Raw genomic sequence first — 72,089 nt, 5'->3', positions numbered from 1 at the left:
GTTTTACTAATTTGAAGAGACGTTTGGCTAATGCTTGTTGTCACCTTCACATTTCAAAACAACATAATACTTCAGAAATAAACATTTTAAATAATTAAAACTCACAATCTTTAGTGATGTTGACTGCATTACTGAACTGTCCTGTTTCAGACTCACACCAGAACACTCCACTAACCCAGCTGCTGGTTATTGTGCATGTGGATCCAGTCATTGTCCCCCAGGAAGAACAGGGATAAAGGTAGTCAGGTTTCGTAAACCTCATCACTCTCCACTCAGTGGAGATTCCCTCACAGCTCAGTAACACAGACGTTTTGCTGAAGTGCTGCACACTGTCAGGACTCACTGTGAGAGACGCTGCTGAATTCAAATCTGAAACACACAAAGAGTGGACATTTAAACCATGCAGACTGAAAAAGACAAAGCATTGGTATGGCAAAACTGCCACTTAATTTACTCTGAAAAAACAAACGGGAACAAATTAAAGTAGGAGGAAAACAAAAGTGAAAGTACCAGTGCCTCAGTCTCACACTACAAATGTGTTTAATTATATGTATTGTTTATGTCTTCAACTATTTAAACAGCAGATAAATATCTTAAAACATATTCCAAACTAAAAAAATAAAGAAAACACTTACCACTTATATCTAATGTATTGTAGAAGCCTTATATTATTAGGTTTTGGATTTACAAAGTCTAAGGTTTGAACCATGGCGAACAACAACTCTTGTGTCAGGATGAAAAGAGATTATTTTGTGTTCAAATTCAGTCCAGAAGATGAATCAGTCAATCATCATTCTGTTTTAGAGAAAGGTTTTGAAAACTGAACTATGACCTGATGCTGGTGTAAAAGAAAAGTTCCCAAAATAAGTGACTTTGTTCCATTTGCAATAATGGCAAAGTCAAAAACAAACCTCAAGACCAGGCAAACTTTGACAAAAGACATTTGTTGGCCTACTGGTGGTACAAACTACAGAAAGAAAGAAACAGGAAGAACATACTGACCTCCAGACCAGACAAACTTAGGTTGACTCCGCCCACTGTAATACACTGGATCTCCTCTTCCTGCTCTGCACACATATCCTGCTGTGTGTGTTTGTCCATCAATGATGAAGAGATGCTGTTCAGTCCCATTCTTGCTGCCAGGTAGCAGCTCATAGTCGTAGGACTTGTAGGACTTGTAGGAGTTGTGTGACGGTTTGGGAACAGCCTTATACCAGTAGAAGCTCCAGCCAGCAGAAGGATGATCAACGCTGCAGTCCAGAGTTACTGAGGCTCCAGGACTCGGCCATGATGGAGACACAGTGAGGACAGCCTTAGGTCTGTCTGTTGGAAAACAACATTTCACAGAATGATAACATTATGATGTATAATTGGTGGGTTGCATGCACTCCTTGGATCCTACATATTTGCTGCATACAGTATGTAAAAAACTAATTTAAGTGTGAACTGTACTTAACTATAATAACCAAAATACTATTTGTATATACAGTAAAAAAAAAGATTAACTGATAATAAATGACTTACTCTCAGAAACTGTCAATGTGAAAACAATCCATTTGTCACAGGTAATAAAGTATAACAAGGTTTGTTGGTGAAGTATTATCTTTATGTAAATGCTGTGATGTAAGAAACTGATCCCTGTCTTCTTATTCTTATTTTAATACTCATTATTTTGTGATAACGAAAAGCACAGGATGGTACAGTATACTTCACCTGCCTATACAGCGTCAGTGGAGCTGTTCAACCGTTAAAACATTACAATCATTTACAGATTATATATTAGAACTTGTCCAAACTGCGTGTTCACATCAACATGGCTCATAAATAAATAAAAACTGTTTGTGTTGAACTTGGTCATGGTGGTATTACTTTGATCACTCACCTGATACATTTAGATAGATTGTATTGCTTTTCTTTGTTGAGCCCTTCTGATAAAAAAAACAGTGGTATGCACCATTGTAGCCTGGAGTTAGAGAATATAATTCATAGCTCTCATGTTTGTTGTTAGGAAGCCATTCTTCATCATTCCAGTAGATTGAGTAAACCCAGTCGCTGTCTTTGTTTCCTGTAATGTCACACTTGAAGGTAACAGACTCTCCGGTAAAGAAAGTGGTCCAGTTTGGCTCAATGGTCAGTACAGCATCTAGAAACCATCACAAGATACAAAAAGTAAAATGTGTTTTCTCATGTTGTTTGGAGTTACATCGGTAGATTTGTCTAGAATGAGTAGAAAAAAGTATGAAAATTGTATAATTACCTTGAGCTTGTCCACGGTAAAGTAAATTCAGAACTGAAATAAGTATGAAACTAAATCAGACATTATCAAACTGACAGAAATATATATTAACTCAGGCATTTAAAATGTTTTATCAATGGTAATTAAATCAGGAAAAGTACTCACAGAAAAAAACCCGTAGACATAGCAAAGTGTGTCCCATCTTCACATCCAACACTGATAATCTGTCTCTTACACATACGTCCACTTTAACACTTGAAGACAATTGAGGAAGACTGACAGAGCACTGTGGGAGGAAATCGGATCTGATGCCAACATGAGCTCATTGGTTAATTACACATTTCCTAAGAAAAAGTAGTCACTCTTTCCTTCCTGTTTTATATTGGCATGACTAATTCATGCTCATGCCATGCAGATACATTTGAACTTCACTCTCTACCAAGATCCCACTTTAAAAAGGCAGAGTAAATAGTCATTTTTGCTCAACTCATAATCAAGTAAAAATGTATGGCAGTATTATACTTGTGTTTCACAGGCAGATATATTTAACGCCAACAGTTAGATGGTTCATCGAGACAACTGCAGAATGATTTAACCTCTTTTCATTCTTTAACTGACCTGCTGGAGACCACATGATCAACCAGGACGAAACTAACCAAAGAGAAAATGCTTCTGTTCTTCAGGGTCAGCCTGAATCGTTAATACGTTTTGAATGTATTGTTAACGTTATTAACCGAGTAGCATTTCCATTTCTCATTGGTTGTTTTTAAAATGTAGGAGTTCATAGAGAGGGATTTCAATATATATTTGGTTTGATATAGATTTCTCTTCAAATAATGTCTGTCTCTATGAAACAATCAAAGGCACTGAAGAACCTGCAAATGGTACAGTATAGTAAATATAAATACTGGAATATGACAATTCAAGGTTCACTCTTTTAAATATAAAATAAATTGTATATTTCAGATGAATCCACGGATGTGACATATTCTGTGGTCGAGCTCAAAAACATTTCTAAGAAGGGTGAGTGTTTGAATTTATGTTGTAACAAAAACATGCAATAAGTTTTGTCTTTTCATGCTTTCTCCTGATCCGTCTAACAGGGAAGAAAAATGAATCGGAGGATTGTGTTTACTCACATGTGCAGATGACATCAGCTGCAGGTATGAAGAAATACTACTTGCTTTAAGTTTTTGTTATTGTGCCTGCTAGGGTGTTATTTTTAAATGTGCCATCAAGGTGTCGCCAAAGTCAGCAATGTTCAAACCCTACACAAAACGTTGTCAATGTTTGTTACGTTTATTTTCTGTCAATTCAACCCTGTCTCCTAAAAATTACGTTCCCACAGAACTAAACTGCATTCTCAATTACGTTTAGCAAGAAACTTATTTTCTCCCACGTTATATTCGTTATGAACGTATCTCAAATACGTTTATTTTCTACATATCTTCTAGAAACGTATTTTCTCCCACGTTACGTTTCTTATGAACGTATCTTAAATACGTTTATTTTCTACATATCTTTGCCATTTATTGTCTTGGTTATAATAATGATAATAGTCATTTATAAATATCATTTTAGAGCACACATTTGAAATCAGTAGGCGAGGCTGTAATTTTGCCAGCTGTTACTCTCATGAGCGAGGCAGAAAATAATAGTTTTTAACATGCCAAAAAGCTGCTGTGACGTTTATTGCACCTCAAACATTAAAACAAATCCAGTTACGTGTTTCTGTACTTCCTCTAAGAAGAAAGGACAGTAACAGAAGATCTCTGTGACGCCAGATGTGGTGTTGTTAATGCGATATGATATCCGAAAAACATTTCAGTTTAGGATTGCCGAAGACACTACACTACCCATAATCCCCAGTTATCGTTTGGGACTACAGTCCCGTTGACAAACCCCGTGATTAATCTTCAAGCTCTGAGATTGGATGTTGGAGTGGCAGTGCGCCAAGGTTACGCCGAGCGTCAAGCTCTTTGAAATGGAACGAAACCACGGCAGACTATTCAAAACTGGACTCGAACGCCCCCCGAGAACTACACATGCTGGCTATTGTGTTTTCGCAACATATTCTCTATGGCACATCTACTGGGAATTGTAGTTTTAAAAGACGTTTTCGTTTTTCCAAAAATTAGAAGTTGACAGTATTAAACTGTGTACAGCCCTGGAGGTTTAGGCGATAGGAAACACATTGGTGTGTACACATTTAAAACATGTAATTACTACATGGGTGAAAATCGCTTTTATCCATAATGGGCAGCATTAATATATATTCTACTCCACTACAATTCAGAGGTTAACCTGGTATTTTTACTCCACTACATTTACTTTAGTAACTTTGCAGATTCTGATTAATGATGTGAAATATAAACAACCCTTAAAGCAGACTTTAGTTACACCTGAGTAAAATTCAGTGAAGGTGATTGTCAAGTGCCAACAATCAGGAGAGATATTTGATAGTTGGTGCTTGAGAAGACTAAACATTTATCTGCATATCTCTATAAAATATATGAATTACTCGTTATTCTCTACTAATAGTTAATTAAAAACAGTATATAATTGCTATTTTGCACATCCCTTTCAAGATTTCAAGATTTTCTAAGGTTTATTGACATATCATATACACAACTACGGTGTAGTTATGCAATGAATGAAAAACTTGGGTCGCAGGTTCCTCAACAGTGCATTACAAGACATCTATCAATATGTGTGTACCTCCACCATTAAACTGTCATATTCTGCACATTTATTATACTATCTACATTAGGGGTGTAACGGTTCACAAACATTTCGGTTCGGTACGTACCTCGGTTTTTTGGTCACGGTTCGGTTCGGTACGTTTTCGGTACAGCAGAATTTTTTTTCACAAAACAAAACATATATATATATATTTTTATTATTATTATTAAACTGTGAATAATGTATTCACTCAAATAAATACAAAATATAATAAAATAAACATTAAGGTGCAGCATTTCGATGAACTGAAATAATCTGTATTTGAACTTTACTGTAGCCTACTAGTACTAACAAAACATAAACTATTAGTTTTGGGTTTTTAATTATTATTAAACTGTGAATATTCACTCAAATAAATACAAAATATAATAAAATGAACATTAAGGTGCAGCATTTCGATGAACTGAAATAATCTGTATTTGAACTGTACTGTACTAGCACCTAAGCAGCCAGTTTGACATTAGGACTTGCTTGTCATTGTATTTTCATGTTTTTTTAAAGAAAAATTAACTTGTCCACATTGCTTGCCGAAAGGGCAGATCTGCTGGCACTAACAATGTCTCCTGATGTGGAGAAAACCCTCTCGCTAGGGACAGAGGTAGCAGATACAGCCAGGTAGCGCTTTGCTAACATGGCAACATAAGGATATTTGGTGTTTGTAATAGCTTTGGCTCGGTCTGATCTTTTTGCGAGTGGTGGAGGCTTAAATGCTAGTGGGAGTTGGGTTTGCACTTCAGTCTTTTTTCTTTTGGTACCGGTGATATTCACGTTCGGGTGATGCCTTTTCAAGAGTGTGCAAGTTTGATGTATTGCCAGCCGCGTAACCAATTTTAGTTGAACAATGCCGACAAACAGCTTTGGTTCGGTCCACCTGTCTTTGTCCGTCATCCTTGTACGTAACTGTGAAACCAAACTGTTCCCAAACCGGAGACTTCAATGATGCTGGAGGATTTTCGAGCTCAACTTTATCTGCGTTCGCCATTAATTTTTGACAGTTCCTCAAATTACTGACTACATTTGAACGCATCCCTCTGTCCAGCTCTCATAGTATGCCTCTCATCCAATGAAATGACTTGCTCGCTCTATGACGCGTTGAACCCAATGTGAGCAAATTACTCTGAATGCTGCGACGCAGCACCTGAGATTACTTCCAAAAAGTTATTCACGTTCTCAATTGTTTACGTTTAACGTTATATTCGTTCGGTACACTTCGGTACACACCTGTACCGAACCGAAGGGCCCGTACCGAATAATTTCGGTACGGGTACGTGTACCGTTACACCCCTAATCTACATACATAAGAGTATAATTCATATGTATAATGTCATTTAAAATAAGTGCTTCAACATAGTTAACATTGCAGGAAAGCAATACATTAGACGTTAAGTACTTTGTCAGGCTTAATATTTATCTGTAGATAGATATCCCAACAGCTTTTTTCTTATTTGAAAGAAGACCTTAACCTAAAGTATTCTTTAATGTTTAAATAAAGATTAATTAGTTTGTCTGTTTTGCACATCCTCATATTAATATCTTTGTACATCGTGCACTAAACTGTTTTATTGTAGAGATCACTTACAGTATCTTCTTGATTTTATTACATTCTATACTTCTATCATTGACCTTCTACTTTCCCCCTATGAAAGTATGTACTCTTAATATTTTTTTCATCAAATAACATTATTCAACAAAAATAACATTATTCAACAAAAATAACATTATTCAACAAAAATAACATTATTCAACAAAAAATAATTCAATAACGTGCTTTAACCACTAGGCGGTGCACACAAGGTACACAGCATACTAATAATAACTTTGTATTATTAGTGTAGGACACTTATGTATGTATAACATCTGAAGATGTGTAGTTTTATTCATGTTTTCCCATAATTTTACAGGATATTACTATACTATTTCACATGTTTTACTTCTACACATTAATATCTGATTTGTAAAACATCACAGATAGAAAGGCATATCCGTCATTTAATGGTAAGCTATTGAAATTGTGATTCCATAGATGTGTCTCCCATCACCCAAATCCCCTGACTATTCCCTCAACTCAGTATTTACATTCTTATATTCAAAGAAAATCAGTAATATCTTTAAAAACTACAAGTCCTTTTCTATCAGCTGTGCACCGTTATGGTGTAAATGTAACCTATATATCTACCAATTGGATCAAATATAAACGTCAGCCGAATTAGTATTGATACTGCAAGGAGACGTATTTTGTGAAAATAAATGCAAGGTGTTGTTTAATTGCTGATATATTTATGATCCACGTCACATATTCAGTTTTGGCGGCAGTTCTCCTGTTTGTCCAGAAGTCTTCTCATCAGGGCTCTATAAACAAAGAACTACGGCAGATGTGTAATATTTAATGCAGCCGAACTGTGTATTACAATGTCGTTATGTGATGACTTCCAAAGAGAAAAGCAAGAACACTCGGAATAAAGTATTATTATTTTTTTTTTTTTTTTTGGATATCATATCGCATTAATATCATATCACAACATACATTGCGGCTAAACATCCAATCAACGAGCTTCAAGCTGAGGATCTTGGGTAATCTGTTCAGTGGGTTTATGTGTATCCTCAAAATGTCCCTTATAGGCCTACGTCTGTTTCCGGTGACTTTATTTACGGCTAAAAAGCATGCTAAAAAGCCCAAGATTATAGAATTAAACGAATAAATAAAAACAAGGACAATTGTGTGTTATTGTTGAGTAAATAAGGAAAAAAAGATTTTCAAAAATACAGATTTCAGTATTTTGAGGCTCTAAGCCCCATTTCTTTTCCTCAGACGGGAAAAAAAAGTCCGACATTATACGATTTAAAATAAAAACATAAAACACTGGCATGTAATTTACGTTAGAATAAATAGAATGGTTTTGAATAATAGATGAGAGTAAAATCTACGTCACTTTACAGCCCCGCCCAGTTTTGGGGAAACCAACACTGTCATTTGAACGGCGATCAAGCCTGAAGCCACAGAGATCTTCTGTTACTGTCCTTTCTTCTTAGAGGAAGTACATAAAAACGTAACTCTGGATTTGTTTTAATTAGGGCCGGGACTTTAACGCGTTAATTAAGATTAATTAATTACACAAAAATTAACGCGTTAAAAAAATTAACGCATTTTAATCGCACTTATTTTTGCACCGCGGAACGTTTCTCACTGGATGAGTTTCAGGCGTACCGATTATACTGGAGCACCAACTAACGTTCATGACTTCAGACAACAACAAACCACAGTGAACAACAGTGGGAAATGTTGTTTTAAAAAACGTACGGATGGAAGCGTCGATAAGAGCACGGTTGTGTGCAAATGATGCAAAAAGGAATTCGCATATCACCGCAGCACATCAAGCCTCAAGTATCACCTCAATGCAAAACATATAGCAGCTAGCGTGGAAGCTAGTGTGGACGTTAGCCTCTTTTATCGCGTTCACACCAAAAAGAGCCGGTACTAAAATTAGTTCATGAGAACCTTTTTACCCCCACGAAAGTCCCTGCTAGAGAGCAGAGAGCTGCTAGAGAGCAGGGACTTTCGTACGGCTCTCTTGTGAGAAAAGAGCTATATGTCTGATTGGCTGGGCAGATTGCAAACCACGCCCCGTAAAACTCCCAAAAAGTTTTGTGAAGCCGCCATTTTATTATCCTCGCATTAGCATTGTTAGCATTAGCATTAGCCCAGCGCAGAAACGCAGAGAGACTAACTTATGGCAACACAAAATAAAACATGGGAGCGGTGGAGATGAGGAGGTGTCGGCGTTCTGGCGATTTACTCGGAAGGCTTCAGTAGAAGCTGCTGGGAGTCGCAGCAGCTTCTACTGAAGCCAGTCCCCAACTCCGGGGACTTTGGGCGGCAGTATACGCCGTGAAGTGGTTTGCGGCCTGCCAGTAAACCCAAAGCAGAAGAAGAACAAGTGACGTCAGCGGCTTCATTTGCCTAATCCTCCCCCAGGTTAAAAGAGTTCTCATGAACTAAGTTCTCATGAACCTTTGTGGGAAAAGTACTGCGGTGTGAATGCGCCTAATGGTATACTAAAATCCATGTGAAAAAAATTGCTTCTCACTGTTCTCAGGTCAAATATTTATATGTGATTAAAAATGCGATTAATTTCGATTAATTAATTACAAAGCCTCTAATTAATTAGATTCATTTTTTTAATTGAGTCCCGGCCCTAGTTTTAATGCTTGAGGTGCAATAAACGACACAGCAGCTTTTTGGCATGTTAAAAACTATTATTTTCTGCCTCGCTCATGAGAGTAACAGCTGGCGAAATTACAGCCTCGCCTATATAAGCATTTATAAGCAAGACAATAAATGGCAAAGATATGTAGAAAATAAACGTATTTAAGATACGTTCATAAGAAACGTAACGTGGAAGAAAATATGCTTCTAGAAGATATGTAGAAAATAAACGTATTTGAGATACGTCCATAACGAACGTAACGTAGGAGAAAATACGTTTCTAGCTAAACGTAATTGAGAATGCAGTTTAGTTCTGTGGGAACGTAATTTTTAGGAGACAGGGTTGGTCAATTCTATGCATTCATGAAAAAAACATCAGGGCATATTACATTTCATTCATCTGTTTCCATACAACTGTTGTGAATCATCATGAGCAATTCCTTCTATCAAACTATCACTTTACCCTCTTGGGAGGAAAATGTATACCAGTACATTTTAATTTTTAACTGGGGGGGAATACTGTAAAAAAAATAATAATAATAATCTCTTAATTCATAGGGAAATCAAGTCCTGCAGCAGCGGATTAAACTGTTTATTCTGAACTCAAACCAGGAACAGCTCTTGGTAAAGTTGCGGCGTAACATCATGTAAGTATGGATTAATCACTTTACAGGGTGTCCGCGGGGTCTTAAAAAGTATTACAAGTTGATAAATCAATTTAGCGAAAATTAAGGCTATTAAAAAGTATTAAACGGCATTTTCCAAGGTATTAAGAAGGTCCACAGCAACGACAACATGAAACACCCTTTAATTTATTGAAACAACATGTCGGGAAACCCCCTCAAGGTGGCCCCATGCATAGCGTGCCATAAAATGCTGCTTCTTATTTTAAGTTTCGTTGCCTTGCTCCGCTCTGTGGGGGGGGGGGGGGGGGTTATCTGCTGGTGGACTACCTTTAACGTCCCTCAGCCACAGGACGGACAGGACTCACCAGGATCATTTCATCATCTGAAAAGAAATCAAATAATATAAAGGCTTTGACATCATTAGCTTTTTCGGATTTAATATTTATGCACAACTGGCGTAGTTTGGCAGAAGCTGAAATGTCAGGTAGATGTATGAGGATACACAACTCTTTATATTATATAAATACATTTATTATATAAATATTATAACTAAACCATCGGAGGCCAAGCAACACTTCAAACTGTGAGTCATTTAAAGGAAAGAAACGAGTTAGAACTGTCTGTTTAAGGCGTCTAGTGGCTTGATGGAAACATACATAAAGGCTATGGACAGACAATAAAAGCATACAAATCGATAAAACAGACTGACTCGAAAGCGAGGGAAAAGAGGTGGGTCTTTAGGCGGGACTTAAAAGTTTGGAGGGTGGGCGACAATTTGACATGGGGGGGGGCAGGTCGTTCCAGATCCTGGGGGCTACCGCTGAGGCTCGATCTCCCCTGGTCTTTTTCTTGGTTTTAGGGACTACCAGCCTTACGAAAAAAACACTATAGTATTACTATTAAGAATTACTATAGAAATACCACAAAAAACTGCTATAGTAGTATTTCTATGGTTTTTCGGCCACTATAGAAAATTACTATAGTTATACTATTGAGTTTTATGTAGTATCACTATAGTGCTTTCTATATTATTTATATGGTCTTTTGGAACACACTGTTCTCCATGGATCGCCACCTTGCCGTGGTGGAGAACCTTGTGTGAACCTAAGAGCGATGCCGTCGGGAGCTTTTTAGCTCCTGGTAGGGTTACCCATGGCGGTAAGGTCGAGGGGGAGGTCCCAGACAAAGTGCGATCCAAAGACCTCAACGACGGAAGTGGCGAAGGATGATACTCTAAGTCTCAACGGCACTGAAGGCGGATGAAGGCTGCAACAGAGGGTGGTCTCCATTTGTCATGGATTCCATGCCATTGGATTCAGGCCCCTCTCTGCCAAGGACCGTGTGGTGGCTGCAGGCCAGGGGCGGCGCCAGGGGGTAGCTTGGAGTTGCTATAGCAACTCCAACAATTGGCCTAGCAACGGCTTAGCAACCCCATTGTTTTGTTATGAAAATGTATTTATACACATTCTCGTGAGATCTATCAGGGGTCGTTGTTCGCTCACATCACTCTAAAAACGCTCGAGTTTCACCCATGGTTTCACCACGGCTGCCAGCTGTGTTTACTCGCATAATTCAAACAAGACGTGCTGGCTCGGGAGCTACAACTACATCAAAATGAACATATTTTACCGTAATTCAATTGTAATACACGTTTCTAAATGATGCCGAAGTAACAACATACTGATACCGGTTAGTAAAAACCATGAATTAATGCTTGACAAGTCTGCAGACAGACGGCAGGCGAAATACCTTTTCAAATGCTTGTTTTCTGAATGAAGATCGGGTCGACCAGGCTAAGCTAACGTTGTATATAGGCCTACTCCGTCCACACTCACAACAACGGCCTACAGACATAAGTAAACCAGCGACTGTATTCACCATGACATAGACAGTCTGTGGTTTGTACTTGTTTAACTTTTGTCCAGTTTCTGAACAGATATGAGGAGATGTGAGCTCTGTGTACTAACTGTTAACAGCTAACGGCTGATGTGTTCTGATTGAATGTCAGTGGCAGGCTGAGATCCTCACCACTGCTGTGTGTGTGTGTGTGTGTGTGTGTGTGTGTGTGTGTGTGTGTGTGTGTGTGTGTGTGTGTGTGTGTGTGTGTGTGTGTGTGTGTGTGTGTGTGTGTGATGATGAGGTTAAATGCCACAGCATGCCAGTTGAAACAGTGAACGATCGCTATTGTGTACTTGTACGCTCAGGGTGTAATGGTATTATCCAAAAATATTGTAGGAGCACAGAAACAGTGTTCAAATTCTGCTTTTACAAACTTATTTTGGTTGTGCTTACCTTGCAAAGTAATGTTATAAGTGTCAAAGGAATGTTTTTTTAATGTAAATATTAAGGATAATATTGTAGCGTGTCCAAGTTATAGTTATGTCAGTTATCAGATGTGCACAGTTTTAGTACATTTGTAAAGTTATTTAGGCAATGTTGTTGGTGGGAGTTAGGGAGAGACTGCCCCTTCCAGGTGTGTGTGTTCGTTTTCCGGTGTGTGTGGAGGGAGTACGAGACGGTAGGAGTTGTGTTCGAGTGTGGGGAAAAGGCATAATGAGTGTTATACTATTGATTGGTTCTGTAAGGCGTGGCTGTGGCCGTCAATACCAGAAAATAAAGAGAACGTTTTCGACATTGAAGGCTCGTGATCTGTGATCTTGAATAGCGGTGAACGCTACAATATGAACAGGCTTGTGCTTGGCCCACTGGTATTGTTTGTTTATTTATTTTGAAAATTAACTAGCAACGCTGTGCTGTCATATAGCAACTGCAAAGCTACTGCAGCAAAACAATCCTGGCGCCGCCCATGCTGCAGGCGCATCAGTCTCCCCACGTTAAAAGACGTCACGCGCAGGCGTCCTCCCGAAGCCATCATGAACTCCTGCAAAAACATCCTTGGTCAAAAAAAGCGGAGACATCAAGACTGGTATGATGAGAATGACAGAGAGATTCAGCAAATCATTGACATGAAGCGGCAAACTTTTATCACCTGGCAAAATAACATCCACTGCAAGGTGAAAAGAGAAACCCATGCCAAAGCGAAGGCAGCCGTCCAAACGCAAGTTAGGAAACTGAAGAACCAGTGGTGGACAAAGAAGGCTCTGGAGATCCAGCAGTTTGCCGACTCTGGTGATACAAGAGGATTCTTTGATGCCACAAGAGCGGTATATGGTCCCAGCTATCGCCGCCTAACCCCCCTTCACTCTAAAGATGGGCTCTTGCTTCTGAAGGACAAGGATGCAATAGCAAACAGGTGGAAAGAGCACTATAAGGACCTCTTAAACAGGGACACCATTCCTGAAATGGAGGCTCTTGACCAACTCCCTCAACAGCCCATAGTTGAAGGCATGGGAGAACCACCCAGCCTGGGTGAGGTGCAGGATGCCATTAAGAATATGAAAAACAACAAGGCTGCTGGGCCCGACGGCATCCCAGCAGAAGTCCTGAAGAAAGGCGGACCCGATCTTCTTAAGCACATCCATGCCCTGCTTCTCAAAATCTGGGAAGAAGAGGAAATCCCTGCTCAACTTAGGGATGCCTTAATTGTCTCCATATATAAGAAGGGAGACAGGGCAGACTGCGGAAATTACCGTGGCATTTCTCTCTTGTCCACCATAGGGAAAGCTCTAGCTCGGGTGTTGGCCAACAGACTCACCCCCCTGTCAGAAAGCATCCTTGCTGAGTCTCAGAGTGGATTTCGCCCAAACAGAGGCACTACAGACATGATTTTCACTACTCACCAACTGCAAGAAAAATACCGAGAACAAAATCAACCATTATACATGGCCTTCATAGACCTCACCAAAGCCTTCGACTCAGTGAGCCGTCAGGCCCTCTGGCTGGTACTGGCAAAGATTGGCTGCCCAGATAAATACGTCCGGGTACTGAGACTGCTGCATGACAATATGTCAGCCACGGTACTCAGTGGCAGTGGAGACGAAACTGAACCCTTCCGGGTCGACACAGAAGTCAAACAGGGATGTGTCATCGCTCCAACACTATTCTCCATCTTTGTTGCTGCTATCCTACATCTCACAAGCAAGCATCTGCCCCAGGGAGTCAACATCATGTACAGAACTGACGGCCAACTCCTCAACATCAACCGTTTCAGGGCTAAAGGTCAAACCACCACCATATCGATCATGGAGCTGCAGTATGCGGACGACAACGCCCTTGTAGCCCTCTCGGAAGAGGACCTACAGGGTATCCTATCAGCCTTTGCGAAAGCATACAAACAGCTTGGTCTAGCCATCAACATAAAAAAGACCCAAATCCTCCACCAACCACCACCAAACAGCAGTACGCCTGTCCTACCCCCAAACATCTCCATTGACAACATCAGACTGGAAAATGTGGACCACTTCCCATATCTTGGCAGCCTCCTATCATCAAAAGCTGTTATTGATGATGAAATACACCATCGCCTCAGCTGTGCCAGTGGGGCTTTCTCAAGGCTAAGGAAGAGAGTCTTTGAGAACCGTGACCTCCAAGCAAAGACCAAAATCTTGGTCTATAAAGCTGTGGTGCTCCCCACTCTTCTGTATGGATCAGAAGCCTGGACCACATACAGCAGGCACCTAAAGGCACTTGAGGCATACCATCAGAGATCCCTCCGGAAAAATCCTTAGGATTAGCTGGGAGGATCGGCGCTCTAACACCAGCGTCCTGGAGGAGGCTGACATTCCCACCATCACTGCCACCATTGCCCAAAACCAGCTCAGATGGACTGGCCATGTTATCCGCATGCCTGACTCTCGCCTCCCAAAACAAGTCCTTTATTCCCAACTTGCTAAAGGGAAACGGGCCCCTGGAGGCCAAAAGAAGAGGTACGAAGATAACATAAAAACAAACCTAAAGAAGTGCAACATAGACCTAAAAGCTTGGGAAGACATGGCAACAGACAGGGCGACCTGGAGAAACCTTGTCCGTGAGGGTGCTGCACTATATAATGATGATCTCTGCCAAGCTGCACAAGACAAGCGCAGACTCAGGAAGGAGAGATCAACCACCAAACAGGTCCAACCCAAACCCTCCACCACTACATTCCCATGTCCACATTGCACAAGAATAATCGGGTCCAGAATCGGCCTCTATGCCCACCTGAAGACCCACAAGGACCAAGAAGGAGGACAGTTATACTCAACTACGAGTGACCGCCGATGATGATAGTGATGATAATGATGTAGTCATCCCTATAGTAAGTATGGTATCAACAAATAAAAGTTAGCAAGCAGAGCAGTTTCAATTTGAAAGATGGTCCTGAAGCTGGGCGGCAACTACATGTCTAACTGTCTACCAGCATGTAATGCACTCACTGGCTGTGGCACAACAAGTAGTTTATACAGAATAGGAAAGACAACAGCATTCACCAAACTCAAGACCTATCTCAGCAAGCTCAAATATCTGGCCCATTTTGGACTCTCTGCCAGCTTGGAAGAGTCTTTGCCAGTCGCAAGAGAATTGGCGTTTCTGCTATATGGAAAAAAGAAAAAGGAAATTGGACTGATGTGCACAAACTTGGATGAACTGAGGTTCATAATTGCATCAACAACTGATGCAGCCTCGGAAAATCTGCCGCCAACAGAGGATGCATTTCAACAACATGTAAAGAGCAATGTTTCAGACAGCGATATGGTGTCACAGCCCGAACCCAAACCCTTGTTATGGAGTCCTGTTGGCAAGGGGTGGATTGTCAGAGATGGGGCCATTCAACCAGGGGACACATTGACAGAATGTCAAAATGTGTCCCCTAACGTTTCTGAGGAACCTGACATTTAACATTATATTCTAGTATCTATATACTTGACCTCTCACAGAATTATTTGATGATTTATATACTGTACTTTGAATTAAGGTTCTAGTTTCAATAAAACCTGTACTATTTACACCTATGTTTTAGAGGCTTGCAATTTAGAACTAATACACTTTATTTTATTGGGTTACTCTTATTCTGACTATTTGGTGATGTAGTTCAGCCACCCGGTATTTCCCTCTCCAAATATAATGACCATCAGAGTAAGCATTCTTAATTTATAAGCTATTGTGCCACTTATCCCCCACTCGGAATGTGACTGTCTCAGAGAAGAGGTAGGCCTATGTCTAAAGAAATCTCATTTGCAATAGAACTGTACCAGATATTTTCATACAACTACTGGTTAGTGTTCAATAGCACCCTAGACAATTCAGTAATGGTATATTTTTTAGGGATTTCTGTTTTTCTGATAAATGAGAGAAAAGTGATGGAGTCCTATGTTCCTATTACCAAAAGTACACTTTCCGTCTAAACTAAAGCTAAGTTTACAGAACTATAATTCAGTATTTTTTTGTTAAATAATTGTCTGACTATTTGGTGATGTAGGACAGCCACCTGGTTCATACCTCAGCAAATCTGAAGAGGATAAGAGAGGTCACTCTCAAGTTATGGGCTTTTTTGTCACCTTTCCCATATTCGGCCTGGTCTAATTTGTCTCTTTTTCAGGGATTGGGGTTGTTCTAAAGAACAACCCAAAAAACATTTTTTTTCCCCAAAATAAAATTTGACAACAATCAATTTCATTAATGGGAGACCCTAAAGATAAGAAAAATCATTGTTGTCATTTGTTCTACCTCGGGTAGGAGTATCTCAAAATCTGAGGGCCCTTCCTGCTAGACTATATAGTATTATTATATTATTATTACATGGCCTTCATGCAGATCAAGATCCCTCCGCTTCGCGTCGGGCTCTCTGATCAGCCTGTCGGGTGTTCTTTTCCCCATAATGACTGCGTCGCTGCACATTATCCCTTACATAATATGCATTCATTATGACAATATCATACTATTACTATAGCAGTGTTCTATAGTGTGTTCAAAAAACAACTACAGAAACACTAAATATTATACTATAGTAGTACTATTTAAAATAATATAGTCTTAATACGGAAACACCAAAAAAAAACACTATAGTAATACTTTTACAAACACTATATAATAATATGCATTCACTATGACAATATCATGCTATTACTATAGGAGTGTTCTATAGTGTGTTCAAAAAACAACTACAGAAACACTATATATTATACTATAGTTATACTATTTAAAATAATATAGGAATACTACAAATATCTAGATACATAGTATTACTATCGAAATATTATAGGGCTACTATAGCTAGTAAAATGGCACTACAGAAAAAACTATAGTAATACGATAGCTGGTGAAAAATACTATAGAACACTACAAACTTACTATAGGATACTATACAACTCTTATAGTATATAGTTTCGTAAGCAGCAGCTCATCAGCCAACCTCAAAGCCCTTGAGGGGGTGTACACCTTTAGGAGGTCGTAGATGTACTGAGGGGCCAGCCCATTGAGCGATTTAAAAACAAACAATACAATCTTAAAATTAACTCTAAAATTGACAGGAAGACAGAATTGGTGTGATGTGCTCATGCTTGCGTGTTCCTGTAAGCAGCCGAGCCGCAGCATTTTGTACCAGCTGCAGGCGTATACATTTTTGTTGCTATACTTATTTAGCAGACTGCAGCTTTGTAAATTATTCAGACATCTTGAGTTTTTGTACACTTTGTTTTAAATGTTAATTTCGTTTGGCTATCATTCAACACGTGAAATTATGTTATTGGAAATATTCACATGCATAAGGTGAACATGAAAAAGGTAACAGGTGTTAAATGAAAAGATATATTAAAACAATTCAAACAAATAAAGTCATTAAATATTGTACGTATGTTTACAAAGTAATAAAGACTTTCCTCACAGGAGTTGGAGAGGAGTAGCTGGGCGTTGCTCCCTCTGCTGGCAGCACACAGTCAGAGCATCAGCAGCAACATGAAAACACACCGTGAGAAGAGAAGGAAATGAAGAGTAAAGTGAGACCACATTGTCTTATTTATACAGATATTTATCAACTGGTGTGTAAATGAGCTCTGTGTCATGTACATATGCACATAAACGCTTCAAAGAAAGTGTGTTAAACCAGTTAATTCCAAAGCAAAAAAGTAGCAGTTTTAGATGAAATTCAACATCTTAACTACTGTATTAACACATCCCATCAGTACACCACACAATGTCATTAAATGCCAAAGGTATTCTCCTTTTTACAATCCATTACACACACCTATGTCATAAAAAAAAAGGATCTGACCTGAGGCTGAGATGAAGACGCCGGCCTGATGCAACACGCCTGACTCTCTGCAGAACTCATGGCCTTTGGGAGGAATTTTTTTTAACAAAAAGTGCAGATAAAGCCGGATTAAACCTTCAATTTCTATTTACTCAAGCAGTGAGCCAGATGGCAACAAAACACATCAGGTATCAACACACATAGAAATACACACATAGACACACACATAGACACACACACACATAGACACACATAGACACACACACACACACACACACACACACACACACACACACACACACACACACACACACACACACACACACACACACACACACACACACACACACACACACACACACACACGTCTCCCTGTCATTTTATGAAAACAGCAGCTTGGATCAATGCTTAAACTTGCCCTCTGTGGGTGCGCTGCAGGTACAGTGCAAGTCTTCTTCCAGACACACAGTGAAGTAATGCAGGAAACATGCTCACTGTGTCCTCTCTGACCATCTGCGACACACCCGTCCGGCCCTAAGGATCATGGGAAGCTCGAGGAAGCTTTAGATTGTGTTTGGAGAGAGCGGGTCAAAGTCAGAGGAGCATGAGGAGGTTTTTCCAAGCTCACAGGGACGAGGACTTCAGTCAGATCCAGTATCTGACGGCCAAGTGCAGCCGCCTGGCGCACGACAGAGGTGAGTCCAGAAAGTTACACATTTACATTTCAAATACTGAAATACTGTAGTTATACTTTATTGTCTGTAATGTTACTTAACTCCGTCAATCCTAATATTGTTACTGTACTTGAGGCACTAATAACTAAAAGTTGAAATAGAGAAAGACCCAGATTCAGTTATAATGACAAAATAAGTTATAAAGTACCATGTCTGAGTACAAGAGTAATGTAATCTAATGGAAGTGTAATTCAACACACACAGTACTGTGGTATCTAAAAGTACTTGGTGTTCAAGTTTGGATTCAGGCAATACAATATATGAAAGAAGCACAAAAAGGTTAGAGAAAAAGTCATTTGACCTGTGAGAATAACATTTCTCATTTAAAGGGGACCTATCATGCAAAATGCACTTTTGTACGTCTTTTATACATGAATATGTGTCCCTGGTGTGTCAGGGAACTCACCAAGTGTCAGAAAACACAACCCTCTCTCTTTTCTGACATCAGAAAAGGGGTGCTCCGCCTATATGGGCAACTCTCCACCTATCAGTGGAATGTGGGGTTGGGCCACGGCCGGCCATTGCCGCTCGAAAGCGCTGGAGACGCTGTAGTACATATGCCAGGCCTGTAAGTGGCGCTGTAGTCTGTCACAAAAGAGCGAATGGTTGCCATGGTTGCCCTTCTGTTTATTCTCCGCTGTGGCTCTTTTTCTCCCTCCCAGAGGCAAGCACTGTAATTCTCTCCGGTTAGTCCACCAGCAGATGACAAACTCCCACCTCTCCGCCTCTTCCAAGGAACGAGGGGACCGTGCGGCAGAGTTTCAGTTAAAACATTTTTCGCCGGTCAACATGTCCGTTAAAGTTTAAATCTTCCGGACAAAATTAGAAAAGTGCCAGTCAAAGGTCTTCTTTGTTATTTATTGAGCTTTAAAACAAATGAATAACGACTCTTTATAATCATATATAAGAATAAAACACGGAGGACGGAGATCTCTTTTTCTCCCTGTCTTCTGAGCAGCTGATCAGAGCACGCTCCCCTCTCCTGCAGGGGGGCGTGGTCAGCTGCAGCTCACAGAATCAGCCCGTGCAAAAACAGGCCTGGAAAGAGCAAATAGAGCGAAATGAGGCATGGCTAAAATGCATGATCTGTTTGGTATTTTGAAAAAAAAAACTTCACAGACATGTTTTATATAGGTATGGCCCGACAATATATGTTTCAAGTATAGCATGATAGGTCCACTTTAAAGAACAGAGCTGTTACTGTATGAATCCTTTTGTGCCTGTAATGTTATTCATTCCACTAATTAGTAATGTTATAATTGCACACGTGGCATAGTTTAATGTTGAATTAGCAAAAGCTCCAGATTTAGTTAAGGTTAGTTTATTGATTTAGCACATTTGAGACACAAAGGCAATCCAACAGGCTTTACATACGCACACACACACAAGAAAACTAAAATAATAACTGAAAAGAAGACAAATCATAAAAGCCATAGAAAGCAGTTAAAAACTATTTGAATACAGAAAGGTTTTTATCCTCAACTCAAAAATGGTAATGCCGTTATAAAGCTTACAAGGTACCATATTTAATAACATACAGTACCAGAGAAATGTAAGTGTAATCTAATCTCATGTGTAATTTAAAAAAGCACTGAGGTTTCTAAATGTACTTTTTGGTGAAGTATGCATTCATGCACTAAAATTAATCACTTTCAGAAAACACAACTGACAAAGACTCAAGCTGAATATTAACCTGTGTTTCCTGTGCACATTGTCTACAGTAGGTAATATAACTCAACCTGCTTCAAAGGTCATGACTTGAAAGTGAAACTGTTTGTACTGAAGCCTTAATTTACTATGTGTGCAGATAAGATATCATTAAATTGTCCCCATGTTTTATTCTAGGGCAACAATTGCATAATTGTTGGTAACAAGTCATTCATACCAGAAGCCGCCTGATTCAGGCTCTTGTCCCTGCTTTTACAAAGCTTTGGAAACACACTCTATAATTAAGCTTTACTTCAGCTTCGGGATCATTAAAACATGCTGACATCATTTGTTAGTAAATTATAATAATACAGATATGTTTTAGTGTGTTCACATGGAGATCTGTCCTGCATTGCATGCTTGTAAAAATCAACAGAACAACATTAAGACGACATAAAATATCTGTGAGATTAAGAACCTGCAGTCATCAGATAGACATTATACAATACAGCAACAGAAAACACACGCACACACGCACGCACACACACGCAAAAAGAGCTCAGGCTTGCGTTCATGTTAAGTTTTGGAGGTTTAGTGTGAGTGTATGACGTATAAAAATAACATCCTATATCCTGTTTAGACATTTCGTTCTCAACAAGGCACAGATGAATGAACAGTATTTATAAAGAAAATAGTCCTTACATGAAACTACCAACAAAGTCCGTGGATTATCTTCAGTAACCGGGTCATGATTTCTGTAAAGAGACATTGCTTTTGAGTTTTTCAAATGCATCATATTTGGATCTTTCTAGTTCTAGTTTTATTATATTAGAGATAAGGCAGACATCTCCACCACTGATATCTCCAACACTCGCTGGCAAATCCTGATCTTTGTGAACCTTTGCTAATGACTATAAGGAGTTGCAGACATAATGACAGACCCTAACTATGTGTACTTGATGAGGACAATAACAACGTGAGAAATTAGACAAACAGATCTGAGATCCAAGAAGCATCAGTCTAAAAAGTGTAAAAACCTCCAATGAGAGAAAAAGTATTTCAATGCCAGAAACGTCGGCCGCTGACATGTATAACCCTGCATTTAATGTGTTATGGCTTTCAAACATTATGGTTATTTTATGCTGTGGGCAGTAAAACATGCTTTTTCATTACCTTCCATTAAAACTAGTGGCACAGACTTTGCGCTTTATTGAAAGTCCTCTGTGGTGGAGCAGTCCAAACCGGACTTGGTGTTGTTTGTGTCTGCAGCGGTGCTGGACAGGGAGTTCCTGCTGTCCAGAGAGCGGGAGAGGAAGCTGCAGAATGATCTGGAAGCTGCAAGCGCTCAAATCTTCCACCAGGAGCAGCTGAACCTGGAGCTGAGGATGAGAGAGGACCAGCTGATCAGCAGGATGCACCGGCAACAGGTGGGCGGAAGAAAGGAATTACATGTCTGTCGAGGAAAGAAATAATCTCATTGCGTGGGGGTAATGTATTTATAGTATATAGGCCATCTTATAGTCAATACTCATATATAAACAACGGGTCAAATAAATATGTGCATCTGAAAAAAAGGCAGTAGTGGTCCCACAGAAATGTATCACACAGGTCGGTGTCGTGTCAAATTATCATATTGTGGTGCCACGTTATAGGACATCATTCACCTCAGGTTATTGTGTTGCAACACGGACCCGTTAGAGAGGGCACCGGAAGCTAGGTTCATTCATGCTATCTTCACAACGAGTAACAAGCTAATGTCTTACCTGTCTGAATGTTACCGCCTCCGACTCCCATTCATCGGCTCTACACTGGTGACCCTGACGTTTTCGAGAAAGTTTCCGAAGACTCAATGAACATGGCTAGTAGCGATGTTTTTGTAAAGCTGCCGGAGTTTTGGGAGCATGCCGCTGCGGCGTGGTTTGCACACGTGGAGGCGCACTTCGCCTGCCGAAAAGTCCGTGATGGGGATTTGAAATACTACTATGTAGTAGCAGCGCTGGGAAGCTCCACGTCATCCAGGTTGGTGGGATTTATAGCTGACCCCCCACACCATGGCAAATATGAGGCGATTAAAGCCCTTCTCCTTAAGACATTTAGCTTATCTGCTAAGGAGAGGGCCCGCCAGATTCTTGACATTCAAGGCCTAGGGGATAGCGAGCCATCTCAGCTCATGGAGAGGATGCTAAATCTGCTAGGAGGGGAAGATCCCCGGATTTTATTCATGGGGACATTCCTACGCCACTTGCCTTCCCGTGTCCAGACGGCGCTAGCCAACACGTCCATTACAGAGCCCCGTGCATTGGCTGAAGAAGCCAACCTTTTTTTCTTGGCTACCCAGCAGCCCGGTGCAGAGACGCTAGCTGTGACACTCAGCGCCCCCGCAACAGTCAAGAAAGTGTGGGGGAGACTGGACACGACAGCAGCAAGCCAGCGTGGAGACACAGGAGATTGTTTTTACCACGCGCGGTTCGGGACTAGCGCGAAGAAGTGTGGAGCCAACGGTAGTGGCCCTGAGCGTTGGCGGCACGAGCAGGCTTCTCTTCGTCAGCGACAGAGTCTCGGGAAGCTTGTTTTTGTGTGACACGGGAGCTCAACGGAGTGTAGTTCCTGCTTCGAGGGAAGACGTCGCTCGTGGGGGACATGGACCGCGGTTGACGACGGCTAATGGCGGCCGCATTCGCACATACGGAGTGAGGCCTATGTGTTTGTGCATTGGAGGACAACGTTTCAAATGGGATTTTGTGACGGCAGACATTTATTTTCCCCTCCTCTGGGCGGATTTTTTATGTGCTCACGGACTCCTTGTGGACGTTAAAAATAAACGCTTGGTTGATGCCTTGACGTTTTCCTCCCTCACACTTGGCAAGGCAGCTTACGACGTCGCTGTGGGGCTCGCTGTCGGGAACGGACATTTTTCTCAGGCTGTTGGCTGACTTTCCGGACCTGACGCTGCCCACCTTCTCCGCGCTCACCACCAAGCATGGGGTGGAGCACCACGTCACCACCGAGGGTCCCCCAGTCTACGCCAGGGCCCGGCGGTTGAACCCTTCTAAGCTTGCAATAGCGAGGGCGGAGTTTTCAACCATGGAACGCCTGGGTATCGTCCGCCGTTCTGACAGCCCCTTGGGCCTCCCCTCTACACATCGTTCCCAAGCCGAACGGTGGTTGGCGCCCGTGTGGGGATTACCGCCACCTCAACGACGCCACGACACCTGACCGCTACCCAGTGCAGCACATTCAAGACTTCTCGGCACATCTGGCCGGTACGTCGGTGTTTTCAAAAGTGGACCTGGTGCGTGGTTACCACCAGGTGCCCATGCATCCCCTGGACGTCCCTAAGACAGCAGTGATAATGCCGTTTGGACTGTTCGAGTTCCTGCGGATGCCTTTTGGGCTCAAGAACGCCGCCCAAACGTTCCAGCGCCTGATGGATTCTGTGCTGCAGGACCTGCCGTTCGTGTTCGTCTACCTGGACGACATACTCGTTGCCAGCGTTTCGGTGGAAGAGCACCTGTCACACCTCCGAGCCCTTTTCACGAGGCTCAGCCAACACGGGTTGATCATCAATCCTGCAAAGTGCCAGTTCGGGGTGTTTGATATTGACATCCTCGGACACCGCGTCATCAAGGGCGGTGCAGCACCCCTGCCGGCGAAGGTGGATGCTGTTGCGGCTTTTCCTCGCGCACAGCCCGGTCACTCCGTGAGTTTCTGAGGATGGTGACTTTCTACCACCGTTTCATCGCCCGGGCCGCTCACATTATGCGGCCGCTGTATGAGGCTTTGAAGGGTACGACCGCCGTCCAGGCGATCGACTGGACGGCGGAAGCTGAGTCTGCTTTCACGGAGGTCAAGACCGCGTTGGCTCAGGCGGCCCTGTTGGCGCACCCATCGTCCACGGCTCCCATCTCCATTACCACAGATGCATCGGACTACGCCGTTGGTGCAGTGCACGAACAGTGGGTGGAGGGCGCTTGGCAGCCACTCGCCTTTTTCAGCCGCCAGCTGACGCCCAGAGAACGCAAGTACAGCGCTTTTGACCGAGAGCTCCTTGGACTTTATTTGGCTGTGCAGCACTTCCGTTTTTTGCTGGAAGGCCGTGAGTTTACGCCGTTTGTCGACCACAAGCCGCTCACGTTCGCCATGTCTAAAGTGGCGGCGCCTTGGTCGGCACGTCAGCAGCGGCAGCTTTCCTACATCTCGGAGTTCACCACAGACATTAAGCACGTGACTGGCAAGTCGAACCTGGTGGCAGATTGCCTCTCCAGAGTCGTCATCGGAGCCGTCCAGTTGGGCCTGGACTATACTCGCATGGCGGCGGACCAGGTCATAGACCCTGGCCTCCAGGCTGAAGGTGGAGGGCGTGGGGCTGCGCTTGGAGGACGTGGTGTTCAGCAACGCGGGCGTTACCCTCCTGGGTGGGCCCAGACCAAGAAGAGCCCCCACTGCCCTCATCTAGCAGCGATATACGATCATTTTCTGATAACGATGAAATAGCCCCGCCTCCCTCTCCCCACCTCTCCTGCTGCTGGGCTGTCAGGAGAAAAACAATGTTAACGGAAACTCTGCCGCACGGTTCCCTCGTCCCTTGGAAGAGGCGGAGAGGTGGGTGTTTTTCATCTGCTGGTGGACAGTCCGGAGAGATATACACAGGGTTGGGTTGTAACGGAATACATGTAACGGCGTTACGTAATCAGAATACAAACATCAAGTGCATTCAGCTGGCGTTACATTTGAAAACCAAGTAATCTGATTACAGTTACTTTCGTAAACCTGAAGTGAATACATTTTGGAATACTTATTGGAATTATTGGTGGAAAAGTTTCCTCACAAAATGCAATATTCATTACCGGCAGAACTGTGTGCACACTGCACAGCGCTGCAGCATGTCTGTGAGGCCCCGCCCCCGCACGCAGATGAGAGAGATCTCTTTTTAAATATATTGAAAGTTATTGTCGAAATGATGACGGGATAAAATCAAAGTGAATGGCCTGCTGCTGCTGAATGCATGGGGCAAGTGACTGGAAAAAGTTTTAAAAGTTATTACATCGTTTCAGATATAAATAATAATGATAATTCATTCTATTTAGGGGCGCCTTTCAAAGTGTGGTGCAGATGAGAAAGCTGTCCAGAATGACACCAAGATGTTGTGTTTGTGCTCTTGATAAGCCATTAAAACAGTAAAATACGTGTCTCCTGTTCACCAAAACATACCCATCTGTTATGAAAAAAGAAGGTATTCCAAAAGTATTCTAAAAGTAATCTGCCACCGGTACCGGCGGGGATTGTTGTTAGCTTCTGATGCGCAGAAGAAAAATCTGGCCCACCCTATTTTTTACAGGCCCACCCTAAAGTACATTTCTGCCTACGCTACTGGCACGGACTGTCACACCCCGGCGTTAAGCCTTCAGTGCGCTTGGTGGCCGCGAAGTTCGTCTGGCATGGGCTGAAAAAGGACGTGAGGCTGGTGAGTGCGTCGCTTGTCAGCGCGCTAAGGTGCACCGCCACACGAAGGCGCACCGCCACACGAAGGCGCACCGCCACACGAAGGCGCACCGCCACACGAAGGCGCACCGCCACACGAAGGCCCCTTTGGAGCGTTTCCTGGTGCCTGAGAGGAGGTTTGACCACGTCAACATCGACCTGGTTGGTCCATTGCCCTCCTCTCAGGGCTTTTCCTACCTTCTCACCATGGTGGACAGGACGACCCGTTGGCCGGAGGCGGTTCCTCTCGTGTCAACATCAGCCGCAGACATTGCCCGGGCTTTCATTGCGACGTGGGTGTGTCGTTTTGGCACCCCGTCAGACATTTCCTCGGACAGGGGCTCACAGTTCACGTCCGAGCTCTGGAATGCAGTGGCGAGTGGTTTGGGGGTTAAGCTGCACAGGACTACCGCTTACCACCCTCAGGCTAACGGCCTCTGTGAGCGGTTCCATCGCTCCATGAAAGCGGCCCTCAAGGCCGGCCTTACGGATGGTAGTTGGGTCAACAAGCTGCCTTGGGTGATGCTGGGCCTGAGGACTGCGCCTAAGGAGGATCTGCAGTGCTCCACGGCTGAGTTGGTATACGGTCAGCCGTTGAGGGTTCCGGGGGATTTCCTCCCCAACGCATCGGCTCCCTGGTCGCCGTCGGCCCAACGGGCTTTCCTGCTGGACGCCGCTGAGACCTTTGCTCCGATCCCTACTACTCAGCACGGTACTCAAGTGTGCCGGGTTCCCGCGGAGCACGTATTCATCCGGCACGACACGCACAGAGGCCCCCTTCAACCCCCTTACGATGGACCTTTCCGGGTTTTGGAGCACGGGGACAAGCACATGGTGGTCGACCTGGGTGGCAAAGCCGAGCACGTCTCGGTAGACCGGGTGAAGGCTGCTCACCTGGACTTAGATTTCCGGTCCCTCCTCTTCCGGGGGCCGCACAGGCGGATGCCGCTTCTCCAGCTCCCGTGCTCAGGAGTCGTGGGGGTCGGCGCGTCGTTCCTCCCCGCCGCACAGACTTTGTTTACATGTGAATTCTGAATGTTCTTTGATAATAAAGTGTGGAGTTCCATACTGAACACACCGCCTCCAACTCCCATTCATCGGCTCTACAATATAATAATTTAAAACATATAGTCTTATGGTGCATTTCCACTGCAGAGCGTAGCGCGGTTTAAGCGTGCCGTGCCAAACCCGGCCCGTTTTTGGTTGCGTTTCCACTAGGCGTAGTTCCAGCTAGCGGGTAATTTTTCACAGTTTTTCTGGCCCTCCAAAATCGAGGTTCTTTCCGGGCCAACAACCGGGCTGAGTATGCTAAACTAGTGAAAGAATCGCTGGCAACTACAACAAAATTAACATATTTTACCGTTATTTAATTGTAATACACGTTTCAAAATGATGCCGAAGTAACAACATACTGATACCGGTTAGTAAAAACCATGAATTAATGCTTTGACAAGTCTGCAGACAGACGGCAGGCGAAAAACCTTTTAAAATGCGTGTTTTCTGAATGGAGATCGGCTAAGCTAACGCAGTATATGCTCCGTCCGTCCACACTCACAACAACGGCCTACAGACATAAATAAACCAGCGACTGTATTCTCCATGACACAGACAGTCTGTGGTTTGAACTTGTTTAACTTTTGTCTGAACAGATATGAGGAGCTGTGAGCTCTGAGTGCTAACAGCTAACGGCTGATGTTGGTTTTGTGGTTTGCATTGAAGATTACGTCACGGCTCCGCCTACACTGCATTACTATAGTTACTACCCCAGTTCCTAAACTGTAATGGAAACGCAGCATAATACTCTGATTGCCTTTTATTTGGGATCCATTTCACTTGTATATTGACTTTCTTTGTTACTTTATTAAATATAACAAAAGACAAACTTTGTCCGTGAATCATTTAAGAATTCCCTCCACAGTCGGTTCACCTTTAGCAGCAAGAGTAGTACTTTATAATTAGATTCAAACTGAAGTAAAGCTACTCAGGAAAATAGAAAAAACTCGGAAACAAACTATATGCAATTTATTATCTCGATATATTGTATTCAGGTCTTAAATAGAGCCACTATTTGACTAATTGTTCTCAAGTGGCCACAAAAACTACTTCTACATACATTTTTCTATATTTTATGTTGTGGTAAAAGATTTGTTTTGCCATTGGGTCCCTTATACATGATGACATTAACATTGATTTGGAGCCTTTTTCCATAGCTGATTCATTTAAGTCCAAATTCACTCTTATTATGGCTTTAGTTTTGGTCTCCACCTTCACCTGAGATTAACATCTGGCTCTTTACCTGCTAACGTTCCACTTTTTCCCCCAGCTAGGCTCGAATGCTTTTGTCCTTGAAACATTAACAGTGGATTTATTTGTTTGCTGAAAAAGCTGCCTGCTTCAGCTGGGACAGAAACCAGACATCAAATGAGCCGTAAAAACCAAAACGATTAGTTAATAAAAAGATTGAAAAGTTCCATATATCCAGAGGGTTTGCAAATATTTCTTCACCATGAGCTACTTCTTCACCAAATGACTTTTCCCAGAATAGCTGTATTTGAACCTCAATCATTGATGTTACAGTTGAAGTCTTGTAAGGAAAACCTGACTTTAGGGACAATTTCTGTCCAATTTAGAGTTATTTTACTTTAATTTGTGTAATTTGAGCTCGTAGCGCTTAACCTTCGTACAATCCCATCATTTAAATGCACAAAGCCATGACCATAGCAGCGAGCCACCAATGCTGCAATTACTGAAATTACACTGGAATTGGGCTACCAGTAAGTGCCAGTGTTAACATACTGTAAAGGCAGAGGCTTTGGCACTGGGTAGCAGCTTTTTAGGGGCTTTTGGCTCCTCCACACAGGTTGCTTAGAAGTGAGCTGTGAGCAGTTTAACTAAAGAGGGATTTTAGAAAAAAATGTCACCAGGAAAGAAAACAGACGAGAGAAAACCCAGAAAAAAACACTTGACTTTGTGTTCCAGAAATGGGTTGTTTTTTCTTCTTGTTTCAAGTCTCAGTCATTTTCAACTTCTTAACTTTATCACTTTATGACGGAAGCAAACGAGCAGCTTCTCTTGAAACCCCGATGGTATTTGTTAGAGATCGTTTCACTCGCTCACTTTCCATAGATCTACATCAGGTTTGGGCTTGTTACAAACTCTCTAACCTTTAGGTGTGTTTTATATCTCTCTGTTAAATAACTTAATCCTATGATCAGAACATCCCCAGGGAGATTTGAAAAAGTCACGGAGTCCTCAGTGATACGTGATTAATATGAATATTTAATATGTGCTATTTACTGTATGTTGTTTATATTTGAGTGTATTTACCAATCTTATGTACGCATCTGATTCGGATGAGATCAAGCTATTTCACTATTGAAGTGACAATATCAAGACATACTTTAAAGGGGACCTATCATGCAAAATGCACTTTTTGATGTCTTTTATACATCAACATGTGTCCCCGGTGCGTCGGGGAACTCACGCAGCGTCAGAAAATAAAACCCTCTCTCTTTTTCTCCGTACCTAAATCTCTAAAAATGGGGCTACAACGGAGCTGATCCAGATTTGCGTCCGATATGACGTAATATCTGAAATGTGGACCCACGGGCCAATCAGAAACGTTGCTATCAGAAACAATGCCCGACTGTTTTGGACGTAATATGGTCGTGTTTACATTAGCATCGCTAACACTCAGAGCTAACCTGTACTGGAGAGCATGTGTGTGAAGAAGCAGGAAGAGAGAAAAGCCTTTGAGCTCCAAACTGTTTCAGAGAGGATCCTTGATAATCCATGATATGGCGTTTCATCACGGCAGCATTTAGTTTAGACAGTAGCTGCCGGGTCCCGCATGAGCTCAGACCCCTCCTTTTTTATTTATCAATTTTTTTTTAAAGCTTTATACCAAAAATCAACACTTTTGAAACAGGAAGTGAAATAGAGGGATATGAGGCATGGCTAGAATGGGTGATCTGTTTGGTATTTTGAGCAAAACACTTCATAGACATGTTTTTTATATATTTTTATATATCTGAGACCTATGCTATTGCCTAATAATAGCATGATAGGTGCACTTTAATAACACTACTCTATAACGATATGTGCAATGTTTGCCAGGACTGTAGAATATGTACAAAATAAGCAAATTGCAGCATGGTTTTTATTTATTATCCTTAACTTGCAAGCAATGCTAAAAAGTTACCTATAGCATATTGTTTGTATGACTCCTAACTATGAAACTTTAGTAGATAACAAATCTCTTCAAATGTAACAGTTTAATGGTATTGTTAAACTCTAAGTAAAATGATGGTGCACATTGTAGACTTTGCACAAAAAAACAATTATGATATGAACATGATTCAGCAGAACAAAGAAAGCTACATTTCATTCAATAAAATCAATGAAAACCTATTTAAGTGTGTATAAACATTCTGCAGAAGGTATGTGAGTTGGTATTTAAAAGGTATAGGAGATGGCATTTAAAAGGTATGTGAGTTGGTATAAATAATATTCTTATCTGATGTGCTAGTATCTCCATGTGTCTGCAGGACCTGGTGTCTGCCCTGCAGCAGAGGGTGGGGCTGCTAGCGCGGGAGAGCTCTCGGGACGAGGAGCTGCTGAGGCAGGTCGGCTCGGAGCTGATGTGGCTGCAGAGCTCCGAGGGTAAGCTGGAGGGCCTGGTGGAGGAGCTGCACGCTGAGGCCCAACACAGAGTTGCGGAGGCAGTGAGCTTCCAGGCGGAGCTCCACGCAGAGGCCCAGCGCAGAGCCGAGCGGACGGAGAGCCCCCAGGCAGAGCTGCGCAGGTAGGCCCACTTTTCTTGTTATCTGAAAAATGAGTTATACAAACACTGTTGACATTTAGTGACACTTTCAACATGAGAAAATGAAAAATAATAGCTCATGTAAATTATATCTCAAGATAGATTCCTTGTGAGAAGTAAAAAACATTTACTATGGATGTTTAATCTGGAATATCAAGAAGACTACATGATAAAGAATGTAACAAAAATAGCTAAGAGGGAGAGCAGCGGTCGCTTATTATTTAGATTTCCCTTCAAACGACAAAGAAAAGTAGAAATGCAAACTGACCGTCCCGCCCCTTAGCCTATCCAACAAAGTGCTGGAGCGCTAGCCAATAGTGCGAGTGTTACAAAGTGATGTCACTATGTTCCAGAAGTAAACAAAGGAGTCCAATGGAGATGTTTCTGTTAGATGGCGGAGTGTAACTGGAGGGAACACAGGGCTTTTAGCCGTTGCAGACCATTTACATGCACTAAAACCTATAGAACACACTACAGAAAACCCCAAAAAGCATAATAGGGCCTCTTTAAAAAACAATCACTTTTAGTGGGTGTTCTTAATTGTATTCACTAAATATTAACATATTTTCCTTCTAAAATGTATAAGCCTTTACTGTGCTGAAGACGAGGACCACAGCTCTGCCTTTTGGAGGAAATACCTGAAGACATGTCTGTGGTCACCTCCATTTTTTTGTTACTCATGTTGAATTGTTGACAGTGTGATTTGAACACATTCCTCCATGTTCCACCCAGCTGTTAAAACCGAGTGAAATGTAAAAACAAGCATTAACATAGATAAGGGCGGCAGAAGAAGAAAATAAATGTTAATTTAATAAAAAAACACCACTAATGTTTGATTACCATCTGCAGTAAACTGTAGCCAAGTGAAGCCGTCAGCAGCTGCTCTGAAAACCCACAAAGTGTTCTCAGGACTGAAGGAAAACAGCGTACCTGAGATTCAGCAGAAAGCAGCGCCGCGCCTCAAGCTGCTGAGTTTAAATCCCCGTGGAGAGTTGGCTTAGTGTCAGAAAACCTTATCACATTATGATTCAGTCCAAGAAGAAATACATCTCCACATCAACAGAGATATTTCAATATTTTGTATTTAACTCATTGACTCTTAAATTAAATGCATTTATACAACCGTGAAAATATATATGTGTTGCTCCTCTGTGAAAGATTAGCATGATGGAGCAGGGAGAGGTAAAGACAGAAATCAGACGAAGATATGGAAGACACACCTGTAAAAACAATAGATAATAACATATTACATTTGCCTTAAAGCCCTTTATACTTCTTCGTTCTCATTTCAGTCATTTCTGCAAATGATTTGTTAATTAAAAAACTTAAATAATATAAAATAAAGATTATTTTAGTTTGTTTTAGTTGGAGATTTAACTGTACAGCACCATATAACACATTTTGTTTGTATTTAACCAACAAGTAATGACGTTATTTTAGATAAAAGTGTATTTTTGTAATGATTTTATAGGTTGGTTTTTGTGATGATAAATTCTGTTGTCAACGGGATTACTGGATCATTTTTACTGGCTTATTCTTGTGTATTCATGTAAGAAAACAGATGAATGTTGGGGAATCATTTGCTTAGGTATTCAACCTTTGACCCAGTTCATCATCTTCTCTTTTCACTGTCTCCTTTCCCACGGCATAGTTCTACAGCCTTGGGTATTGCTGCTATCTCTCTTAAGGAGGAGCAGCTTGGGCACATTGCTGTTGCCAGTTTATGACAGAGCACAAGCCGCCATGAGGTCGTTTACTGTTCAGGGACGTAGGTTCCCTGGCGCCCATTCTTTCCTATGGACGAGAGCTCTAGTTAGATTCAGGGTCCATAATTGTTTAGTCTCGCTGATGAAGAATGTTGATTATTACACTCCGAACTAGTTAAAACCTGGAGCTGCAGAAAGAGTTCTTCAGAATTGATTGTGGCATCTCAACTGTGTGGTCAACTCGTGGCATGTCGTGTGAATTCTCCGGCTGAAGCTCCAAATAAACCGTCAGTGTTTGCCATCAAAGCTCCAGCTCTCCTCGTGTCTCTCTCTGAGTCCTGACTCCTATTGCTTCAGAAGTTTCCCCCACAATGAATAGAGTTTTTTGTGCAATGGAAAGCGTGACAACTACATTGCTTTGATTACAATCCAACAGGCTAGTGTTTAGTGTTAAAAGTAAAAACAGATAAGATAACACCTTTCTGTTTTGGTCCCAAACAGTAAGACGGAGAAGCTGGAGGAGCTTCAAGACACAAACCAAACGTTGACAGAGAAGCTGAAGGATCTAGAGTCGGCTCATCAGACGGAGGTAAGAGAGCAGATCAGGAATATCCTGCTTTTCTCAGAGTCAAATCAAAGAAAGAGTCCCAAAAAAAACCTTCAAAGAAACCTCTTCAACAAGTCTTGCAACAGTGACCACGTCTGTTTTGTGGATCTGTATATTACTTTTCAGGGCTACCTTTCAATCCTTAAATCGTTAATATGCAATCATTAAAAGTATAGTTGCACTTATTATAACTTTTGTTTTAATTAAATGCCATATACAAGTGAGAAATTGTTGTCACAAGTTCCCATTATCCCTGTCAACGTAGGTGGGGAAACCAGCAAATATGTACATTTGAAAACAATAGAAGTTAGTCAATAATTTTGCATTTGTTTCAGCTATGTTGGGTGGACTAAAATCTAATTGAGTTATTGACTAACAATGTAGACACAGGAAGAACAATTGTTATTTCCATTTTTCAGTGATATGAAGAAAACACTTGGTAATTACTGCGTTTTGTGACTATATACTAATGCAGTGAGACATTTCCAGTTTATTTCTGTGTCTGGTCATTTACATAATTCATCCCTAACTGAATTATTCACACACATATAGGAGCAACAAATGAAACATGTAAATAACAACCATCACATAACGGCACATCAGAAGTCAGTGGTTGTAATGTGACTTTTCTCCAGCAGATGTCAGGATTGGACGCTTTCTTTGTTGGTCTGCTCTGCTTGTGCAAATTGTTTATAGTTAAGTAATGGAGTTTAAATGATTTTACTGTGTGTGTGGTATTTCTCTTTGTCAAGCTTGCAGCCAGCTCCTCCGATATAACGCAGAGCAGCCCATCAGCAGTCATTTTTAACACTATCTCAGGCCAGATCAGGTCAGCGTGTCAGCGTGCCAGCTAGAAACACAGAATAACAAGTCGAGTTATCATTACGTTCATGAAACATAAAACTTCAAGGTCCTTATTTATGTGTATTTATGTACAAATGTGAGTAACTACAACCACCCATGAGCACGCTGTACTTCAGATGCTCTCTGGCAGTGGGTTAATGTGAGTCTGAGCATTAGTGAGGCGTTTGTCAGGGGTTTTTTGGCTTGGAAGCCTACCTCCCTTCCTGGCCTCTGTTTCCAGCGCTCCATCAAACAGAAAGCCATCCAGCGCTCCTGTTATCATCTCTCCTGAGAGGCAGCTACTGAGCCTTAATGAGAACATGTATTTGCAATAAATAAAGTCAGTAAATGATTGTGAAAGTCCTGGGAGTTGGAGGTAAAATCCTACTGTGTTTGCTCATCTTTTTCAGATACGACAATAAGTTAAAGTTTATTTTCTGATCTTGAATTTCTTTACATGTCATTTTTCACATCCATTAAAATGTATGGGGACCAAAGAAAAAGGTTGTCCTGTTGAGATGGAAAAAAGAGTTTAAAATAAATAAAAATTAGATTAGGAGAACTTTTATATTTTTATTAAAACATGGAAAATACTTAACTTACAATGTGAGTCAACGGGTGACTGATTTTAATTACATTTTTAAAGCCAACTGAACATTTTATTAACATTTACAAATATGTAAAGATGCCAATAAGTGGACATGAATTATCTTAAGGAATACTTTACCCAAACTATGTGATTGAAATATAACTTTTACATTACATTACTTTACATTTAGCTGACGCTTTTATCCAAAGCGACTTACAATTCGACCAAGAAGATTCAAATTTGAAGAAAACAGAATCATATAAGTACATCAGGCTTCACAGAGCAAAAACATTTCAAGTGCTACTCAACTGGCTTTAGATAAGCCAGTCCTTTATTAGTATATAAGTGCTTTGTTAATAGTTCAATCGCTCGAAGTGGAGTCGAAAGAGATGAGATTTCAGTCTGCGCCGGAAGGTGTGTAAGCTATCTGCTGTCCTGATGTCAATGGGGAGCTCATGCCACCATTTTGGAGCCAGGATAGCAAACCCACGAGTTGTAACTTCAACAATTTTACTTGTTTTACAAACAAGGACAATACTTTATTATCAACAAGAGAAAGGATGTTTTTTTGCCTATAATATAATTTCCATTCTGGACAGGTGCGTGCATAATATCCACATCACTTAAAGGGGACCTATCATGCAAAATGCACTTTTTGAAGTCTTTTATACATAAAGATGTGTCCCCGGTGTGTCGGGGAACTCACGCAGCGTCAGAAAACAAAACCCTCTCTCTTTTCCTCCGTACCCAAATCTCTAAAAACGGGCTACAACGGAGCTGATCCAGATTTGCGTCTGATATGACTAGGGATGGGTATCGTTTGAAATGTATCGATTCCGATTTCGATTCCGGTTCTGCTTATCGATTCCGGTTCTTATCGATTCCCCGTTTCGATTCCAAAATTGTAAAATAAAGAGGTCAAACGTTTAGATAACAAAAATATATTTATTCTTAAAAGCTTTAACTGAAATTGTTACTAAAAAATATACATGCAATACAAATGTATTGCACAATAGCTGTGCTTTATTTTAACTGAGCTATGCCTGTGGCAAGCTATTAACAGGCATTACACTTTGCCTTTTCTTTTTCTTTTTTAGTGTAGTGGAGCCTCACTTCAGAGCGTTTACCGCGGCCTATCTTTGGTGTTATGAAGTGACTGAGCTCGTGAAATGTCTACGGGAGGGCGGGGGAGCATCGCTGCGGGGCAACTGTGGACCTCTGTCGCCTGTCAGCGCAATTTATATGATGCCGTTTAAAAAAATGAAGGGCGGTGCCGGCCGTCAGCGTACCGAGCCGGCCGTCAACGGCCCGCTGACGACCGGCCGTTCTGTGATTCTCCAGGTCCGCCCTGTATTCCACCGGGTCACCGCAGCACCGCGGTGCAGACGGACCCGCTGGAATACAGGGTCTACCGCGTTTAGGAACCGTTAAGCAGAACCGAAATTGTGTATTTTGTATGGGTACCCGGTACCCGGCATTTTCTTATCGGTTCTCATCTGGAACCGAGTTTCGGTTCCCAACCCTAGATATGACGTAATATCGGAAATGTGGACCCACGGCCCAATCAGAAACGTTGCTATCAGAAACAATGCCCGACTGTTTTGGACGTAATATGGTCAGTGTTTACATTAGCATCGCTAACACTCAGAGCTAACCTGTACTGGAGAGCATGTGTGTGAAGAAGCAGGAAGTAAAAAGGAACTCACCTTGTGGTATAACCGGCAAGAAAGAAAGCCTTTGAGCTCCATACTGTTTCAGAGAGAATCCTTGATAATCCATGATATGGCGTTTCATCACGGCAGCATTTAGTTTAGACAGTAGCTGCCGGGTCCCGCATGAGCTCAGACTCCTCCTTTTTTATTTTTTATCAATTTTGTATCAATACCCCAAATCAGCACTTTTGAAACAGGAAGTGAAATAGAGGGATATGAGGCATGGCTAGAATGGGTGATCTGTTGTTTAGATCTGAAACCTATATGCTATTGCCTAAAAATAGCATGATAGGTCCACTTTAAAACATTACATTGTCACCATCACACTGACAATTATAAAAAAGATCAACATATAAATACCAGGATGTTCACTGATGAGTTGGTCATTCTTTAAAGAAAATATAAACCCTGGTTCCAGCTCTTTAAATGTAACAATTTAGTAGTGTTCTGGTGTACTCTGCCTGTACTGACAGTATATATGTTGCTTTTGTACTGTTCCCGGATCTCAGGTCCATGCTGCAGCTGTCCCACCAAGTTAAAAGTGGGTTCAGGTGTTTTTTAAAGGTTTTTAAACTGATATGTTTGGAGAGACCCTGGGCTAGCATCTACCTAGTTTCGCTGCATCACGTGACCCCTGCTTTTATACTGTTAATCCACACTCTGAATGTGTGCTGTGGTCTCTCTCTGAGGTGAGGGGGCTGACGGAGGAGAACCAGCGTAGCCTGAGGAAGCTGCAGGGCACCGCGGAGCAGTTTGAGTGGCTCTGTCAGCAGCAGCGCTACTGGATGTGCTGTGTCAAGAGGTCAGTGTGTTCTCCTCCAACTTTTACACTCACAAAGAGCATCTGAGACGCAAGAGCTGAGGTGTACACTCGTTTTTATAAATGACACGTAAGAGGCCCTATTGTGCTTTTAGTGGGTTTCCCCTTTCCTGTAGTGTGCTCTATACGTTTGTGTGCATGTCTGCAAATGATGACATTACTATACAACACTCGCTCTTCTATTGGCTAGCGCTCCAACACATTGCACGTGATAGGCTAAGGGGCGGGACATCTCTAAGCGGTTGACTAATCACAACAGAGCCGGCCAGTTAACCAATCAGAGCAGACTGGGCTCTGGTTTCAGACAGAGGGTGAAAAGAGGTGCTGCAGCACAGGCAGTATGAGAAAAATAAAGAGCTTTTTGAACATTAAAGCATGAAGACATGTAGAGACACTACATACTGATATACACCTGAACATCAGCAGGAGAGGACTCTTTAAAGTAGAGACACTACATACTGATATACACCTGAACATCAGCAGGAGAGGACTCTTTAAAGTAGAGACATTACATACTGATATACACCTGAACATCAGCAGGAGAGGACTCTTTAAAGTAGAGACACTACATACTGATATACACCTGAACATCAGCAGGAGAGGACTCTTTAAAGTAGAGACACTACATACTGATATACACCTGAACATCAGCAGGAGAGGACTCTTTAAAGTAGAGACACTACATACTGATATACACCTGAACATCAGCAGGAGAGGACTCTTTAAAGTAGAGACATTACATACTGATATACACCTGAACATCAGCAGGAGAGGACTCTTTAAAGTAGAGACATTACATACTGATATACACCTGAACATCAGCAGGAGAGGACTCTTTAAAGTAGAGACACTACATACTGATATACACCTGAACATCAGCAGGAGAGGACTCTTTAAAGTAGAGACACTACATACTGATATACACCTGAACATCAGCAGGAGAGGACTCTTTAAAGTAGAGACACTACATACTGATATACACCTGAACATCAGCAGGAGAGGACTCTTTAAAGTAGAGACACTACATACTGATATACACCTGAACATCAGCAGGAGAGGACTCTTTAAAGTAGAGACACTACATACTGATATACACCTGCACATCAGCAGGAGAGGACTCTTTAAAGTAGAGACACTACATACTGATATACACCTGAACATCAGCAGGAGAGGACTCTTTAAAGTAAAGACACTACATACTGATATACACCTGAACATCAGCAGGAGAGGACTCTTTAAAGTAGAGACACTACATACTGATATACACCTGAACATCAGCAGGAGAGGACTCTTTAAAGTAGAGACACTACATACTGATATACACCTGCACATCAGCAGGAGAGGACTCTTTAAAGTAGAGACACTACATACTGATATACACCTGAACATCAGCAGGAGAGGACTCTTTAAAGTAGAGACACTACATACTGATATACACCTGCACATCAGCAGGAGAGGACTCTTTAAAGTAGAGACACTACATACTGATATACACCTGAACATCAGCAGGAGAGGACTCTTTAAAGTAGAGACACAACATACTGATATACACCTGAACATCAGCAGGAGAGGACTCTTTAAAGTAGAGACACTACATACTGATATACACCTGAACATCAGCAGTAGAGGACTCTTTAAAGTAGAGACACTACATACTGATATACACCTGAACATCAGCAGGAGAGGACTCTTTAAAGTAGAGACACAACATACTGATATACACCTGAACATCAGCAGGACAGGACTCTTTAAAGTAGAGACACAACATACTGATATACACCTGAACATCAGCAGGAGAGGACTCTTTAAAGTAGAGACACTACATACTGATATACACCTGAACATCAGCAGGAGAGGACTCTTTAAAGTAGAGATACTACATACTGATATACACCTGAACATCAGCAGGAGAGGACTCTTTAAAGTAGAGACACTACATACTGATATACACCTGAACATCAGCAGGAGAGGACTCTTTAAAGTAGATACACTACATACTGATATACACCTGAACATCAGCAGGAGAGGACTCTTTAAAGTAGAGACACTACATACAAATATGTCCCTGAAAATCAGCACAATAGGGCCCCTTCAATCCCTGGGAAAAGACCCATTCCACAGCTGGTCCTTGTGTGGCTTCTTTTATTTTAGATTTTCGTTAATTTACTGTAAGAAGAGATGCAGAAACACCCACCTTAGGGGTACGAATCCAATCTTTTTTTATCGTCTAAACCTTTTCTATTCTCTCAGCTTGTCAATGTGCGTAAACACATGTCTTTCCACAGATTCAAAGACTGCCTGATGGAAGAGAGAGACGCTCTGCTGCGACAGGTCATCCTGTTGAAGAAGAAGACACAGAAACTAAAGCAGAGGTTACGTGATGACAGCCAGAGCGTCCTCTGTCCCCTGCAGGACTCTAAATGCTGCGACTGGTAAGAAATCAGACAGATGCAACAAACAGTAAACTCATCACTTTCATCGTCTGAGCCAGAAATCAACTCTGGAGTGTTTTAAAACAGACTCCAAACATTCCTCTTTATCTCAGATCATTTGTATACATTTTCCATGTTGGCCCACTCCTACATGCTTTCCACTACAGCACAGTTTACAACATGTTTTTCTTTCGAAGCAGTTTAACGTTATGGGATGCCGATGCAGTCGCTGACCTGGAGTCTCAGGTGGAGAAGTCCAACATGCTGTATGCAGAGCTCTTTAACCAGGTAGTTTCATTTTCAGCTTCTTATGGTCACACAATTACCGTGCAGGACAGATATCAAAACATCACTTTAAAATCCATCTGTTTAAGCTTTAAAGGTCCCCTGTTATACTGTGTTCATCAATATATTATAGTTCTCAGATTTATACAAAACATGTCTCTGAAGTGTTTTGCTTGAAACACCAAACAGCATTACCCATAATCCCCTCCGTTTCAGCCCTGTTTCAAAAGTGCTGATTCTCTGTTACTTTAAGGTCCTTACACACCAAGACGATTTTCGGTGTCGATAGATGTCGGGCCGTCGATGAGCGCTGTGTCGCCCTACTCAGATTGGTGTGTACTGCACCGTCGTGTCTTTTCGGCCGTGCCAACACCTTCCCGCCGCCGATTCGATATGTTGAATCGGGAGGCTGTCGGCCAAAGAAATCACTCTGATTGGCTGTTCAGATAGCGAATCAGTGCATGAGAAGCGAAACGGAAGTGAGGGACCTAAACAAACTATTAAGAAGGCAAATCTGATATTTCCTTGAACTCCAGCTCTCGACTCAGGTTCGGGAAAGCCCCGTGAGCTTCTCGCTGTAGAGGGAAAATGGAACGCACGCTATTTGTTGTTTGTTTATATCACGCAGTCTGTTCTTCTTCTCTCATCATCACGCAGTCTGTCTTCCGGTTGTTGCCTCTTTTGAATGACAAATACACACTACCGCCACCTGCTGGTAAGGAGAGGTATTGCCACTCACGCATGCGCAGTTCGTACGTGCTTCTTGGCCGTCGGCTGAAGTCTTTGCGGTGTGTTCCAGTGCGACACATGGCCAAGACGCAGGAGACGTGAGGCGACGTCGTGAGGAGACGTGAGGAGACGTGAGGAGACATGAGGCGATGTGAGGAGACGTGAGGCGACGTCGTGAGGCAACGTGAGGAGACGTGAGGAGACGTGAGGCGACGTTCCGTCGGGACGTGTTCTTTGGTGTCAGTTTGGTGTGTAAGGACCTTTAGATGAAAATAAGGAGCCCCTCCCCACGCCCCTCTGAGAGATATTTGGTTAAAAATAACACAATGGTGCTCTAGGAGGAGATTCAGGTGGGTGGGAGTGGGGGTTACCTTGTTTGGTGTTTGGCTAATGGTTACACAAGCCAACAAATCGTTATGACATCATAAAGTGGCCAAAATCTGATCAGCTCATTTTCTGACAGGTTTTTATAGAAATGGATCAGGACAAAAAGAGAGAGAATCTTTGTTCCTGAAAGGTACTGTCTCTTCTACATCAACATGTTGATGTAGAAGAGACATGAAGAAGTGGATTTTGCATAATAGGTGACCTTTAAAATCCATCTGTTTAAGCTTTAAGTCCTGTGTTTACCAAACTATGGACGTGGTTTAGGTAGCTAACGATGGCACTGCAGCGTCCACAGACGTTGATCCATGTATTTTAGAAGGACCCTCAGGACAAGATCTGATCTGAAGACTGAAATTAAAGACCTCCAAAACTAACATGACTAATATTCCTCTAAGAGCGACTGCCAGTTCCTACAGGGCCGTTGTCAAACATCCAGAGCTCTGAAACCTCACGAGTGCTCGGCCTCATCATCGTTTTTGTCTTTTAGAGATGTCTTTAAAGCATTCATGCAATCACAGGATGACCGCAGAACGTTCCCTTTAAGACGATCCCAACACAGAGACAATCTGTCAGTCATTTGTTTTGTACGCCCATCCATTCAGCCCGACATTAAGACATTAAAGCGGCTATAACTTCAACAAAGGGACGACCATCATACAGCCTTTGCTTAAAACCAACTTTGGGTCTATTTACTCGTACTTTACCATTTGGCTGCACTTCTATTAGATTTTTGAGGGACCAGTATCTTCAGAGTTCAGAGTTTTCTTTGGATCAGTGACAAGATCTGGAGGGTGAAATGTAAGAAATCCAGAAACTCAATAATACTAATATTGGGCACAGCTGCCAGTCCTCAGTGGGTTTGTTTTGGTGCCAGGACTTTTTGAAGAGAACTCTGAACGCTCATGGGCACCGAAGGCTCATAAGTGTCTTTATTTAGTCTGTCGTCTGTGTATTTGAACAAAGAAATACGATGAGTACATTGTTCGGCAGCGTGAACGTACGAGGAGGGAGAAGGATCGGGCGTATATCACCGCTAAGGGGAATATAATCCAAGTCTTATTATTTTAATCATTACTCTCAAAAATGATCTGGGTACAATACGATTTAAAAAAAGCATTTCTTCCTTTAAAATCGGCAGTTTAACTATTAACCGATTGTAATTTACATTTCCAAAATGAGCAGCTTCTTTGCATTTCACCCCCAAAACATTAGACCTTTTCTTGCAGAAAACTCACTTTACTGTAAACTATGGAGATCAGTGTGTTTTTGAGCTTGAAACACACATTTTAAAGTATATTGGAGCAAAAAAAACTGGGGGCAAACATCTACTTAGGGAGGTGTGTGGCGCAGTGGGTTGTGCGTTGGTGTTCGTATCAGGGGGTCACAGGTTCAAACCCCACTGCAGTCAGCATGTCGTTGTGTCCCTGAGACACTTCACCCCAAATTGCTCCTGTGGGGATTGTCCACAGTATTGAGTATGTAAGTCGCTTTGGATAAAAGCGTCTAACAAGTGACATGTAATGTAATGTAATCTACAAATAGGGATTTTTGCCACTTCTAGGGTCTTAATTTTGTAGTTTTTATGTCAATTCGTTCAATAAGTAATACTAATATTGAACTAACCATGTTCCTGGCTGGTACTGTGAGTGCGGTAACATCTGCAAAAAACAACAAACCAAAAAACAAACATTTAGATATTTCCTGTGCGATGACAGATAATCCACAACCCAGATGTTCTGTGTTTGGTTTGGCCAAATAGTAAGACACAATCACTGAGACAATAGGTACACTTTCTGCGTATTGAAACCCCCTGATCCTTGTTTCTTAGATCTTATGTTGGTGAGTGAGATGTTATTGTAGCTGAAATTATGGCAAAAACTACAAAAACAAGACCCCATTTAAGTGGATGAATAAATGAATGTGCAGGATAAATATTATCTTGATTCATGAGATGCTTCTCATTTAAAAAGAGAAGCTTTGAGAGATGTTTGTTAATACATATTCAATGGATACGATGCACAGTAGCTGCCCTTTTGACTTGAATGGCAAAAATCTCTTTACCTGTCAGTCTTTAAAAGTGAAAATCTCAGGGGTGAAATCAGGATTTGAAAACACAGACTGGCCTCTGAGCTACTGCCAGTCCCCCCGTGGAGTAAGACATTCATGAAGCTGTTGCTCCATGGGCACTGGAGTCAAATCAGTCCTTTATTTCTCCTGTCCGTCTGCATTAAAAAGGTCAAAAAGGGCTTTGAGGGAACTTTTGATTGCAAAATATCTCTGCAATCAAAAGTTCTTCAAAGCCTCAGAAACCCCACAAAGAGCTCCTTCACAAATCCTGACAGGACTCTTTTATTTTGAAGATCCCAAAAAGGTGTTCGCTGTCCGCTTTTTGGGGATTTTTATAAGCTCCCACATCTCCAGAGTGACAACAAGCTTAGGGTTTTTTTTTGTTGTTTTTTTAAAATGTGCGGATGAGAGGAAGCCTGACAGGAAAGTACATAGAGCGGATTCTCGTGTGGTTGTGCCAAAGCTTTGAGACATCGCTGATACTTTCTGGGCACATCAGTTCTCTCTAGGCCTTTAGAGAGCGAGACGCGAGAGAGAGCAGAAGAGAGCGAGAGAGAGCGAGAGCGCTAGACGAGAGAGAGAGGAGGCGAGAGAGAGAGAGAGAGTAGCAGTAGAGAGAGAGAGAGCGAGAGAGATAGAGCCGGAGTCTATCTCTCATACGATCTCGCGATAGCTCTCTCTCTTCTGCTTCTATATGCGTTGATCTCTCTTCTCTCTCTCTCTCCTATCGTCTATCCTCTCTCTCTCTCTCTCTCTCTCTCTCTCTCTCTCTCTGTCTCTGTCTCTCTCTCTCTCTCTCTCTGTCTCTGTCTCTGTCTCTCTGTCTCTCTGTCTGTCTGTCTGTCTGTCTGTCTGAAAATGGCCGCCTCCCAAACCTTCCTCTTCCAGAGCAGCACAGAGATGACTAATAACGACTGGAGGGAGCTGAGTGCCAATAGCCTCTGTGCTTCTTTCCCCTCACCTCTCACAGGCTCTGCGCTGCATTTCTCTGGATAATTATTGTGATTGAGTGCAGATGATGCACAGTGCTTTTTTAAAAAAAAAATTTAAATGCAGAGCTGAGAGGAAGGGAAATGTAGCTGGAGGAGCGGGGACTGCCGGAGACTTGGAGGAAACAACCGTGATCAAACATATTACCAGCGTCCACATGATTTATGGTCACTGCAGATTTATGTTTTGTAGACGTGGGTATCACTGGTAGCTGCTAAACATTAGAGTAAAATGTAGAGAGAAATAGGTTAAGTAAACTTGACATTTCAAAATGTTTTGAGTTATTTGATTTAACTTAATTTTTGTAGTTTAAAGGGGACCTATCATGCAAAATGCACTTTTTGATGTCTTTTATACATCAACATGTGTCCCCAGTGTGTCTGAGAACTCACGCAGTGTCAGAAAATAAAACCCTCTCTCTTTTCCTCCGTACCCAAATCTCTAAAAACGGGGCTACAACGGAGCTGATCCAGATTTGCGTCCGATATGACATAATATCTGAAATTTGGACCCACGGCCCAATCAGAATCGTTGCTATCAGAAACAATGCCCGACTGTTTTGGACGTAATATGGTCGGTGTTTACATTAGCATCGCTAACACTCAGAGCTAACCTGTACTGGAGAGCATGTGTGTGAAGAAGCAGGAAGTAAAAAGGAACTCACCTTGTGGTATAACTGGCAAGAGAGAAAGCCTTTGAGCTCCAAACTGTTTCAGAGAGAATCCTTGATAATCCATGATATGGCGTTTCATCACGGCAGCATTTAGTTTAGACAGTAGCTGCCGGGTCCCGCATGAGCTCAGACCCCTCCTCTTTTATTTATATCGATTTTTTTTTTTTTTAAAGCTTTATACCCAAATTCAGCACTTTTGAAACAGGAAGTGAAATGGAGGGATATGAGGCATGGCTAGAATGGGTGATCTGTTTGGTATTTTGAGCAAAACACTTCATAGACATGTTTTTTATATATTTATATCTGAGACCTATGCTATTGCCTAATAATAGCATGATTGGTGACCTTTAAGCTTCGAGCCTTTCCCAATAAGGGAGCAGGAAGTGTTGAACTTCCTCATGTTTGTCTGAAATCATGTAATTATTTCAAATGACAAAAGTATAGATCTTTTGAGAATGTTCACCCTATGCATGCTGGGAAGTACTTGCCAATAAACACGTTTTAATTAAAAAAGCCACTGGATATTTGGTCAGCTGAAATCAAGATTACACATTTCTATTTTTAAATTAAACTTAAACTTTTTTTGTCAAGCTTGCCTGCTTTTTTCAACAGCCTTTTAGTATTAAGAAAAAATGAAGAAAGAAGTCCAATTTAACCTCAAAGGTATTTTGACCTGCCATTTCTTACCGGGACATTTTTCCTAAAGACATTTCTCTTTCTGATTTCGCTTCTTGCACATGCTTTGTTATCTTTGGTCATCTTCACTTACAGTTTTTTTCTGTCCTCAGGCAGGGAGTCCTATCAACGAACACCAAAAACCTCCTTGAGGACAGAAGCCAGGACTCGTCTCTTTTCTCTTCCCACCTTCAGCAGACCAGAAGAGAACCACTGGATGTTTGTGTGTGTGGTAGCCTTTGTGGAAAACTTCCCAGTTATTGTCATAAAAACCCGAAAAACCTTGGAAAAACAAAACATATTCAACGATTTTCTTCCTCCATTGTTCACCTGTCTTAAAAGGAATCTGCTTCATGACATACGGCTGAATAAAACCCTCCTCTCCTCCTTTGTTGTGACACATGTGGCTAACGTTCCTAAAGTCACATTTCCCTGTAATGGTCCATTATTCAGACCTAGTAATTAACACCACTAACAAGAGTGAAAAGCACCTGAGAATTTTGTTCATTTGTGTTGTTTTGCCAACGAATCCTCGCAGGGGAAGCAGCAGATGGTGTGCAGAGGAAACAACAAACGTGTTGTTTAGACCAAAATGAAGCTCTAATTATTCTAATTATTAAAACGTCTCGGGAGTAATGTGCAGTACCGGAGTCCACCAGAGAGGCAGCGTTAGCCTGCGTACTGCGTGCCTGCCCTGAAGAAGAAGTGATCCTTCCTGTGCCTGACGAGTTTTAAGCGCTTGGTTTCACGTGACGTCACACCGTTGCGTTCCTTTGGCGCGAAATTCCATTGGAGGTCAGGAAGTAATTTACTACAGAGGATCTAGCTGCTGTTACCATTGTGAAAATGCCGGTGTGTTGTGTAGTTTACGGTTGTTCCAATCGATCCGGCCGAGAGAAAGACAAGAGGTTTTACCGAGTGCCGAAGGTTGTCGTCCATAAAGCTGAGCAATTTAAGAAGCTAACCGAAGAACGCCGGAAAAAATGGCTTTCAAACCTACATCTGCGGTCGGGAGGAGCAGAGTCGTCTAATGCACGGGTCTGCAGCGACCACTTCATCAGAGGTATTAGCTAACTTCGTTTTTGTGGCTTTGTTTAGGTATTATTGGGTTGTGGTTAAATGCTTATTTACCTAGTAATACTGTTCATGTTTAAGTTACCTGTAGTCTAATATGGACATTGTTGGGACTTTTTAGGGTGCCCTAGCGCTTTGGGGGACGTTGAGTCGGTAGACTGGGCTCCCACTGTTAGCCTCGGTTACCACACAACAAGTAAGCCCAGATCAGACAGCCCACAACCAGAGGACACCAGTGGGATATTAAATGACCAACAAGGTAAATTAACCACCAGCATTATTATTAAATATTACAAATGTGATTGTCAGAAAATCAATGCAAACTTTGAATTAGGTTTAGAAAATAGAGCACTAACTTGAGAATCTGCAATAATTGGAACAGAGAACTTGCATGTCTGTAAAAAGGTTGTCAAAAAGATAACTTCACAAAAATTCACATTCATATTTGACTATTTTAAATAACTAATTATGCTTGCTACTGCTATATTGTATGCAGATGCAGGATGCCAGACTGATTTAACGATGGAGGACATCGAGAGGATGGAGGATGTTCTGAGACAGAACACAACAGAGCTGGGAGATCTTCGGACAAAGGCACTGGACACAAAGTTCAACCAGGAGTCCTTTGAGAACAACGAAGAGAAAACAAAGTTTTACACCGGGCTCCCCAACTTCTTAGTTTTACTTCAGGTTTTTCAACTGTGCGAGCCCCTACATCACCTGTGGCCCTATGTCTGTGCTCTCCAAATTTGAACAGTTCATTTTAGTTTTGCTGAGGCTGAGACTAAATCTCCCTCTGAAAGATTTGGTTTTCAGGTTCAACATCTCTCTCTCCACTGCTTCTAGAATTTGGCATAAGTTAATTGACATACTTCACGAGAGTACAGAATTTATAATTGAGTGGCCAGAGCGACATGTACTTCAAGCTACAATGCCAATGGGATTCAGACAGGCATTTGGATGTAGAGTTGCTGTGATTGTTGACTGTTTTGAAGTTTTTATTGAGAGGCCCTCTAATTTACTAGCTAGAGCACAAACATGGTCCAACTACAAGCATCACCAATACTGTTAAATTTCTGATTGGTGTTGCTCCCCAAGGCTATGTTACCTACATATCTTGTGCCTGGGGAGGAAGAGTTAGTGATAAACAGATCACAATACAGAGTGGGCTCCTAAAAAACCTGTTACCTGGAGATATTGTCCTAGCAGACCGTGGGTTCGATATTGCCGATAGTGTGGGATTTTACTGTGCTTCACTAAAGATGCCTGCATTCACCAGGGGGGAAAGTCAGCTGTCAGCATACGAGGTGGAAGAGACAAGAAAAATAGCTAATGTGCGTATTCATGTCGAAAGAGTCATAGGATTAGTCAGAAGAAAATATCAGATTCTGCAAAGCAGGGCTGTGCCCATAGAGCACATGCTAACAAAACCAGGTGAGGCACTAGCATTAATTGACAAGATTGGGGTTATTTGCTGTGCCTTGTCTAATCTGTCAGTGTCTGTCGTCCCATTGGAGTAAAGTCATGGAGCTGTAGTCTTGTAAATAAGAAACCATGTATTATTCAGTATCATTTAATATTTTCAGTAAACATCTTTTTGTGTTGAAAATTGTGTAGCCCTACTCAATATACAACTTTCATCTACATTCAGGCTTAATTCATTCAACAATATTCTAGAGATGACAATTGGTCTGGTGACGCTCCCATGTATGGCCATTGAGGGTTATTGTAAATGTAAATAAGAAACCATGTATTATTCAGTCTTAGTATCATTTAATCTTTTCAGTAAACATCTTTTTTACAATAGCAATATATCACACAGCCCTACTTCCTCTAGTGAGTGTGGTCAGTGAATATGAAGGTGCTGTAATGCAGGTTAAAGAGCTGCCACTGTGCAAATGTTACGTTCCCTTGTAAATATAGGGGTACAAAGGGAAGTAGCGACACACAACATAACCGGCCGAGAGAAAAGGAGAGGAAACTGATCTCTGACGCCATAAAGTGGTCTTTTAATTAACACAACGAAAAAGGGCTCACCAGCCAACTTGTCAAACAAAGCTTAAGATAAGGGGAGAGCGACTGCAACCTTCCTCATGTCCTATATGGAGGCGCTGATTGGAGATTGGGAGCACCTGGGGAGATCAGAGGGAGAGAGAAAAAGACACCCAAACACCAGCACCCACTACGGCACGTAATGATAATGCAACAAGGAGAGAACCACAACTTCCGGGACCAGGACAGACCACAGGTGCTGGTAATCACGCCTTCTCTCCCTCCTGATCATCTTGCAACTGAAACTGAAAAATGGAACAGCAGACAGGGAGAGGAGGCTTTTAGTCACCTGATAGTTATGCACTATCATGTTCTTGTGGGAAAAAATGAGCACACCAACTCTTTATGACTTTGACCTTTCCCCTTGTAAGTTGCTGTCCCAACACTTCAGGGAGAACACATAGTCTGAAGAAACGCTCAACTCTGGGAATGATGTTGTCCCACAGGTCCACATCACGCACAATTCTCTCTACAAAGAGGTCATTTTTAGTCCAGACAACAAAGTCGCAGTAGTCAACATCAACGAGGTGGAGCTGAGCCTGTATTTGATGGTAGTAGGCATGTCTCCTGTCCAGCTTCACAGTGCCCCCATCGTTGACGAGACAGAAGCCCTGTTCTCCAGCACACAGGCGAAGATTGGCCTCCTCTTGTTTGCTGTGTGGGCACTAAAAGTTCAATGAAAAGAAAAGTAATATATTCTACTGTAAATAAGTGTCTGCAGCTCAAAATGTATTGGGAGAGGATCCCCAGACTCAGGATCACGTCACAATCCTATACTTACCCGCTTTACTGTAGCACAATACTGAACAAATAACTTACCTTTATCTCACAGATACCAGTTGGAATGGCAGGTGCACGTGACACCTCCGTCTGGCGACGCTCCCATGTATGGCCATTGAGGGTTCAGCCAAAGCCCGCTGTCTTTACAGCTGAAACCCTGGTGGTGCAGACTTTGTACTCCTTCATACTGCTTTCGGGCACTTGCCTCGTATTTGCATCCATACCTGTCTCTCTCACACACACACACACACACACAGTATTTTTATGCATTGAATATTTTGTGAATCATGTTTTGTAATGATAATGAATTTAGTTATAAGTTACTTGTACTGTAACTTACTGATATACGTGATATAATCAGCGTATACCGCGGGTAGAATTGTAAGTTACTTTTCACAACAAGTCGGTATCCCTCCGCGTCTGAGAAAAACTGTATACAGTTTGCTTTTCTGATTGGCTCCCTAATCCCTAATAAATACCTTGTTGCAGCTGTAGAGAACTTGTGTGCCTCTGGGTAGCATATGGACTTGATCAAGGACTTTGATGGCTGTGCAAGACTAGTCTGTAGAACCTGCTTCAGTCTTGAGGCTGTGATCCTTCCTGCTCTTTGGCTAAACCATATTGCTGATAGGCTCTGGTTTCTGGTCTCCTCCTCTACTGCCTGTGGCTGTGTCAGCTCTTCCTGTCTGAAGTCCTGGCATGCGTTCTGCAACTCTGTTGGGGATAGCTGTAGCATCTCTGGTGTCCTATACTGAGGTAGTGGTTTAGGTAGCTTGCTCACAGATTTAGGGACAAATTCTCTGTAATATGGTTCCCTGGACATCAGTGCAGCACTTCTTGGGGAATTTCTGCTCAAAGTCTTGAAAAACTGCATATACCTCTCTGATCCTCGCTCCAATTTTGAACCCTGGACGCTGAAATGTGTGCTTCTCACCTGTCCTTCCAGCAATGGCATCATCCAGTTTTTGCTTTTTGGATTTTGCGGATGAAAAGTCTATCATCGCAACTGAAGCAGCAGGAATCTGCACATGTGAGAGATAGACCAACATGTATGTGAACATACATGTAGGTGCAGTGTAACAATGAGACAGGCAAGGACGGCATGAACAGCTGACTGACCACTGGGGTCTGAATACCTTTTTGACATGTGATGGCATTAGCCACTTGCACTTCTCAGTGGTGCAGGATGCAGTCTCTCATCTTCACACCTGCTTCGATTGCAAACAGAACTGCTCCAACATGTGAGCAGGATTCTGACAAACTGTATAGACAGAGACATACTAGAATAACTAGATTGATCGTAAAAGCTAGTAATGGTATAACATGAATATTATAGCAGGCATTATTTTGTCCGAGCTTAAGTGTTGTGTCAAATATGCTTTGGGTTGGGATATTTATTTTATGACTTACCCAGCCATACAGTTACAGTGTGCTGTAACAACCTCTCCATCTTCTTTAGCTACAATCCACGTTTTTAATGGTGTTTCTCCAGACCTCTGGGAATGGTTGACCTACACAATTGAAGCTCCAGTTCACAACTTGCGAGTTGGTAACATACATTTAACAACATCACAAGCAACACATAACCAGATGGTCTTGGTAAAGAGGTTGTTTTTAATATTAACCTCAACATAGAGTGATATAAACAACGTGCAGGCTGTTCAAAGGCTCTGAGCTGTCTATACACACAAAACGCAATATATCCTAAGCTAAACACATAACAAACATACACATATATACACACACAACACACTCACAGGCCAGTTAATGCTGAAGGCAAGGCGACAGCCGTAACACTGCCTTACATGAGTCCATGTAGCTAAAGTTAGCTAGCTAGATGTCTCCTAATAATGCTACTTAGAGGTAAGAAGGTATAGGTAGTTAACACTCACCCGGGCAAAAACAAGGCGACATTTGTTTAATGCCTCTTTGGTGCCGAGGTCATTCACCCATCCACACACGAAGTAGTTGAAAGCTTCCAGGCTTGTATACGCTTTCATCTGGCTAGCCGTGTAGTAGGAGGTATGAAGGACGAGGTAGCTGGTGATATCCATCGCTTGGACAGCGGGCAAATCGGATAAATCACGAGAAAAGTCGTTTTTTTTTCAGCTGATACGGATCGTATCCGATGTGTGCTGTGATTTTTTCACGATATCTGCGGCGTGCAGGTTAATTTAATTGTTTGACATAGTCGGTGTCCTGCATGATTCCTGCGTTGATGAATGATTGCGTTTTCACTTCCTGACCTCCACTTGAATTTCGCGCGTCATAGAAGTCACGTGACTGAAACCAAGCTATAGCCAAGCGGCAAACTGGGGTAGAGCCGGGAAGCCAATACGGAAGTGCCACACACTGCAGTTCATATATTGGCCGATAGGCGATGGCTGCAGAAAGGAGCAATTTCCATAGACCCCCATGTTAAAATGCCCGATTTTACAGCAGAAAAAAACATGTTTCTACCCCTGGCTCCATACATTTTATTATCGATATAGTTAGATTCCACCTTCATGATTATGGATCTGTGAGTGAATTGTTTTCTAACGCGACTCTTTATATTTATATTAGGTCTTAAAGTTTGTGCATACATTAGGGCGTGGTCACTTTGATTGACAGATACGTGCCTCACTGTCAGCTAACAGCAACTTGTCCAATCTGCTAGGCTACAACCATAGAGGCTACAACGTTAGTTAGTTGTAGTTACTGTACTTGATCCTTTAGCTGTGTTCGTGGTGATCGTGCCTGTTAGGGAATATTGTTACAAATACCAGATAATTAAAATGTCGTGCTGTGCGCTTGAATGTACTAACAGATCTTCCAAGAAGTCTACTTTCAGCTTTTTTCGGTGAGTAAAATGATAATATTATACATGTTAACCCCGTTAGCAGGTGTTTGTGTGCTTGTTAGCTTAGCCTGTTATGTAGCTTATTAGCCAGCTAAGGACGTAACCCTTTATACATATATACAGTTTAGTTTATGATTCAGCCTTGGGTAAGACTTTTATACTATATGGCTATGACGCCCATAATGCTAAACGGGAGCAAATGTTAAAAGGGGTGGGCCGCCGGAGTCCACGCCGCTGAAGCTAACGGGGCTGCAGGGTGCTAGCTCGCTAGCGCGTCCCGGCGGCCGTAGCTAGCACCCTGGGGCTCCGTTAGCTTCGGCCAGCGGCGGAGTCCGGCGTTATAACTGGAGATCAAGGAATGCATCGTAACGCGGACTTGGTTCGCCTGCAGCCCGCTGTAGTATTAGCTAAATAAATGATGTTGAGCAAGGCTTATTAAGCTGAACACCGCCACAATTATTCTGCTATGTATCGGTACTTATTTTATTTTATTAACGTGTGAATGACAAGCATTAAGAATAATACCAAATAGCTAATTATCTTGCAGATTGTCTCGTTTGATTATGAATGTAACGTTTATATAGTGGAACTACACTGTTTTATCAAAACCAAAGTGCCACGCAGTGACTTGGTATGCATGTATTTCAGCAGGAAATGTGCAACCTAGATGACATTTACCAACAGACTATATAGAAATATTTGTAAAAGTTGTTCATGCGTTACTAAGTGAATATGGCATTAACCCTCCTGTTGTCTTCGGGTCAAATCTGACCGATTTACTACTTTCATCAATCATGTTTTACATTCGATTGATACTGAGAGCATGTTAGCTTAGCTTCTTAGCCTGAGCTAGGACTCGAACGTCACGCTCGTTGGCAGCAGGTCCCGCCCTGTCCCGCCTCAGCTCCGCCTCTTTGCCCTTATTTGGAGAAGGCGGGAGAAGGCGGGAGTTAGACTCTGACGACACCGTCGAGCCGTTAGTGGCCGACTCCGCCTACTAAGGGCTTCACGGCAACTCTGCAGAATCCTATGGGTGACGTCACGGACCCTACGTCCATTTATATATTATACAGTCTATGCTAATAGCCTATAAAGTTATGGATATTAGAAAGTGATTGTCATTGAAGCAGCCGGCGCCACAAGCTGCAGCAGCAGCAGTATCAGCAGCTGACAACAATGTCATCACCAGCAGTCAAGAAATGGATGATGTTTCAGGTTTGTGAATCTAATGGTGATATCTGCACTCTGGCTGACTGAGTAAGAAGTGAAAAAGAGTGATGTAACGTTAATGTTATAGCTAGTAAACATGGAGTAACCACACTAAGTATACCCTTATATGTTAGTATGTATACAGAACATGACTTAAAATTATCCTAAGATGTAACGTTAACCCTTCATACCTCAGTCTACTTTTAAGACACTAAAATAACGTATTCCAATTTTAATTTTGTTTTCGCGCGTGGAATTATACCGGCTCTCGTTTCAGTACACATAACAACGGAACGGACAGACAACCCTCTGAATCAGACTCCGATTGGCTGTGACTGCATCCACTCAGTGTCAGATTCAGAAACGTGACTCTTACACTCTTCACGTCACAAACAAAGATGGTGGATGAGAATAGATCTATAAAACGATAAGCAATGCGCCAGAATCAAGGTGAGACTATCCGCATCCTTTAAAACTCTACGCACATTTGTTTCACCTTAATAAGTATACGACTATTTGAGTGAGTTAAGGTATTAGTTTGCTTCATTAAAGGGTGTTAATGAATAAGTGTTCTCCAGTGCCTTTTGTCCGCTTTAAGGTATTATTAAGGTCGGTTAATGTTGCTCTCAAACTGCACCAGATTGATGCTTTCAACTTCAATATTTAAAAAAATATCTTCCCGGGGGAGCATGCTCCCGGACCCCCCGAGAGGAGGTGACGATCCCCCTAAAGTAGGGGTGCCCGCACTTTTTTGGCTGGTGAGCTACTTTTGCAATGACCAGCTCACCGAGGTCTACCAACCCACAATAAAATCCCAAATTGCAAGGGTTGCTGAATAACTACAATAGGGCTGCAACAAACGACTAATTTGATAATCTGTTAATCTATCGATTAATGAAACGATTAATTGACTATTCGGACTATTACTGTATGCCTTGCACAATTTCTCAAACGCTCTTATTTAGCCATCAACTTTTAGATGTAGCTTGAGGTTGTTTTAGGCATGTGGAAACTAACAATGAAGACAATAAAGATGAATACTTGATTCAAAAATACATATATTATTAAATTAACTTAACAAATTGTGAAGAAAACTAACATTGCTTTTTATTTAAATTAAATAAATAATATTTCACATCAAAAGAAACAACAGTGTTTTAACAAATCGTATTAAATAATCTGATGACAGAACTGTAAACAGAATAGCTGAAACTACAGAACTACAAACTAAATAACTCTGTTACATGCAGGGGCGGATCTACCGGGGTGGCATGGGGTGGCAACTGCCACCCTAAACAATAGCCTTGCCACCCCAGCTGCCACCCCAGTTGGGATCTTTGTTTTGAAAGAAAAGTTGTTGCTCATCGGACATTTATGAGAGAAAGTCTCTAATGTCCGAGTGCAAGTGAATGCAGCACAAGATGCACGTCATGTAACCTCTCCCCCGGTCCTGGCGCGAGAGTGGAAATATGATTGGTGGCGAATTCATTTGAACGGGACGGCGCAAAACGAGAAGCCTTTCGGACAAAATTACTGAAGGAATGAGGTATTTGCGGTCTACAATGACAGAGAAGAGACTGTCAGTTTGGCTGTACTCAGCAATGAATCAAAACGCACTACAGCTGTTGATCTTAATACATTTGTGAGGCGTTTTGCTGAACAAAATAGTAATCGCCGCATTCAGCTGTAATAGACATGCCAACTTGATGCACTGCTCACGGATGACTCGATGAGAATAACAAACTGTTAAGATGATGACCTTGTATGCGTGTATATATTTTTTTCTTCAATTTTAAGTCCTGAAAAAGTAAAATAAGACGGTGTGTAAAACTACACTGCCCAGCCAACAGAAAGTAACCACTTTGATTTAACTAGGCCAGTAGGTAAGGACCTTCCACTGGATAATAACTGCAGCGATGTTTTAGCTGAATACACGTTTTTTAACCCTAACTGATGCAGTTAGTCACTTCTTTAATGTTTGTTCTTTCTGATGTAAAGTCAAGGTTGTAACTGTATATCAATAATGATATAATTACTTGTTTTTCAAATTTGAAGGAGGGTGAGCAAGCATCTTGATGAACATTCATCATTAACTCCTCCAAAAAATAAATATAGTTTATTCAATAATAAATGAATATGTGAATCATAACAGTTCTTCACTATATCTGTAAAGCGTCTTTGAGCACCTGTAAAAACGCTAACAAATTAAATCTATTATTATTATTATACATTATTGTACAGCTGATAGGAATAATATGATTGTTAATAGTATCATATTCATTCAGACAAACATCGATGAGACAGTTAATTAATGTACTTATTGCAGCAGTCTGCATAGATTTGGTTCCCCTGCTGGTCTAAGAGTGAGACAAACTCATTCAGTTATTGTTCAGTTTAAAATTCATTAAATTACGTCTGCCACCTTATATGTAAGGCTTTACTGATGTGCCACAATAATATCACCTATGTGATTGAGTTAAAATATTAATATTGTGGCTTTCCAAGTTAACATTGATTGTAGGGGTGTAACGGTTCACAAACATTTCGGTTCGGTACGTACCTCGTTTTTAGGTCACGGTTCGGTTCGGTACGTTTTTCGGTACAGCAGAAAAAATTATCACAAAACATTAAAAACATTTTTTTTATTATTATTAAACTGTGACTAATGTATTCAAATAAATACAAAATATAGTAAAATAAACATTAAGGTGCAGCATTTCGATGAACTGAAATAATCTGTATTTGAACTGTACTAGTACCTAAGCAGCCAGCTTGACATTAGGACTTGCTTGTCATTGTATTTCATGTTGTTTAAAGAAAGATGAACTTGTCCACATTGCTTGCTGAAATGGCAGATCTGCTGGCACTAACAATGTCTCCTGCTGTGGAGAACACCCTCTCTAGGGACAGAGGTAGCACAGCCAGGTAGCGCTTTGCTAACATGGCAACATAAGGATATTTGGCATTTGTAATAGCTTTGGCTCGGTCTGAACTCTTTGCGAGTGGTGGAGGCTTAAATGCTAGTGGGAGTTGGGTTTGCACTTCAGTCTTTTTTCTTTTGGTACCGGTGATATTCACATTCGGGTGATGCCTTTTCAAATGAGTGTGATGTATTGCCAGCCGCGTAACCAATGTTAGTTGAACAATACCGACAAACAGCTTTGGTTCGGTCCACCTGTCTTTGTCCGTCATCCTTGTACGTAACTGCGAAACCAAAATGTTCCCAAACCGGAGACTTCAATGATGCTGTAGGATTTTCAGCTCAACTTTATCTGCGTTCGCCATTTCGACAGTTCCTCAAATTACTGACTACATTTGAACGCATCCCTGTGACCAGCTCTCATAGTATGCCTCTCATCCAATGAAATTACTTGGTCGCTCTATGATATATACCTGAGATTACTTCCAGAAAGTTGTTCATGTTCTAAATTGTTTAACGCTATATTCGTTCGGTACACACGTGTACCGAACCGAAGGGCCCGTACCGAATAATTTCAGTACGGGTACGTGTACCGTTACACCCCTAATTGATTGATATGATTGCGATTCAAATCAGCATATACTTCTGTCAGGGGATGCCACCCCTCAAAATCTCCTGCCACCCTCTTGCCACCCCATGAATATTTGTCTAGATCCGCCCCTGGTTACATGTCAGTTACATACAGTCTATGGTTACCTCTAATCATTAACCCATGTTTGTATAATGGTGTTAACTCTGTGTGTTGCTGCTAGCATACATAACACCTGACGTGGAAACGTTCCTCGTGGATGGGGCTACAGAGCTACTAGAAAGACAGTCGAACCCGGTGCATTCCTCCGTCTGAATGTGGAGCACTTTTGCTAAATGTTTAGACAAATTGCTCGTGTTACCGCCCTTACATGCTAAACTCTTATTGCACTTTTGGTAACGAGCATTGTCCACATCGAGACGGGTAACATTTAACCACACCTCGGAGCGAGTTCTCTCCGCCATCTCCGCAGTGTGTTGCTGCATGTAGCAGCTGCGTGTGTGTAAACTGCCCCGCCCCCTCCCAAGCAGACGGGGGAGAGAGATCTCGTCTCGATTGGAAAGATCAAAAATACACCGACCATAGACGCATTTGTTTGTCTTTTTGCATGTTAGAAACGAGTTGGCGACACTAAGACTGCAAGATAATGTTTGTGTAGCAATAATACATGACCTTTCTCTTTCTCAACTCGCTACTCGGAGGGAAGTCGCTGTCATATGCCTTGTGAACACTCCGATAATGCTCTCCACGTTACTTTTCTTTGGCAAAGCGACGCTTGCTTTACAAATAAGGCAAATAACCTTTGAAGTGAGGAGGGATCAAAACCTGTTTTGTCTATTTTAACGGAGCTGAATTTTTTTTTTTATGAATGACTCGCGATCTACCCCCGCGGTCGACGTACTGGGCACCTCTGCCCTAAAGGATGTTCGGTCCACCCCCCACTTATAAAAAATAGCACTGTACCCCTAAACCCCCCCCCCCCCCCCAACAACTCCTGGGCTAAACCCCGGATCTCCTACAATCCTAAATCCGCCAACCCTGATGATCAGATCTCCTCACTTATTGCCTGTCAGCCAGAATCCAAAACGTATGTGAGCTGATATTGGCTCGGACTAACGCTGACGCCTCAGAGGATTCATCACATGTGAACCATATGATACTCAAATACTGTAAAAGCCAAATACAAGAAGCTATTGTTGGGAAATACATTTAAAGCATCCAACTGAGAGTTAATACAGTTTGCCTTGAGGAAGTGCCGTGTTGGACTCAATACTGAATGCATTAAGCAGCCATAGACCATTATCAGGTAATACATGGACAGTTTGCCTTCTTACCTGCTGTGCTATTCATCAATCTACATTGTTTTGGTGTGACTGTTGGAAATATTGTCAGCAAAGATGTCTGCCATTTCTTGATTATAATGCAAATGGATGGCAATTGGCTTGTGGTGCAAGAAGCTCCTAAAACACATTTGGAGAACTCAACAGCAAGAAATCATGACCCATGAAAAACATCTTGAACCAGTTACTCAAGATAATCCGCAGATCTTGTTGTGAGCAGTTTCATGCATTTAAAAAAAAAAACTAAGATTACATCTTCTCGTGGAAGAGAGGCTGGTGCTTTCGACAACTGGAAATGTGAAAGTCTATGATGTGCTCTCTGTCTAAGGCGTGACATTAGCACGGTTAGCTAGCAGTATGTTTAGCTATATTCTTGCACAGTGGTTGTTGTTAGGTAGAGAGAAAATAGTTCCTATATGAAACTGGTCACAACAAGTTCAGTATAATATCTCTAAGACGCAGGGTCATTATTTCTGGAAGGGCCATTGCTGTTGAGTTTTTCAAATGTATTTTTGGGTGGATTTAGCACCATAAGCCAAGAGCCATCCAGTTACATTATGATTAAGAGTAGGGTTCTTGAATAAAACAATAATAATACATTTCATTTAAGATGTCTTTCATGACACCCAAGGACACCTTACAGTTAGTTACATATTCTAAGAGGTAAAAGCAACAGAACTTAATAAAAACACAAACATACCATCATGGAGAAGACATTTAAAATGGACACAAAATATAGGGACAGGTTATATATATATTATAAAATGCATCTTGTATGTTATGTTTTATGAGGAGGGTGTATTGTATTGTGTTTTCAATGTCCAATTTGGTCTTGAATGTTATCCTGGAATTGTTTGCTATTCTGTTAAAAGCGTACTAAGGCAAATGTCTAACTATGTTGTATTGCATTCATTATTAAATCTATGTTGATACATAGCACTAAGAGAACAGTATAATAAGAAGTATCTTCATATTAAAGCCAATGTGTTGCATCTTCTTGGGCCTTCCCTTTTAATGTGTATTTTGCAACTGCATGGTCATATCAAACTCGTTTGCATGATCATTTTACAAAGATTGGTGCCGGTTTGAAAGTTGTGCCACCAGGACAGAGAGCAACGGTGTTGATGGCTTTTCTTAAATCTTAAAAACAGATCTAAGAATAGCAGTCTAGCCTAGATTTCTCCCAGACAACCGACATACAAATATGCTGAAATGTAACCTTTGAATTGTTTCTTCATGGCGAAAATAAAACTGCTTAACCCGGTTTGAACTACTAAGAAGTCAACAACAACTTGCCAAACCCAAAAGGAATTTACTTTGTAAAACCACAACCTTTTTCCTAACCTCAATTAAAAGTTTTATTAGCCTAAACTTACAACAACATGCAAGACAGGATGCTAATTCTGGTCTCAGGTGTGCAAGTCTTATATGTTAAAGGTACATTATTGGGCTATACACAAGGGACAATCAATGCCATGATGACGGGGAAAAACATTATTATTATTTTATATATAAAACTAAATTATTTAAAAAAGTTGGTGTAAAGACAAATTGTTTCCACTCACTCTAAACGTAAACAGTTCCCAGCCCGGGGATTAGCTCAGCATTTTAGTCATCAACCAAAACACTGAATCTCATTTCCTCTCCCTGTGTGATAATGAGGGTGAACACCTACATTAGTCCTAGGCATCAGGATCAGAGGGTGCTTACCATGAAGCTGACTTTGCATTAAACAGGTAAACAGTCTTTGTTTGTGCATTTAAACACGATGCCAGAGGTGGATGTAGAGGTGGTAGAATGGGTCTTAAAGGGGCAAATATGTTTCTAACAAGCTAAAAAAAAAAGGTCAACAAAGGATAGAAGCAAAGACACTAAGTTGCTTGATTGTAAGGAAACAAACAGATTTAAGATTTCCCCAAACTTTTACACCTAAAACTCCGAGCCACTAGAAAAAGTTTTTTTTCTTCCTTAAACTGTGGGTTTTCTCCAGAAGTGTTTCCTTGTACGATGTGAGGGTCTAAGGATCGAGGGTGTCGTTTTTCTCATACTGATATCCTGAACAATCTGTGTTGTTGTATTTGCTGTAAAGCGTCTCTACTGTAGGCTATTTTTATTATATGTACAGCACTTTGGCTCGACCAAAAATAGTTTATAAATGTGCTATATAAATAAAACTTCATTTGATTTCTACTTAAGTTGAATAGTGGAAGGGTGCCTTATATGCAAATTGCAATAGCTGCGACCATGCATCATTTATGTCCATTTTTTGCATCTTAGGGAACAAACTGTGGCCTTTAAAGGGCGGGGAAATATTTGTGGATCAACAAACAAACATGGTGATATTTAGAGTTAGAACATGTGACTGTATAGGAAATGTATGACTCAACAAGTTGTGTAAGAGTCAAAGTAAAAAGTTGCCGGAAAAATAAGTAGTGGAGTAAAGTACTGTTACGGTTTGTCTGCTCATTAACCTGCCTGTGAGTGTTTTCAGCTGTGTGTCATTATGTAAATGAGCTGTATGGTTGCCCCAACGTCATTGGCTGTCATCTCCTGGTCCACTTCCGAGGACACTGATTGAGCACGCCGGGCCCGACGTTCTCCATTCCCTGTGCAAGCCCAATGCACACCTGCTGGAGAGGACTACAAAGCCTGGGAACTATCACCACTCTGGAGGCTCTGCTGCGATCAGACGCCTCATACCTTTTGCTCTTGTGTCATGGACACGACAGACTGTGTTTGGTGCAACCTATGTGTGTAGTGACGAGTGTCGATATATGTGTTCAGTGTCATTGTCACGTGTTATTTAGTTGTACCACTTTTAAAGTGAGGTTTTGTTTAGTTCTTATTTAGTGTGAGTGTTATTTCTTTGTATGTACAGAGACTCCTTTTTAAGAGTCATCCTTTTGTTAGGTTATTTGTTCAACCTGTGCCCTTTTGGTTGTTTCAGGCTGCGTGCCTTCCATTTTGTTTACCGCTGCTATTATAAATAAATCACTTATAATTATACCAATACCAATCTGGTTGTGTTTCTTCCCTTTAGTTCCCCTAGCCTAATAGGGAACGTAACACGTACTCATACCAGAACAATGTACTTAAGTACAGTAACGAAGTATTTTGACTCCACTACTTCCCACCTCTGGGTACCAGCAGCGAGGTGATGCTGCTCTCAGAAAGACGCGCTGCAGGATCAGCGTTACGTCTTGTCAGAAAGGTGCTGCCCCAGATTCGCGACGGCGCCAACGAGCCTGAGGGACGCCAGTGGCAGCCGGCCCTCTGACTGCCAAGCACTGAAACAGAAAAGAGTCTGACCTAAATGTGCTGTGAATGGCAGAGGTGTAGCCAGAGATTAACAACGTGTGGCAGCTGGGAACAAGTCGCGTTTTCACACAATAAATAATGCTTCACGCTTCCATGCAGAGCGAGACTCAGACATTATAGTTATTATTAATAGAACAGTAACAGGTACAGTAAGAATAGCATGTTTATGTCCAGCCGTCGTCACAGCCAGACAAAACACATTACAGATATTTAACACCAGGATATGGCCATAAAAAAACCCTGAGACTTGTTAAAATGCAGACCGGGAGACTTGTATTTCCACGTGTGACTTTTGTCTGTGCACTTGCTGAGTATGTGTAGGTTATACAGATTATAAATAACACCACATCGGTTTGGAAAATGTTAAATTATTGTGAATAGAATAGCGTTCATTAAACATTTATAAGAGTCCACTTACTGTAGATACAAATCCCGCTGTCTCGCAAAACAAGCTCTGGGATGTTCAGCACATATTTCTTTTTGTGGTCGGAGCTTAAACTGAAATACAAAATGTTAGGGAAACATGAAGTCACGTCCTATTCGCCTCTCGTAAAGATGAGACTTGAATCCAGCCGAGTTGAAAGCTGTTTACTCCGGTCTCTTCTGTGTATGGTGCTGTTTGGGTTCATCAGATTGATTACTATGGATATTTTGGGACTTTTCTCCCTCTCTGAGTAAAAGGCAAGCTCCTCGGCCGCATGCTAATGTGAAAGAGAACGAGATGATGCGGTTTTCCCTCTGACACTGTTTGGATGGGTATGTAAATGTTTAACAGTGGCGTGAGTAAACACACACAAGGGTTAGGTGTCGGGATTTTGAGAGGGTCTTGTTTGGGGTTTTAGATGTGAACGCCCACGCTGCGTGCCGCTAACAAGCTAACGGCACAAAGCTGCATGTAAACAATAAGCTATTATTTCCCCTTAAGAAACATGTAGAGGAATTCTCTCCATAAACACAATTAATAGTGAAAATGTAAACCTGACAAAGTCCTGAAGAAGGAGCTCAGGTTCTCCAGTAATAAAGCAAACACAGCACATATTAGATGTGTGTGTTTTATAATAAATTAGATATTTTAACTAGCAAGGTGGCAGTTAGGGTTAGTGTCACAAGTTACAGTAACACAAATATAATGCACAAAGAAAAATATTGAATATGATAAAGCATTCATTCATGTATGAATAAAACACATTTGTGTTTGTTGCATGACTTGGTACTGCACTTGTTTTCTTTGTCCCTCTGCAACATTTCTTGGATTGCGAATAAAGACTTTTGACAAGTTAATCACTATCGCGCAAGTGTGCAATGGCAGTCACCAGTTGTGTTGTCTTTGTGGTCAGAATGTGGATCTTTAAAAACAAGATGTGACACGAGATCAGGAAAAGCGGCACGCAATGTTACAACTTACACGATTACTTAATGTGGCACAGAATGCATGTTCATCTACTTTATTTTGTATCTTCCTCTTGTTGGCTAAGTGATTGTTAGTGTGTGTTTATGAGAAAGGCAGAACAGGAAGAGATTGATCTTGAATCTGATTCACATATCATTCCAGCATGTCTGAAATGTGCTTGAATACTTCTTTCTCTGAGTACCCTAACCCTAACCTACATTGGTGTTTTATCCTATCTTTGACTTGCTGTGTTTTATGCCTTTTATTATACATTTGATAGTCATATTTTGTATTGTGTGCTGTCTGTAAAGCACTTTGTACATCCGTGTTGAGAAGGGTGCTATATAAATACAATTGTACTTACTTACTAACTCTAACCCTAACTCTAACCCTAACTATAACCCTAACTCTAACCCTAACTCTAACCCTAACTCTAACCCTAACTATAACCCTAACTCTAACCCTAACCCTAACTCTAACCCTAACCCTAACTCTAACCCTAACCCTAACCCTAACTCTAACCCTAACTCTAACCCTAACCCTAACCCTTCTCGCCCCATCTTTTATTTGATGAGGATGTCGAGGTGCAAATCCGGCTGGAAACAAACGCTGTTCAGTGCCAGAAATGGGTGGTGTTAATGATAAGAAAATAAGTGAAAAATGAGTCATAAATAGGACGAAATATGGCCGAAGTTGTGGCCTGGCAGGAAAGCAGGAGAGGGCAATGAAAAACAAGCGTCTTTGGGGAAAATCTGGCAAGTGTGATGTGAAAACTAACGTGAGGAAAAATAACCGTCCTATATTTTATGAGGATGTTGTGGCGCAAATCTGGAAACAAGTTGTGATGATGAGAACAAAAAAAGTGTACACAGAGAGAAATATGGTAGAATTGTGACCCAGGCAGGAAACCTGAGAGTCTTTGGGTAACACGAGAGGGGCTTTGAACACTAGCGTGAGAAACATGCACTGGGCCTGATGGTCTCTGCTGTTTGACATGAGATTTATTGATTAAATGAAAGCACATGAAAAGGTAAGATACTCCTAACAAGTAGGGCAGAACAACTCGAGTGTCCTTTGAGAAAGTGTTTGACTACCTTGAGCTTCTCTAAGGCCCTCTTCCTCCAGCATACGCTCACTGTGTCACCATGAATATGCTAACCAATCCATTGCGTCCTGGCTCTCACAGCCGTCCTTTTGTGTGGATTCAACAGGCTCTCCGCAGGCATGTATGATTGATGAAAGTCGTAGCACTATCTGAGTGGGTGTTTCCTTGTTTTGCTATCCAACCGAGAGGCAGTGTGAGTTTCCATTCATCAGGGAGGTCAATTTGGCCGGTTCTCACTTATTATTAAGCAGCGTTTATGGGTTTTGGACTTGGGTTTAGTTTAAGGTAAAAGTTGCGGTCAAGCATGCAGAGCTGGAAGGAAAGCGGATTGTGGTTAGGGAATGAATGTAGACAATAAATGCCCTCCCTAATGCAGTAATATCAACATGTGTGTAGCTGTGTGTGTGTTTTCATTGCTTGACAGTGGCAAGATGTTGACACATCATCGACCCCTGGTTGGCATGTGGAGGCAGCTTATTTTACAGCCAATGGGGTGACTGAGCGGTGACTGTGTGTGTGTGGGGGGGGGGGGTGTTTGTGTGTGTAGGAAGCAATGAGTCCTCAGCTGTGCACAGGTGAAGCAAAGCGACAAGGTTGTTCCATCATCGGCCGATTGAAAAAACCTCTCTTGACTGTCACATGAAGTCTAACACCAACGGTCTGGATCACAGATGTGTTTTATGTTAAGAAATATACTTTCTGTTCTATGAAGTGTTTACGCTGGCCAGCATTTTGACTGATATTATGATGGCCGTTTCTCATTGTTATTACTTTGTCAATATCGCCAGTGTTCCTTTGCTAAATTTTGATTAATTGCTTTGAAAGAAATTTCCAGGATGACCTGCGGACCAGATGGATGGAAGTTTAAGCTGTAAACTTCATTTGAGTTTCAGCTATCAACTTTGTATGATCTCATCCGTGAAGGCACAGAGACCAAATGTTTTTTTACACCCAAAGACACACACATCTGGAAAACAAGAACCTCTTCAGAACGAGGTTGGTCCTTTATGTATTTATACCAGTTTTTTAGATACTCTGCGAAGATGTAATGAAGCAATACTTGGACATTTTGGGAAATACAGTTATTTGCTTTTTTGCCAGGAGTTAGATGAGAAGATTGATCACTCTTGTGTCCATAGCGAGCCAAAGCGCTGACAATGTGTCCGGACTGACCTCTATTCCACTGACTTCTGGTATTATTATTTCATCAATAATTTTGGAAAAATTGAAGCATGTTTCCTGGAGTTTGCTGTCCATATGACACCACACCGCTCCTCCGCTCCCTTCACTGGCTTCCAGTAACTGCTAGAATCCACTTCAAGACACTGGTACTTGCTTACCATGCTGTGAATGGATCTGGCCCTTCCTACATCCAGGACATGGTTAAACCGTACACCCCAGCACGTGCACTCCGCTCTGCATCAGCCAAACGGCTCGCTGCACCCGCACTGCGAGGGGGACCCAAGTTCCCATCGGCGAAAACACGTGGGTTTGCTATCCTGGCTCCAAGATGGTGGAATGAGCTCCCCATTGACATCAGGACAGCAGAAAGCTTACACATCTTCCGGCGCAGACTGAAAACTCATCTCTTTCGACTCCACTTCGAGCAATACAATTACTAACAAAGCACTTATATACTAGGACTGGCTTATCTAAAGCCAGTTGAGTAGCACTTAAAATCTTTTGGCTCTATGAAACCTTATATGATTCTGTTTTCTTCAAGGTTGTATCTTCTTGGTCGAATGCACTTATTGTAAGTTGCTTTGGATAAACGCGTCAGCTCAATGAAATGTAATGTGATATAAATATACAGAAGAAACTACAGTCTTACTAGTGTACTGTAGAGTTTTTCCCTGATAACAGCATCTGATCTTTTCTGTTTCATGGTTAGTAAATTAAGTTGTGATGTCTTCAAAGTTCTAGGACACATGGGAAATGTTTCATGGTAAAAATATTGAACAAATCTACCTATTTGGTTACCTGGAATCCTTAATTTAGACATTTGAAGCGAGCCACACAATACACCATCCATACAACTCTTTCCAAAGCTGTTATCATTAGGTATTAGTGCCGTTAGAAAAAGGTAATTAGATTTTTAACGAGGTATTTTACTACCCAAAACACAACCTGGACCTTCTGGATTCACTTTGGCCGTGTGTATTATAAAAAGCATGAAGACTGGAAACAGGTAGAAACAACAAGCCTGGTTTTGTCTAAAGGTGTGATTTGTTCAAATTAAACAAACGATACATAACATGGTAATTAGCGATCTTTATTGAAACTTGTAGGTATAGTTTGTTACCTTTAGACAAAGCCAGGCTAGCTGTTTACCCTTGTTTCCAGTCTTTATGCTAAGCTATGCTAACCAACAGCTAGCTGGCATAGCTCTTCTCCTGTAACTTGGCAGGAAAGTGAATAAGACATATTTTCCAAACCTACAACGTGAGACTCTGCCTGCAGACTTTGTTTTTGAAAGGCTGATTGCTGAATGTCCATTTATGGAGAACTTGTCAACTTTTGTCAATTTTTAACTGCTGCTTTTCCTCTTGGATGTAACACCAGCAAGATATCAGTCTGTGCTGCTGGCACCAATTTGGTGTACAAGGTGCAGGTTGTAAACATTTCCTCCTCAGGTTTTGGCAGAGACATCTGCAATCTATTTTCTCTCAGACCTGAAATGCCTTGTTTAGGAGAGTCCTCTGTTTCTTGTCTTTTTCATTTTTTCGTTTAAGATATCCATCTTTTCTATTGGCACCTTCAAAACAAGAAGGGAGGCCTGTGAAGGATCCTGGGCAGCATGTCAGATATCAGCCGTTAAGGATGGATGTCTTCTTTGCTGTTTCTGTTTTTGGCCATTAAAACAGCAGTTTGAGGCTACGGCTGCCCGGCTCCTGGTGGGCTTATATCATGTTGTGTGGAGAAGAATTATTGTCAACTCTCTTTAAATCAGGACGCTCTTCCTCAGCATGTGAAGCCACAATGAAAGCCGGGTAAAGCCAGGCATTAAAAGGCTCAGTCGGCTCACCCTCTGCCTCACATTTCTAAACATGCCATGAACAAGAAGAAAGGATTTGAGTTAAACAACAGAAGATTGTGAGCATATGCACGAACATATGGAAAAATGTTTGTGCCACACAGCCAAACGGCCACATTGGCTTCATTTATGGAAATGATGTACTGGAAATTACATTTGAAAAAGTGGGGGTTGTGTTGTATTTAAGGACAAGAAAACTACATGTTAACAAGATTAGAAATCCCCTTTGAATGGAGAGAGTGCTAGTGTTAACCCGTCTACTACAGTGTTGCATTATGGGTTGTGGGGCCATAGTGAGTGTCTGTTTATAGTGTGTCTGTTAGAAGTTAGTCAGTCTTCATTAGCCCAATTTACCAGCAGGTGTTTCTGAAGGCTTGGGTAACATTTCTTTCTGCCAAGGAGGAAATAAATTCCGGATGAGCGAAAGCGAGTCTGAAGCCTCTCCCCACATAATTACTGCAGAAAACTGAACATTTGTGTTGTTATGGCAGATGATGAAGAGTTCAACAAGTACCAAAGAAGCTACCAGGGTTTTCTGTTTCCGACCATGTCCTAGAATCGGCCATCTGTCTTGTAAGTTGTCTTCTGTCATTATGGTAGATTGTTCTTCTTCTTGAGAACATTACATAACTACTCGATCAGTCAAAAACATGAGAATCAACATCTGTAACATCTTGACCTCTCCTGTCACACACATGATATCTTTTATCCAATGTATTATATAAAACAAAGTCAAAGATTATCCATTTGATGATATCATTCTAAGCTCCTTTCACGAAATTGAGTTTTTTCAAAATCAGAAATGGTAGAAACAGCAGTATGCAATGATTTAGCAAGCACTTTAGAAAAGACCAACTTAATCAATTGCAAGTCAACTCTAAGAACAGGTCCCAGTCAAGTTTAAGTCAATACCAATGCTAGGGTGAGTCGAGTTTCTCTTCAGGACTGAGTTCAGAGCAAATCAAGTTATGTTAAAGACCAATAGTGTATCTATGAAAATGTTTTAACCATCTTCTAAAACCATACTAATAAATGCATATATATTTTAGGCTTGAAGAAGCTATTACTGAACCATAATCAGGAAGAACTTCGACAGTTCTCAATAGCCAATAAGACAAGTCAGTGTTCATGAAGTCCAGAGACCAAAAGTTCAAGACTTCAAAAAGAGGTCTTGGGTCAGGACTCGAGACAGAGTCCATATTTAAGTACAGCAGCCCTGTCTTTAGCCATTAATCTATTAAAAGACTAACAGAAGTTATACACAGTGCACTCCATATTCCAGATGTCAAATTCTCATAAACTGTCAATGAACTTAAACCATCCTGACATACTCTCACACTATTGCAATAAAGGTCAAGGCTGCTGAGGTAGGTCTATGTCAGACTTGTAGAGAACTCCACTCGGTCATCAGTGTGTGCTCTTCTGCATCATCTGACAGGAGAAAGTGTAACTCTTCAACACTAACGCAGCCACTGGAGGTCCCTCTCTTGCACCAGGATTGCCGGATCACTGAAAGCCCATTTGGCACACCTCTCCAATGTGTCTTCAATTAGCGGGCTCCAGTCAACACCGTCCTCTGAGCTGGAATGTCAGCTGAGCTGGAGATAACCCTCTTGGTTTTTCTTTTATCTCACCATAAAAACCCCAGTGAGGGACAGCTCTGGTATGGATGTCCTGCACACATTTGAAAAGCAGATTCAGAGTTGCAAAGAAAAGAAGAAAGCCACATCTGAGGGATACTTTTCACTTTGGTTTTTGATGTGACTCCTGTTTGCACAATTAAGTTATTGGCCGCTCCTGAAGTTTTCTTTTCAGTGTGTACCGGACTCGTAATGATGGGTAAGATGAGAAGATGAACTCTCTGGGTGCACAGGTGGAGATTCTTCAGCAGCAGGGTGCATGGATGAAACACATGCATGCGTTACGGTTTAACAAGCAGCCGCTTTGAAAGTTGATACGGATAATTGTCCTCCTGATATTCAATATCCGCACATTTGATCAATTGAATGAACACAAATTGAAAGAATTCGGGGGTTCACCTTGAATGTGATTCACATCAGCGTGGGACAGGAAAGTCTTCGAGACCATCACTAGACATCTCTCTGCTGAAATCCAGACTAACAACATTATTTTAGGTTTCTGCAAGCAGGAAACCCCACGACTCGTATGGTAGGCGGACTGAGTTTCATAACTTTTGTATGAGTCAATTTAGCAGAGAGCCAGGGGGATGTTTGTTGTTCTTCCTGCTCGTTCAGGGCGCAGGAGTTACTCGATGTGTCTGAGTCACAGCGAGTGGCTTTTTCAGAGAGCCAACAGAGCAGTGAACAGGTTTTTGTTTTTAGACTGTCAAAACTCACAGCAGCAAGCAAGTGCCATGACCTCAATATGATGTACATGCATGATCTGAAAGAATGGCACGGAGAAAAGTGTAATGTATGGAGTGCTCACAGTGGACTTATGACACTAAACCGAGTCATTCATAACCTCATTTTATATTGGACAATTAAGAATTTGTTCTACTATATGTATATCCATATCATTATATCAAACTGCTATGAGGATGACCTACGTTAGCGTCAACATCCTCTGGCAATATGTTTTTTTTAAAAGTTTAAAATCATATATTTCATGTGACAGGTTAGGTTAGTCAGTCTCCCTAAATCTAATTTCCCTAGGCATGTGGATGTTGGATTTTAAGAAATAATATAAAATATTACAGTTTCTTTTTTGCCTGTTCATGCTCAACTCAGTTAAATAGTACCAACATTGCCAGTGCTGACACAAATATATATATTTAACATGCATTCTTAAGTTACTACAAACTTGAATAAGTAGACAGTTCAAACCTAATATTGTATGTGTGTCATTTTACACGTAAACTGACATGAATAAATGCATGTAGTCTGGCACATGCATATACAACACGTACATGTATGCAGTCACACACACAGACACACACACTCGCTTAACTCCTGTGTAATATTATTGTAAGGTTTCCCACCTGTCTGCAGCTGTCAGCAGGGTATTCTTGCTATGGATACCTCCCCACCTACTGTGTCTGCAATGCTCATGTTCACACACACACACACACACACACACACACACACACACACACACACACACACACACACACACACACACACACACACACACACACACACACACACACACACACAGTAGTCTCCCCCCAGCAGGAGACGGGTGAGACGAGCACGATGACCGAGTCGCCCGCTGCAGGAATGCAGCCGACCCTTCTTCCAAAATGAAGTACAACACATTCAGCAAACAATTATTGAAGCTGAACAATCGTCGAGTTGTAATACGACCCATTTTGTGAAAACAAAAGCCTTTAAGACAAACACTGGGAGTCCAAATAGTTTTCTCTCCAGAGAGATTTCAGGATTTTTCCAAATTCTTCCTCTAATGCACATCAATTCCAAAAGTGTGTTTTGAATAAAGTGCAAATGTGGAGCGAGCCACAGTCACTGTTGATATAATGTGAAAGATATGCTCGTAGGGAAATACATATTACAGTTTTTCTCAATCGCTAAACCCACTATTTAGAATCAAAATTCCTTTCATCAACCCAACAGCACAGCCATCGAAACAGAAAACCATTTCTCTACAACAGTATACCATTTATCATTGATATCACACAAAATGCAGATGCTAAGCAGTGTTTTGCAAAACAGATCACACGACTCTCTAACTGAAGTTACAATTCTCTACACGAACATCAAAAATCTTTTGTGTAACTCATGTCTACAAAACAAAATAATCTTCTCACAGTGGATAACACTTACTCCTCATAAACTTAGACCATAGCTACACTAATTGACACTTGATGTGCAAAATATTAACACTTGTTATCAGTCAATCACCCCATTGAAAAAGGTAACTGCATGGAATGTACTGTATACCTTACAGTAATGATGTTACTGTTAGCTGATATCAATGACTTTCCTATAGTAATTGTAATTAGTGAGAATCCTATAAAAGACCTCCCTCACTTCAGTAAGATGTTTGTGTGAACAAAATGGCTGATCGAGTAGGTAGAGGAGCTCTGAGAGGAAGAAGGAACCCTGTTGTTCAGCGAGGAAGAGGGAGGGCTGATGTTCAGAGAGGAAGAGGGAACCCTGTTGTTCAGAGAGGAAGAGAGAACCCTGTTGTTCAGAGAGGAAGAGGAACCCTGTTGTTCAGAGAGGAAGAGGAACCCTGTTGGTTCAGAGAGGAAGAGGGAACCCTGATGTTCACAGAGGAAGAGGGAACCCTGTTGTTCACAGAGGAAGAGGGAACCCTGATGTTTCACAGAGGAAGAGGGAACCCTGTTGTTCAGAGAGGAAGAGGGAACCCTGTTGTTCAGAGAGGAAGACGGGAACCCTGTTGTTCAGAGAGGAAAGGAGGGAACCCCTGATGTTCACAGAGGAAGAGGGAACCCTGTTGTTCAGAGAGGAAGAGGGAACCCTGATGTTCACAGAGGAAGAGGGAACCTGATGTTCACAGAGGAAGAGGGAACCCTGTTGTTCACCAGAGGAAGAGGGAACCCTAGTTGTTCAGAGAGGAAGAGGGAACCCTGATGTTCACAGAGGAAGAGGGAACCCTGTTGTTCAGAGAGGAAGAGGGAACCCTGTTGTTCAGAGAGGAAGAGGGAACCCTGTTGTTCAGAGAGGAAGAGGGAACCCTGATGTTCACAGAGGAAGAGGGAACCCTGTTGTTCAGAGAGGAAGAGGGAACCCTGTTGTTCAGAGAGGAAGAGGGAACCCTGATGTTCAGAGAGGAAGAGGGAACCCTGTTGTTCAAGAGGAAGAGGGAACCCTGTGTTCAGAGAGGAAGAGGGAACCCTGATGTTCACAGAGGAAGAGGGAACCCTGTGTTCAGAGGAAGAGGGAACCCTGATGTTCAGAGAGGAAGAGGGAACCCTGATGTTCAGAGAGGAAGAGGGAACCCTGATGTTCACAGAGGAAGAGGGAACCCTGTTGTTCACAGAGGAAGAGGGAACCCTGTTGTTCAGAGAGGAAGAGGGAACCCTGTTGTTCAGAGAGGAAGAGGGAACCCTGTTGTTCAGAGAGGAAGAGGGAACCTTGTTGTTCAGAGAGGAAGAGGGAACCCTGTTGTTCAGAGAGGAAGAGGGAACCCTGTTGTTCAGAGAGGAAGAGGGAACCTTGTTGTTCAGAGAGGAAGAGGGAACCCTGTTGTTCAGAGAGGAAGAGGGGAAACCCTGTTGTTCAGAGAGGAAGAGGGAACCCTGTTGTTCAGAGAGGAAGAGGGAACCCTGTTGTTCAGAGAGGAAGAGGGAACCCT

General features: G+C 41.7%; 3 protein-coding genes and 1 long non-coding RNA gene across 4 annotated transcripts in view; 2 read left to right on the top strand and 2 right to left on the bottom strand.

Annotated features, from left to right (window-relative positions):
- Positions 1 to 2,870, bottom strand: part of LOC117540275 — a 16,103-nt gene extending 13,233 nt beyond the window's left edge. The window contains exons 1-5 of the mRNA XM_034206871.1: positions 2,855 to 2,870; positions 2,258 to 2,290; positions 1,883 to 2,143; positions 1,003 to 1,323; positions 106 to 369 (exon numbers count right to left, since the gene is read on the bottom strand). Of these exons, the coding sequence (XP_034062762.1) occupies positions 106 to 369; positions 1,003 to 1,323; positions 1,883 to 2,143; positions 2,258 to 2,290; positions 2,855 to 2,870 (895 nt within the window). The remainder of the gene's footprint in view (positions 1 to 105; positions 370 to 1,002; positions 1,324 to 1,882; positions 2,144 to 2,257; positions 2,291 to 2,854) is intronic.
- A 15,670-nt stretch (positions 2,871 to 18,540) lies between these two features.
- Positions 18,541 to 45,411, top strand: LOC117540274. Its single transcript, XM_034206870.1, has 8 exons — positions 18,541 to 18,631; positions 21,587 to 21,744; positions 30,346 to 30,602; positions 32,828 to 32,915; positions 36,767 to 36,879; positions 39,183 to 39,329; positions 39,530 to 39,617; positions 45,249 to 45,411. Exons 1-8 carry the CDS (start codon positions 18,541 to 18,543, stop codon positions 45,285 to 45,287), a joined length of 981 nt encoding a protein of 326 aa, XP_034062761.1. The 3' UTR covers positions 45,288 to 45,411.
- Positions 45,412 to 45,872: 461 nt separating this feature from the next.
- On the top strand, positions 45,873 to 46,962 carry LOC117540273. Its single transcript, XM_034206869.1, has 3 exons — positions 45,873 to 46,198; positions 46,331 to 46,468; positions 46,706 to 46,962. Exons 1-3 carry the CDS (start codon positions 45,982 to 45,984, stop codon positions 46,960 to 46,962), a joined length of 612 nt encoding a protein of 203 aa, XP_034062760.1. The 5' UTR covers positions 45,873 to 45,981.
- Positions 46,963 to 50,178: 3,216 nt separating this feature from the next.
- LOC117540256 lies at positions 50,179 to 51,196 on the bottom strand. The gene is made up of 3 exons (XR_004568134.1): positions 50,934 to 51,196; positions 50,452 to 50,552; positions 50,179 to 50,302 (listed from the first exon to the last, which is right to left on the bottom strand). It is a non-coding gene; the product is annotated as an uncharacterized LOC117540256 (long non-coding RNA).
- Positions 51,197 to 72,089: the final 20,893 nt, after the last annotated feature.

The sequence above is a fragment of the Gymnodraco acuticeps genome, unplaced genomic scaffold, assembly GCF_902827175.1.
Source record: "Gymnodraco acuticeps unplaced genomic scaffold, fGymAcu1.1, whole genome shotgun sequence".
Taxonomy (NCBI): domain Eukaryota; kingdom Metazoa; phylum Chordata; class Actinopteri; order Perciformes; family Bathydraconidae; genus Gymnodraco; species Gymnodraco acuticeps.
The sequence above is the reverse complement of the archived record's forward strand: the minus strand, read 5'-3'. Positions and strand labels throughout refer to the sequence as shown.

What these genes read in the sequence shown, in the direction of transcription:
- LOC117540274 (XM_034206870.1), top strand. Translation starts at nt 18,541, where the DNA reads ATGAGGAGGTTTTTCCAAGCTCACAGGGACGAGGACTTCAGTCAGATC. An exon ending in CCGCCTGGCGCACGACAGAG is followed by an intron (nt 18,632 to 21,586) that starts GTGAGTCCAGAA and finishes TTGTGTCTGCAG; the next exon opens with CGGTGCTGGACAGGGAGTTC. An exon ending in AGTCGGCTCATCAGACGGAG is followed by an intron (nt 32,916 to 36,766) that starts GTAAGAGAGCAG and finishes TCTCTCTCTGAG; the next exon opens with GTGAGGGGGCTGACGGAGGA.
- LOC117540273 (XM_034206869.1), top strand. Translation starts at nt 45,982, where the DNA reads ATGCCGGTGTGTTGTGTAGTTTACGGTTGTTCCAATCGATCCGGCCGA. An exon ending in CAGCGACCACTTCATCAGAG is followed by an intron (nt 46,199 to 46,330) that starts GTATTAGCTAAC and finishes GGGACTTTTTAG; the next exon opens with GGTGCCCTAGCGCTTTGGGG. An exon ending in GATATTAAATGACCAACAAG is followed by an intron (nt 46,469 to 46,705) that starts GTAAATTAACCA and finishes TATTGTATGCAG; the next exon opens with ATGCAGGATGCCAGACTGAT.